At 37.3% G+C, this 72,089-nt stretch overlaps 1 protein-coding gene across 3 annotated transcripts; it reads left to right on the top strand.

Moving 5' to 3' along the window:
- Positions 1-21,226: 21,226 nt before the first annotated feature.
- Positions 21,227-61,889, top strand: LOC148945862 (uncharacterized). 3 transcript variants are annotated; one of them, XM_089097813.1, is made up of 2 exons: positions 21,227-21,361; positions 59,883-61,889. In XM_089097813.1, the coding sequence occupies exon 2, from the start codon at positions 59,892-59,894 to the stop codon at positions 61,755-61,757; it is 1,866 nt and encodes a 621-aa protein (XP_088953939.1). In that variant the 5' UTR covers positions 21,227-21,361; positions 59,883-59,891; the 3' UTR covers positions 61,758-61,889. The 3 variants fall into 3 exon arrangements, 2 of the variants coding, with proteins under 2 accessions (XP_088953939.1, XP_088953940.1); XR_016142513.1 differs by lacking the exon at positions 59,883-61,889 and adding an exon at positions 28,835-28,939 and having other exon boundaries at positions 21,317-21,361; XM_089097814.1 differs by lacking the exon at positions 21,227-21,361 and adding an exon at positions 30,305-30,443.
- The last annotated feature ends 10,200 nt before the right edge of the window (positions 61,890-72,089 follow it).

Raw genomic sequence — 72,089 nt, 5'->3', positions numbered from 1 at the left:
TTGTTAGTTGCGCACATTTCTAATGAATCGCTGGCTATTTGGGAATACGATATACGCTGCGCATTTGACTCGGGCATACATGTGTAGATAATGCTAGAATTGCGGAATAATGGTGTCAACCCAGCTATTGTTCGACCTCTTTATGATCTGTATCGCCAACTAAATATGTGTTTATGCATTCCTAATGCAGAACCCACTAGGAAAATCCCTGTAAAAAAAGGTATAAAACAGGGTGCGATTTCTTCACCAGATTTGTTTAATAATAGTATTTCCGAGGCCCAGTCCAAAGTCACTACAAGCTGTATTCTAAGAGGAATAGATGTGACCTTAGTTGGTTTTGCGGATGACATCTTGAATTTTTCTCGGCAAATAACTTCCCTAGAAAGTAATTTTAATATCCTGTCATCTCAGTATGGTGATATTGGCCTTAGTTTTAATGTATCAAAATCGGAAGTAATGCTGTTTAATTGGAATAAATCTGTTCTACCTTACATTCAACTAGGATCCCTGTCTATTGAGCCTGTAAAGTCACTAGTATACTTGGGACTGCCCATCGGAGACACACTGTCATCTACCCGTTCGCTAATCATCACACATATAGAGCGTAAAATTAGAACTGCGTATGGGGCCACAATTTTTCGAAGAGAAATCTTAATAGGTTTTCACTGGCTAGAATTTACAATGCTGTCGCGCAACCACATATATTATATATAAGACCATTTTGGAAACTTCCGCGTAAAGAAGATAAATTTAAAATCCGTAGAATTTTCTTCAGATATTTGAAGTTTTTCCTGCAAGTTCCATTGAGAACGAGTAATTAGTACCTGATCCGGCGATACGCAGTAACTGATCCATTTTCTGCAGTTAATCAGTTGCTTGACATGTATTGTGCTAAGTTGGAGGGTAGCAGCCATTCTTGGCTACCTCTACTCTCGTCCCTTTGATTGATGTGTATGTGTGTTTGTTTTGTTTGTACCATTAAGGGTATGTTTTTTTTCTCTCTCTTCTCTGTTGTTGTTTTTTTCCATCAATTTCTGTATTTATGATGGGTTTAAAAAATAAATTCAAATTCAAATATATTTATTTTTCCTACAAGTAGAGCTGTTTTTAATTTCTTTTTTATTCTGATATCTAAAGCATCTTTAGAATAGATACAGTTAAGTAATATTTAAGATAAATCTTCATATATATTTTAATGTATTTATTTTTGTAACAAGTAGTCATTTTTTTTAATTAACTTTATTAAGGTATCTAAAGCATCTTCAGAATAGATACATGTAAGTATTATTTAAGATAATTCTTCGCATTCATTATATTTATTTATTTTTTGTTGCAAATAGATTGTTTTTAATTTCCTTTTATTCTAGTATCTGAAGCATTATTAAAATATATACAGTTAAGTAATGACAAATAGATTCAGACATAGAAACAGAGAAGGACAGGCACTTTAGACATACAAAGCAACAAAGACAAACACTTGGACTTGCAACACCAACCCAGACATACAAACAAATAGATTCAGACATACAAACAGAGAAAGACATGCACTTTAGACATACAAACCAAAAAAGACAAAACCTTGGACTTGCAAACACCAACCCAAACATACAAACAAATAGATTCAGACATAAAAACAGAGAAAGACAGGCACTTTAGACATACAAAACAAGAAAGACAAAAACTTGGACTTTAAAACACCAACCCAGACATACAAACAAATAGATTCATACATAGAAACAGAGAAAGACAGTCACTTTAGACATAAAAACCAACAAATAAAAACACTTGGACTTGCAAACACCAACCCAGACATACAAACAAATAGATTCAGACATACAAACAGCAAAAGACAGGCACTTTAGACATACAAACCAACAATGACAAACACTTGAACTTGCAAACACCAATCCAGACATACAAACAAATAGTTTCAGACATACAAACAGAGAAAGACAGGCACTTTAGACATACAAACCAACAAAGACAAATTCTTGGACTTACAAACACAAACCCAGACATATAAACAAATAGATTCAAACATAAAAACAGAGAAAGACAGGAACTTTAGACATACAAACCAACAAAGACACAGACTTGGACTTGCAAACACCAACCCAGACTTACAGACAAGTAGATTCAGACATACAAATAGAGAAGGACAGGCACTTTAGACATACAAACCAACAAAGACAAACACTTGGACTTGCAAACACCAGCCCAGATATTTTTTAAATTTATTTTACTAAGGTATCTAAAGCATCTTTAGAATAGATACATGTAAGTAATATTTAAGATAATTCTTCACATATATTATATTTTATTATTTTTTTTGCATGTAGAAATGATTTTAATTTCCTTTTATTCTGGTATCTGAAGCATCTTTAGAATACAGTTAAGTAATATTTAAGATAAGTCTTCAAATTTATTTTAATCTATAATATTTAAGATAATGCTTCACATATATTTTAATCTATATATTTTTCCTACAAGTAGAGTTGTTTTTAATTTCCTTTTTATTCTGATATCTAAAGCATCTTTAGAATAGATAAGGTTAATTAATATTTAAGATAATTCTTCATATATATTTTAATGTATTTATTTTTGTAACAAGTAGTCGTTTTTTAAATTTATTTTATTAAGGTATCTAAAGCATCTTTAGATTAGACACACGTAAGTATTATTTAAGATAATTCTTTGCAAATATTTTATTTATTTATTTTTTGTTGCAAGTATAGTGGTTTTAATTTCCTTTTATTCTAGTATCTGAAGCATCATTAAAATATATACAGTTAAGTAATATTTGAAATAATTCTTCAAGTAGATTCATGAATAATTCTTCAAGTAGATATAATTCTTCGAGTCTTTCTCTGTTTGTATGTCTGAATCTATTTGTTTTGTAAGTCTGGGATTGGTGTTTGCAAGTCCAAGCGTTTGTCTTTGTTGGTTTGTATGTCTAAAGTGCCTGTCTTCCTCTGTTTGTATGTCTGAATCTATTTGTTTTATGTCTGGGTTGGTGTTTGCAAGTCCAAGTGTTTTTTTTGTTGGTTTGTATGTCTAAAGTGCCTGTCTTTCTCTGTTTGTATGTCTGAATCTATTTGTTTGTATGTAATGGTTGGAGTTTGCAAGTTCAAGTGTTTGTTTTTGTTGGTTTATATGTCTAAAGTGCCTGTCTTTCTCTGTTTGTATGTCTGAATCTATTTGTTTGTATGTCTGGGTTGGTGTTTGCAAGTCCAAGTGTTTGTCTTTGATGGTTTGTATGTCTAAAGTGCCTGTCTTTCTCTGTTTGTATGTCTGAATCTATTTGTTTGTATGTCTGGGTTGGGGTTTGCAAGTCCATTGTTGGTTTGTATGTCTAAAGTGTCTGTCTTTCTCTGTTTGTATGTGTGAATCTATTTGTTTGTATGTCTGGGTTGGTGTTTGCAAGTCCAAGCGTTTGTCTTTGTTGGTTTGAATGTCTAAAGTGCCTTTTATTCTCTGTTTGTATGTGTTTCACACAAAAAAGCTGAAAAAAATAACTTGTTAAATAAAGAATATAAAAAAAAGTTAAAAAAAAACTTCAAAAAACTAAAAAAAAAGTTCAAAAGTTCAAAAAAAGTTTGGGGGCTGGGGGGAGGGGGGGCCCTTCTGTATTTCAAGCTCGTAAAAAAGGTAAAAAAGATGGGGGGGGGCAAAAAGTTTTGTGGAAGGGGGGGCCTTGGGGGTTGGGGTAGGGGACCTTACAACACTGTTCAAATGGAACTTGTGTATTATAACGACCACAGAGTTTCATCCCAAATCATCCTCTAAAATGTCTCAAACTGTTTCACCCAAAAAATCCCTAAAATGTTGATTAATTTGTTTTCGCCCAAATAATCCCCTAAAAATAATTTCAGAATGTTCCTTTGGTTTCGGCATCCTTTTGAGAAGGCACATTTAAAATTCCCAGGAAAGCATTTCCCGCGTTAAATATATTCAATCTGTCTTGATCTCGTTTGAATTTCTGAAAAAAATCTAAGGTGTTCCTAGTTACACTACTAAGGTTTCGAAAGAATATTAATTTATCTCTGACACTAAAGTAGAGAAGCCATATTGTTTCTAATTCCCCTCATGTTAGAATTCTCCGTCGATTATGCAAATCAATTTCCCAGAAATTCAGTCCCCTTCGTGGATCAATACACTTAGAAACATCCCCTGATTGACCTTGAAAAAGACACGTGATCCTGTCCCCTTCATGGATCAATAACATTGTACCGTTAGTATTCAGTGCGCATGCGCAAACTTCGTCCCAGAGTCAATAGGCTTAGAAACATCCCCTGATTGACCTTGACAAAGGTGTCATTGGCCCTCTCCCGTTATACTCGATTATAGATGCCAGCAGTTCTGTTCGTACAGAAGTAATACCTAGATCCCTACTATTGCATATCCAAAGTGCTTTGCATTGAATTCACCACACATTTTATAACATATTTTGAATAAGTTTCCAAGCAATCTATAATAGACAGCTGATTATTCAAAGAAGTTTGAAAAGGGGGGAGGGCAATAAACTGAAGTTATTATTAGACGTCATTTTTTTAAATAAACTGAGACGAAAACACATTCATTCGTTGATTGTTCGTAATGCAATCTCTTCTGTGTGGCTTTCTTACGACACTGCTGCACTGTAGAATTCCTTTCTTCTTCAAAATTAGAGAGACCTTTAAACTGATCTTTTCACCCAAAATTTTCCCCAGCTTGCTGATATACCGCTCTTGAAATAAAACAGTGTCTGCATTTAACTCCACTAGAGATTTCCCAAACTGAGAAAATGCCGCAAAAGAACGTTGGAGGTTAATTTGCAGGAATTTTAAAAAAATAGAAATATATAACTCTGTTATTTCTAAAGCGTTAGGTATTAATAAACAGTTAGAAATACCGGGTTTAAGGCACTCGTTTGATGACAGTATATCAAAGAATACCACGCACGAGAATCATGACTCAATCCCGATTTCTAGGGCTATAATGAAAGAAAGAATAAGATGGCTAGGGATTGAAAATACATTAAAAATGCAAAGTATTGAAAATACTTTGTGTTTTCTTATGAGGCAATTACATATGTGACCTTTTTTACATTTCAAACTCAAAAAGCAAACATGACACCTGAATCTATATGAAAAGAGTAGAAGAAAAAAAAACTTAAAAATCACACAAAAACAGGGATAAACCACTAGGGTAGCCATCCTCACAACAATTGGGCTAGGATCGTCAAGAAACTTAAATTTGATAACGGTATATTAGAGGCGTTTTTGAGGCAAGTGCACCCGAACTTATTAGCTGGAGTTGCAAAGAAGTCATCATGCTAAAAATTGGAAAATTGGAGAAAAAATTTCCCAAGTATTTTGGCAAATTGGAAAATATAAAACAGATCTGGTAGATAACTGTTAAAACAAGGGATATTTGTTTCAACGTAATATTTGTTTCAATGGGATATTTGTCCCGTTGAAACTGCACACATATTCATGCCCCAGACCTCGCCTCGGTCGCGGTGCATATTAGCACACTACTGGTGTTCTAGTCCTCTTTTTTCAGTCCAAAGGGATTGGAGACCAACCAGCTGCACGGGGGTGACATCAGGAGCGGGGGTATTTCCTCTGCTTTTTTTCTGGGGGGCATTTTCCGCGGGGGTTATTTTCCTCGGATTGTATTTTCCAGGGGGGCCACCGAAAAAGGACAAGGAAAGATAAAAAAAAAAAGACCTCTAATGTCTTTATATGTGTCAAACTCAATACCGGTAAAAGACAGAAAAGAACAGAAACGTCTAACAATACGAAAAAGGAATTGCAACTAATCAATTGAAGAAGAGAAGGGGCAAATCAGAATTGCTCGTCATTAAAACTAAAAGTAATTAAAATCTAACTCGGTAGGCTGGACTCTTATTACCTGGACTCATAAAAACCAGACAGATGCAATATGCAATTCCAAATATTGCAATATACAGTTCTTCATATGTTGACGAAAAAAAGTATCGTCTTTATGAAATGAGTATTTCTTACATCATTCGTAGTCAGGAATTTTATTTTCAAGTTGAATAGAATTATAGAACGCATTCACTACTATACAGCTTCAGCCTTCAGTTGGATTTTGAAATTGATAGTCGACAGATTGTTTCTACAGCTGAATTGTAAGTTTGCAGAATTTTTTTTTTTGTTGTTTTTAGATAAGATTTTCTTTATGTTAAATAATCAATTGTTGAACGCCTGATAGATTAAAGAAAATATAATCTTCTGTCGGAAAAAAGTTTTAAATGATCATTTTTAAATGATAATACCTCATTTTTTTTATTAAAAGCAGGGATGCCAAAAAGATAAATATTTTTTTCATTTAAAGTGGAGACGGAAGAAAATGATATCAAATTCCCTGAGAAACCATTGAAATATTTTGATAGACCAGGGCCCCCCATTGGGACTTGTTCATTGTCTTGGGTATTTTGCGATTTCTCATAGGCTACTGGCTTAATTTGGCTTAGCTCCCTTTTAATTATATTCTTTGGATCTTATTGAATGCCACGGTGAATCTATGACTCAGTTTTTCAATAATTTGAGGTATATCTGAATAATTTTGACATTTTTGTTGTTGTCTTTGTACCCCTTTACTCATACCCTCAATTTTTTTTTTCAATGAACACTAAGCTGTTTAACGTTATTTTGCGTGTTTGTTTAAACCATATAGTGACCTAGTTAATTATTAAGTAAATTATTTTTTAATGTAAGGCTGAGATGATATCATATCAAGGTGATATCCAGAGGGGGGGAGGGAGGTATTACATTTAAATGATAATATCTTGAATTTTTTTATTGAAAGCAGGGATGCCAAAAAGTTAATTTTTATTTTTATTTAAAGCAGAGACGGTATCCTATCAAGGTTGTATCCAGAGAACTGGGGGGAGGGGAAGGGGTAGGGAGCTATCATATATAAATGATAATACCTCGAATTTTTTTTAAGCAGGAATGCCAATAAGTTAATTATTTTTTTTTATTTAAAGAAGAGACGGTATCCTATCAAAATGGTATCCAGAGGTGGGGGGCATAGGGAGCTATTATATTTAAGGGATAGTACCTTTATTTTTTTTTTTTTTATTGAAAGCAGGGATGCCAAAAAGTTGAAAAGTTGACAAACATTAACAAGATTTTCTTTGAGTTATACTTGATGCAGCACTTGTATAGTTTTATCGTCCAAAGGGAAAGGGACACGTGTGTCCAACCCGTTTTTTTCTTATTGATTAAATAAAAAAAAACATGTTTTTTTAACTGAAAGTAAGGAGCGACATTAAAACTTAAAACGAACAGAAATTATTCTGTATATGAAAGGGGCTGTCCCCTCCTCAACGCCTCGCTCTTTACGCTAAAGTTTATCATTGTTTAAAAAAAATAGAGTTTTGAGAAAGTCAAACTTTAACGTAAAGAGTGACGCGTTGAAGAGGGGACAGCCCCTTTCATATACAGAATAATTTCTGTTCGTTTTAAGTTTTAATGTCGCTCCTTAGTTTCAGTTAAAAAAACTTGTTTTTTTTGTTTAATTTTTGAACGTTTTTGAATAAATGCAGGTTTATCTTGGCTCACCGTACATGAATAATTAAAACAAAATTTTCTTATTAATTTACTTTTATTTAGTTAAATGGCTTTCTCGAAACTAGTTTAATTTTATTTACGAACGTTCTTATTAGTAATAAATATACGTAACTTACGAATTAACTTACGTAACGAACATCTATATTCATATATTTTTAATAAGTATATTAGGGGGTTCGCCCCCTAGTCAATACCTTTAAGCGAAATTTCGAATTTTGTTCCAATTCTTTAAAAATGACCGCTTAATCACAAAGGCCGTTAATTAGAATAAATAGCTCTTATGAAAGTACTAAAAAATCGTTGGCTTAAAGAGCGAGGTATTGACTAGAGGGTGAACCCAATCATATATGTAATATTTTATGTTCGTTTAAAGTTTTGATGTTGGTGCTGTTGCAGTTGAAAAACTGGTTTTTTGTATTTAATTTCTTATCTTTCTTTAAATAATGCTGGGAAGTCCGGTGTCCCCTTCATAACAATTTACCGTCCCCCAAGAACACTTCCTTCATGTAAAGATCCTGCCACATAACACCCAACCCCCCCCCCCCACTACCAGGAAAAATATCTCCTGAAAACGTCTGTATACTTCCCACTAACCAACACTATAATAATAATTTATTATAAGCCAAAAAACAGGCCATACAGAACAGTATTCTTAATTACACTCCACAATAAAAATAACATAAATATCAAGTTTCACTCATTGATGTCAACGCTTCATTTACATATTTACATAACTGCCTGATTGTCCTTTTTACTGTAGTTTTAAGGCTTCCACGGCACACTAAGTTGCCAACCACAACAAACATTTATCATAATAGATAAAGTTGCTGGCACTCGGTGAGAATATGGGCGACATCCTCAATACCTAGGTTACATCAGGGGCAAGAATAATCCACATCTCTATCTGGAGCCACCTTTTTTCTTTCAAATACTCTTTTTCAATTTTTTAGTGGCAGGCAATTCGCTCGGATCTGAAACCAAGTCCTTAATGTCTCCCCCGGTAATCCTAGTTTAAAATAATATTCAAATCCTAATATCTCTTTTACATGGGAATGAAACTTCAACGTTTCAGATGTTTTAACTGCCTGGGTCCAAATTTGGACTTTTATTCCTGGTCTTTTATTCTTTCTATAATCATAACCAAAAACGGCTCACCCTGATCTGAGGGTCCTAGACCCTCATTCCAAATATATGATAATCATCCGTCTAAAACACTTTTTATTTGATACGGCCACGATCTTTTACGTTTCGACCGTAGCATCTCCACATAAGCTGCTTTTGCTAACCTATCTTCTGGCAGACTTAGAACTTTTAGCCAGTACCGGATCATCTGTGCTAATCTACTCATTCTCAGCGAAAATATACCTAGGTCACCTTCTATTGCCTGATTGTGGGTCGTTAAGTGAAGACCAAATAATCTCTTAAAGTGTTGCAGCTGAATTGATTCCAATGGTGGTGCCGGGTCATGCCCCCAGAGTTCAGCTCCGTAATGGATAGTAGGCAAAACTTTAGAATTAAAAACATAATTATGCATTTTTATATCTTTTATACTTGAAAGCCTTGAATTACGTAAAATGGCAGCTGAAACTGCTTTCCCTCTCTTAATCATCTCTTTTACATGCTCTTTCCATCCTCCATTTGCTGAAAGTGTTACTCCCAAATATTTAAAATTTTCGGTCTCTTCTACATTTTCACCTTTATAATAAAATTCTACTTTTTGATCATCATTATTCATGCGAATCCCTCTAAAAACCATAATCTCAGTCTTTATTATATTCAACACTAGTTTTTTTCTATCTAAATATTCTTCTAATATACTCAATAAGATTTGGAGCTCTTCTGGGGACTTGCCTATTAACACCGCATCATCAGCAAAAAGCAACAGAGATAATGTCAGGTTCCCTAGTGACACCGTAGGGGCCCATACCTTTTTAAAATGGTCAACAATATCATTTAAATACAACATGAACAACCTAGGCGAAATAATACTACCCTCTTTTACTCCTTTTCTAATTTCAAACGGCGACGATAATCCCTTCCCTAAAACTTTAACTATTCAAAATGTTTTTCTATACATATCAGCTAATATCCTAACGAAAAGTCTTGATAATCCTACCTTTAACAGTTCTAAGCACCGGAAAATCCTATCAATACTGTCGAAGGCCTTTTCTAGATCTAAAAATGCAACGTACAACCTATTCTTCCCTTTTGCATTTTTCTCTACAAGCGCCTGTAGGACTAAGACCCTATCAATAGCATTATATCCATCTCGAAATCCTGCCTGCTCCTCCTTCAAAATCCTATATTTTTCTAACCAATGAGCTAATCTAGCATCTAGTATTCTTTCTAATATTTTGCAAAGACTTGGTACGAAGGATATCGGTCGATAATAACTCTGATCTGCTGGGTCTTACTTTTTTAATAACGGCAAAATAAAATATGTTTTCTACGGCGAGGGCCATTCTCCAGAAGCCAAAACTGAGTTAAAGATAGCCAAGAAGATGGGCATAAATAAAAGTTGGAATTGTTTCAAGATCTTTGTTGGGACTCCATCGCTACCAGGTGCTGATCCACCTTCCATGGCGCTTATGCATTCTTCAATTTCTTCTTCCGATGCGGGTTTTATCAGATTATAATCGTGTTCTTTCAGTGGGAGACTGGTCTCATTCTCTGTATTCGATAATTCGTCGCTGAACCAGCAGTCAAACGAATAGTCTTCCTGAACCGCATCGTTGTAGTATGTAGGCCATGTTTTCGGGTCAGGTACTTTTGGCTGAGCTACAGAGGCCCCTTTTTTTATCTTTCTCCAGAAAGACCGTATATCACTCTTTTCATAAAACTGGATCAGCTCCTCCTTACCTTTTCGAATAGCCAGTCTCTTTTTCTGTTTTAAAAGGCGTTTATACTCCCAGTGAACATTTTAAAACCTTGTTACTAGTCGAAGCCTATTTTCCTCTTTTTCCTCTTCCCTCAAAATATGCATTTCTTTAATCAATTCTAATTTTTTATTCTACATTCCTCATCAAAAAATTCTATATCCTTACGACCTCCTTTATTTCCTAGAACTGGGCCTGCTATTTCATGTAAAATCTCAGTGAACTCTTCTATCAATCTATCATGGTTATTTATCTTCTCTAAATCATTTAGCCCTATAGCTACATCATCCTCTGAAAACGCTTCACTTAATTTAACATTTTCCTCTGTAGACAATTCCCTAGGTATCTGACGTCTAACATTTTTATTATAAATACGACTTTCGCTTGAATTATCCCTCCTTTGGGGAGCATTCCTTGATCTAATTTCTAAAAATACCGGTAGATGGTCCGATCCTACTAACTTAAGCACATCCACATTAAGGTGATTCGGATCCCAGCGAATATCCACCAAAACATAATCAATTAAACTTGCTTTAGCCCCAAATACGCAGGTAAACTCATCTCAATTTTTATCCTTTCCAAATCTTCCATTTCCAATCATCAAACCCGATTCTGCGCATAGTGTCAGCAACCTTCTACCCCATTGATTTATTCTTCTTTTTTGATCCCTGCTAGCTCTGGGAATTCTGTAGACGGCTGGGACTGCTGACGGAATACCTGGAATTAACACGTCTTTTAATTCAACTTCATCACTAGTATAAGCATTAAAATCACCCATTAATATCAATCTGTCATTTTCAAAATTAGCTCTTTTTTCATCTAATTCTTTTAGCAACAAATTCCACGTATATTCATTTCGGTACGAGCTATTTTGAGGCGGAATATAAATCGATCCTATTACAATACAAAGTCAATCCAAACATTCTAATCTAATCCAAATAACATTTTCTGATTTACTTTTCAGCTTTGTATGACTTTTGAAAGACTCATCTTTTATCAACACTATAAGGCCTCCAAAATAACGATCGTTCAAAGCTAACTCTCGCAATACACTTTCCACATTGAAACCTCTTACTTTTGGAGTTTCACTAGGGCAATGCCAGGTTTCTATTAATGCTACAAAGTCAAAATTTGACAAATCACTTTCCACAGAACTTAACTTATTTTTTTATACCCTGTACATTACAAGATACAAACTTCAGGGTTTGTGTATGGCCTTGTCGATGCTATTGGGCTCCGTAATTACTCGGGGGGACAGCTAACCGGTAATAATCGTCGCCTCTAGGCCTATTAATACCCCTGTACTGCCAAGGCTGATTTTATTGTAGCTGCCTGACCGGGCGTGTGTTTTGTCTGTAAATTGGTGGCCAATTCCCTTCAGTAACCCGGCTTGTCAATGGCTCCTCATTTCTTTGCCGTACATTTCTAGCTGTGCGACTGTAAGTATTATCAACGGGGCTAATCTCGCTACTTTTACGACCTTTCCCTGTTTCTACTGTTTTCGGCAAGTTGCTGTTTCTTTCAACTATCGTGTTTGTGTCACTTTCATTACCAGAACAGTCCGACTGATCTGAAGAGCAATTCTGGACTGAGCTCTGTTTATTTTTATTCACATTAGTGGGATTTATACGTCCGATCTCTGAGTTACTCTGCGCTGGATTAGGGGCCCTAATTGGGTGGCTTACCGTCATTTCTTTTACTTTTTGACATTCACGGTCGTAAGTGTACGTTTTACCTTCAATGATAAGCCTATCGCCTTTGAGCTGCGCATTTTGACCTTTTACTAGGGCTTGGGACAGCACTGGCTTTAAATTTTTTCTAGCCTCGTGTTGATACGTAGTGTAGTCCGGAACAACCCCTACGCCGTTCTGTTTCAATACAAAATTTTTCCTGAGAACCTCATTTCGTAATTCCAAGTCGTGCCACTTAACTATTACAGGGCCTAATCTCAGGCGGAAAGCATCCTTTATGTCCCTCCGAGAAAGCTGTAGGTTCGGGAGGCACCAGCTAAGAAACTCGGAAAGCTCATCCTTCAAATTTGACAGGGACGAACCAGTCACAGGGAAATTGTAAAACACGAGGTTATAACGCTTTATTTCTGCCTTCAATGAGTCAATTTCCAGTGTAGATTCCCTGAGTTTATTCCTCATTTCCGCTAGGTCGTTTGAAATGTTTGATTTTGTTGTATCTAGCTGTTTACTAAAAATGTTCATTTTTGCCTCTATACCGGATTAGCTGTTTGAGAGCTGTGGGATCAAATCCAGTTTGAAATTTATTTCACGCATAAACTCAGAAATCGCGTCGGGATCTGACGCATCCGGAAGTTGAGGTGGCTGATTCTGATTCCCCTCCATTTCTGCTTGCTTATTCAAGATAATTAAGATTGCCTACCTTATTCTCTGCCAGCAATATTCTCCGGCAGTAGAGTTTATTCGTTGCATCCCGCTTTAGCCCGAGACACAGCTTTGTAGCGCTCTTTTCTTCAGTTGTCAAAGAAATGAATCTTTATCCGGAGACGCTGCTATGCTGGGGGGCGTGGCTAACTTCTCCCCGTCCTTGCGCACATAACTTTCAGCCCTCCCCCGGGAACTTTGGGGGATTAAGTCATCCTAAAAGACATAGTTATCATGTTTTCGACCGTGCTGAAAAAAATGGTCGCCCACAAACTCCTTTCAAATCGCCCTGGGAAAACAATGACTGTGGGAGGAGATCTAGTTAGTTTGCGTGTTTTTGGTCACTTAAAAATGGCACTGTGGCTTGAAATTTCCGATTCGTTGATTTGCCTTACAATATTCCAGGACCCCTGGGATGATGCGATCAACCCTGGGAAAAAAAACAAAAACAAAAAAAAAAACAAATGAACACGCATCCGTGATCTTTCTTCTGGCAAAAAATACAAAATTCCACATTTTTGCAGATAAGAGCTTGAAACCTCTACAGTAGGGTTCTCTGATACGCGCTATATGATGGTGTGATTTTCATTAAGGTTCTATAACCTTTAGGGGGTCTTTCCCCCTTTTTTCGAAAATCAGCCAAATTTTCTCAGGCGCTTAACTGTTGATAAGTAAGATTAAACTTGATGAAACTTATATATTTGAAATCAGCATTAAAATCTGATTCTTTTGATGTATCTATTTGTATCAAAATACCGTTTTCTAGAGTTTTGGTTACCATTGAGCCGGGTTACTCCTTACTTACAGTTCGTTACCACGAACTGTTTGATGAAACAAGTTTACTTTGAAAACATTCATTCATAAGTACCAGGCAGATTCACACTGAAACTAATTGGTGTGACAAAAGCGATATCGATATCCCCACCTAACGTTGCGGTCGAGTGACAATGGCGCCTTTGGTCCAGTGCCCAAGTTAAATTAAAAGGACAGGTAATAATAAAAGCTTTCAATTTGGGAGGTTCAAGGAGGAGTCTTTGACAGTCTTATGACATCAGGGTACTAGATGTTGCAACGTTCTTACGTATCTACAGTGGTTTAAAAAATTCGATCACCCCACAAATGACGACCAAAAATATGCACAAATATAACAAATGTAACATTTGGAATATTGTAACACTTTTTTCAAAGCTTTGAACAAAAGCAAAAAAAACTAAATACCCCTAACTACTAGACCCCGGCACCGCGCCGATGAGGGAAGACCGTTGGCGGCGGGGCCAAAAACAGCACACCGCCCCGCCGGTAAGATGTCGGCGGTGCGCCGCCGGCGCGATCAATGTTGGCCGCAAACATTAATGTTTTCATCAGTCTTTCTCAAATCACAGCTTAAACTTACAACAGATTCTAGCCTATTATGAGTTCAAAAATGCACAAGTCGCTGGCTGGAAACTGGTCTTCTCCTTTATTCATCATGAGAAGTAGAAATCTGGTAGAAACGAAATGGCTGTGGCGTTTCAGAACCCTTGCATAATACGAGTAGTTAAAGTATCTATTAGCTATGTATTCTTAACATAAATAATTATCAAAATTAGTAGTTTTTTCATCGAGCATTACTGCATACAAAATTTCAAATACCGTATTACAAAATTCGTCAGTTATCTGGGTAAAAACTTTGAATATAACTTTGAACTTAAAAGCTTAATTTTTTCCTAATGCCCTGTGCCTATCTGTTTTGTCACCTTTCAAACAGTTGAAATTAGCGACTTTGATATTAATTGTTTTTTTTTTTTTGCTCTTTTGAATTCCGAAAAGCCATTTTGCATTAAAAAATTGGTTTTTAATAACAATTCAAAAAAAATACATTTTAAAGTTTTTTTGCTTCTTTATAGAATATATGTCATGTAGGCTAAGGCTGAACAGCTGCTTTTTTATTGATTTTGGCTGCTCTTTTGGATATTATTCATTTTTTCTTTTGGGGATTCATTCCAAATTATAAATTCATAAGTACCTAATATCAGTCAAATTATGAACTGCATCTAAAAGGAGTAAATTTATCAAATTGAAAAATATATGATGAATACTTCACATGAGAACACTTCAATTACAATGAAACAGAAAACACCTAATGGTTTATTCGGTATGAAGAAAAATGAATTGCCAGCTATTTTCTTAGGTAAAAACTGAAAAGCTCATCCGTTTTAAATGTAATTAAATGAAATAATATTCAGACTGAAGTAGCTCCAGGAAGATGTTGAGATTTTCATCCTAGTTTGTCACTTTTAATCCAAGCAAAATGTTAGGACACTTAATATCACTTATTGAGTTTAAGCTTTCATTTCCAAATGCTCACAAAAATTACCAAATTTAAGAAAGTCGCAACAATAAGTCAGTTGTGGTCAAAATACTCAAAGACTTCTCTTTGATCCCCACCCAGGCTCAAAGCTTCTGCTATGGTCAACCGGCGTGCCTGCGGCGCGCCGGTGGCGTTCGACCGGGCCTCTCGTCGGCGGCGTTCGGTCGATTTGCCGGCGAGGCGCCGGGGTCTACTAACTACGCTTGTAAGCTATTTTAAAAAGAAACTCTTTGGAGATTTCCATTGATATGACTATAGCAGAAGCTTTGAGCCTGGATGGGGATCAAAGAGGAGTCTTTGTGTATTTTGACCACAGGTGACTTATTGTTGCGACTTATTTAAATTTGGTAATTTTTGTGAGCATTTGGAAATCAAAGCTTAAACTCAATAACTGATACTAAGTGTCCTAACATTTTGCTTGGATTAAAAGTAACGAACTAGGATGAAAATCTCAACATCTTCCTGGAGCTACTTCAGTCTGCATATTATTTCATTTAATTACCTTTAAAACGGATGAGCTTTTCATTTTTACCTAGGAAAATAGCTGGCAATTCATTTTTCTTCATACCGAATAAACCATTAAGTGTTTTTTGTTTCATTGTAATTGAAGTGTTCTCGTGTGAAGTGTTTATCATGTATATTTCAAGTTTATAAATATATTCATTTTCGATATATTTTATAATTTATTTAAAATGAGGCACTTTTTGGTTTACAACTCTGAATGAAACCCCTAAAGAAAAAATGAATTATATCCAAAAGAGCAGCCAAAAGCAATAAAAAAAGCAGCAGTTCAGCCTTAGCCTACATGACATATTCTAAAAAGAAGTTGAAATAGGTTTTTAGGAATCCAAAAGAGCAAAAAAAAACAATCAATATCAAAGTCGCCCATTTCAACTGTTTTAAAGGTGACAAAACAGATATAGGCAAAGAGCATTATAAAAAAATTAAGCTTCTGAGATCAAACTTATATTCAAAGTTTTTACTCAGATAACTGACGAATTTTGTGATGCGGTATTTGAAGTTTCGTATGCAGTAATGCTCAATGAAAAATCACTACTAATTTTGATAATTATTTATGTTAAGAATACATAGCTAATAGGTACTTCAACTATTATGCAAGGGTTCTGAAACGCCACACCCATTTCGTTTCTACCAGATTTCTACTTCTCTTGATGAATCAAACAGTTCATGGTAACGAACTGTAAGTAAGGAGCGACCCAGCTCAATAGTAACCGAAACTCTTAAAACGAAATTTTGATACCAATAGATACATCAGAAGAATCAGATTTTTATACTGATTTCAAATATATAAGTTTCATTAAGTTTAATCTAACCCATCAAAAATAATGCACCTGAGAAAATTTGCGTTTCGATCAAATAAAAAGGAAAAAACCTTCCAAAAGTAATAGCACTTAAAAGAAAATCAAATCACGGTGTTCAGTATAGCCTATTAGAGAGTGCCGTTACAGGAGTTTCAAGCTCCTTATTACAAAAATGAGGAATTTTGTATTTTTTTTGTCAGAAGAAAAATCACGGATGCCTGTTTATTTGTTTTTTTTCCCAGGGGTGATCGTATCGATACAGTAGTCCTAGAATATCGTGAGAGGGCTCATTCAAACGGAAATTGAAAGTTATAGTGCCCTTTTTAAGTGACCAAAAAAAATGGAGGGCAACTTGGCCCCCTCTCACGCTCATTTTTTTCCCGAAATCACCCCATCAAAATTTTGAGATAGCCATTTTGTTCAGCATAGTCAAAAATCTAATTAATAAGTCTTTGAGGGTGACTTAATCCCCCATAGTTCCCGGGGGAAGGGCTGCAAGTTATAAACTTTGCCCATTGTTTACATATAGTATTGGTTATGGGGAAGTATACAGTTGTTTTCAGGAGGAATTTTTTTCTAGGGGGGGGTCGGGGTCGGAGAAGGGGTTACGGGGGAGGATCTTTCCATGGAGAATATTTCCTTTGGGGAAGGAACATTTCCATAAAGGGGGCGCCAGATTTCCCAGCGTTATTTAAAAAACGATCAGAAATTAAATAAAAAAACAAGTTTTTTTCAACTGAAAATAAGGAGCAGCATTAAAACTTAAAACGAACAGAAATTATTACGTATATGAGAGGGTTCGCCCCCTAGTCAATACCTTGCTCTTTACGCTAAAGCTTATTTAGTACTTTCAAAAGAGCTATCTATTCTAATTAACCGGCCTTTGTGATTCAAGGGTTTATGATTCGAACACAATCCGAACCTTAGCGTAAAGAACGTGGTATTGACTAGGGAGCGAACTCCCTAATATACGTAATAAAAACATACGAATGTAGAAATTCGTTACGTAAGTTAATTCGTAAGTTACGTCAGAACAAAATTTCAAGAAAGCCAATTAGCCAAAAAAAGCAAAATTAATATGCGAATTTCGTTTTAATTATTCATGTACGGTGAGCAAAAATCAAGGCTGCATTAATTCAAAACGTTCAGAAATTCACTAAAAAAAACAATTTTTTTAACTGAAAGTAAGGAGCGACATTAAAACGAAAAGAAATTATTCCGTATATGAAAGGGGCTTTCCCTTCCTCAACCCCTCGCTCTTTACGCTAAAGTTTAACTCTGTCTCACAACTTTATTCTTTAAAACAATAAAAAACCTTAGCGTAAAGAAAGAGGCATTGAGGAGGGGACAGCCCCTTTCATATACGGAATAATTTCTGTTCGTTTTAAGTTTTAATGTCGCTCCTTACTTTCAGTTAAAAAAAAAAACTTGTTTTTTTTAGTTAATAACGAAGAAGACCAGTTTCCAGCCAGCAACTTGTGAAGTTTTGAACTTATGAATAGGTTCGAATCTGTTGTAAATTTAAGCTGTGATTTGAGCAAAGTATAAACACATACAGCAAGTACTGACAAAACCTATCCTCTCCACACAAAAAATTGACCCTTTGTCCCCGTCTCCGGAGACGATTCCATACCTATGCGAACCTGGCGAGTAAATCACAATTTCCGTAGGTGATTATACTTGTTCCGTAAAAGTTGTATTAAGTTTAATTTATTGGCTCGGAGCGATTAAGTAGTACAACATTTACCCTCTAGAGGCGCTGAGGTACGCGGGGTCACTTTTGGAGAGTTTTGTCAGTACTTGGTCAGTATGTGCTTATACTTTGGATTTGAGAAAGACTGATGAAAACATTAATGTTTGTGGTGAACATTGATCGCGCCGGCGGCGCGCCGACGACATCTTAAGATGTCAGCGGCGCGTTGCGCTGTTTTTGGCCCCGCCGCCACCGGTCTTCCCTCATCGGCGTGGCGCCGGGGTCTAGTCTATAATGTAACTGAATTTAATTTCTCATCGTTTTTAAGTAATACAGGGAAATCCGGCTCTCTCTCCATGAAAAATTCTGGTAATTGTGTGTTATACGCCATTCACTTAAGTTTACGATGTGCAAAACTCGAGAACAAACCGGAGTGCTCGTTAGTTTCTTCGTTACTTTAGAAACAAATTTGGGCCATATATTTGCACATTAGGGGGGAGGGGTAGAGTATAGCGGGTCTGCATGCAAAATTTGTTAGGTACTAGTGCATATTATGAAGTAAGAATTGTTTCCTGACTTCAAACTGTCCAAATAGTTTACCCCCCCCCCTTATGTATAAATATATAGCCCAAATTATATATTTTCCATCTATTCTTCACTTTTCTTCGTCTAGCCTCGCTTTAAGGTGAAAGAAACTAACGAAGAAACCAGTTTGTTCTTAAGTTTTACACAGCGTTAACTTGAGTGAGTGGCGTATAATACACGACTACCGAAATTCCTTCCCCCTACAGAAAAAAAAAATCAAAACTCAAATAAAATTCCCCAATTTGGAAAGCCTTATTTTACACAGGGTGGGGGGTATATTCCGGGGGGGGGGTATTTTCCGCGGTGAGGTATTTTCCAGGGAAGGGGGTATTTTCTACAGGGGTTATTTTCCACGGGTGGTTATTTTCCAGGAGAGGGGTATTTTCTGGGGTAAACACCGGGGGGAGGCGTAACGCTGGCCACCGTCGACTCCAGAGGCATACCCATTAGGCCTTTCAACGTATATACCAAAATATGGGCCAAATATCATTGGGATTATGGGGAGAGTTCAGCAAAAAGGGAGTGGGAGGGATTTTGGTTGCCCTCCAACCACATTTAGTCCTTAAAAGACCACTAGTATTTTCAATTTGCAAGGCAATCGAGCCCCCTCCCATGTTTCTACGTCCACTCTCTCCATATGAAGTGGCTGAAGAATAAAAGTCATTTGTCATTTTTTTGGCCCTCAATCAGCTCCACTTTTGGGGGAACAAATCATAGTTTTTCTATTGTTAATGCTGCATGGGCATTCCTTTAACTCATAGAATGATTCCTAAAGGTTTCAAGGCACAGAAAATCTGGTTTGATATTTATATAATCTATGAAACTTTGGTCTAAATGTTTGGCAATTTATATAACCCGGGGATGTGTCCTCTTTGAAGGATTATTTATTGGAGCTTTCGACTATCCTGAACAATTTGGCTATCTCAGAATTTTGATTAGATGTCTTGGGAGGCTACAGGGGTTCCAGTCCCAAAAAATGTCGATAGGGTGACCTTCAATCGCTTTTAGCTCTTAAAAATGACGCTTCTATCCATCGTCTATTCTATAAATTTTAATTTCAAAGCAAATGAGCCCTCTCCCAAGTATTCATAGCCACCCCTTACTTATAAAGGGGCCGGGAAATAAAAATGAATAATACGCGGAAGGAACACGGCTTTTAGGTAGCGCTACAACAATGCCTCTGGGAATCTATCTAATTGATGTTTATATTGCCCTTTTGCTTAATTGCACCCCAGCCCCCCCTGCTATTGGCTGGGCCATAGCCCTAAGCTACTCAAAAGCTTTTTTTTTCATTTAAATTTGCCACTGCGAACCAGTTGATGGGAAATATGTATGCACAAGAATACAAACCAACAAAAATCAGTAAACTTTGAATGCAGTTCAGAGTTTAAAGTAAATATGAATATCCAAGTACTTGTGCTGTGCATTATAACTAAACCAGCGCTATAGAATGTATAAGGAAACCAGACACGAAAGCAGACAAACGGGTATTTGGTAGATAAATTGATGGCGAAGCGTGGTTTCTCATTGAGTTTACAATATTTAAACGATTGTTTTTGGGAATTTAGGGGGGAGGAAGGTACCTAGGTTAGGTTACGTATTAATATATGCTCTGCTTACCCCCACCCCCTTCTGTGCAAATATATAGCCCAAATTTGTTTCTAAACTATTATGTATTCATCCTATTTTATTTTATTTCGTTAGCATTAACCAAACTTGACTTCTTTCGTGTATAGCGGTGGGTTAGATATAATGCATTAGTACCAAAATCCATCATACAGAGTTCCTCTAATAAGAATGAAGCAAGGATATTGCTGTTATAGCTGGCTTAGAAGCAGTGGTGTCTTTTGTGGGGGGGGGGGGTGTTGCCCCCTCAATAACCTGGAGGAAAAATATTAAATAACCCGTGCCCCTTGACTCTTCACATGTACACCCCTTTTGCCCCCCCCCCCATAAAAACGACCCCTCCCCCTTACCAATTTATGCCTCCTTAGAAGAGAAACCTTGCACCAATGATAGTAGTGATGCCAATTGGGAGGTCATGGGGCATTTACCCCATCTGTTTTTTTGCCCCCCCCCCCTCTATTTCGAAAATTACCCTTTTTGATAGTTTCATTAGAAAATAAATTTATTTGATATTTTCAATTTAAAAGTACCTCCCTAGATTTCAGAAAATACATCCTCCCAACATTTTCCCTAATGAGTACCATTGACAGCTGTCTTTTTTTAACTCGTTTTTATTTTCTTAGAGTTCCTCAAATTGTTGGCCATCTTGCGGAAACTAATTTATCAGATGGTATTGCACTCATAAAATTTAAAGAACCAATTTGAAAACTGCCTGGGGCACCCTCATCTAGTTGGTAGCTAGCCTAGATGCTTCATTGCTGCAGGTTGTGAGACAGGCACTTATTATGCGCGCCGATAGCAATATTTTGTTGTTTGCTGGGCATTAAGTTTGTCTTTCCCAGAGTGATAAGATATATTCGATTGAACTCTGTACTTTTCTCAGTTTATATTTTTTATCTTCTTGGTAACCTCGATTGCAGCCTACCGTAAAAGGTAATTTCGAAAGTTAATTTGTTTCTTTGTTAATTAAATTAGGCTAAATGAGGAAAACAAGTTTAATCCCGCCCTCCACGATATTGAGGATACTAAAATAGGATCTCAACTTTCGGTAAATTTTTACCAAATCATATTAGCCTATTGACTTACGAATAAAGTCAATATACCACTCAGTGCCTTTTTTAATGCTCTTTCTAAATATAATAATCATTGTTGTCGGAAATGAATTATACCCCCGCCCCTATATATACCAATTCCGGGTATTTATTTGCACATTAGGGGGGGGGGCAAATTTTATTTCTGATGTAAATGGGAGGTAAGTTTAAAAAATTTACCGAAAGTTGAGATCCTATTTCCTTGTTTCGGGGGAGTTCATAAATTGAATAAGAAGTGGCCAATAGGCCACGCCTATTTTGAGAAATTTTGTATATTTTAGAGGGGAGGGTCCGTGGCTCCTCCCCCTGCTTATGCCTATATATAGGTAGTCTGTAGCCTAGGAGACACGTTTGAAAAAATTTGCCGATTGTTTCCATGACTTGTGTAATTAGGCTATTTGGCTACGGTTGATAATGACAATTAAAAAACTAATAATAAAATTTGTGAGGTATACGGTACATCTGGGACGTGCTCAAGTGAGGGGGGCTGGGGTCACAGCCTCTCCCCCGCTCGGATATCCTTTTTTCGAATTTATTGGTGCCTCTTACTTGAATTATCAAATGAAGGTTTCTATTTTATTATTCAGCCACTCGAGATTTTTTTGTTTGTTATTTATCCCTCCAAAAAATATCATTGGTACGTCCCTGGGCTACATCCAGTGGTGTCAATTTGGTGTAGGGGCTGGGGGCTTGCGTCCCTTAAATGGGCTTACTGTTTATACCCCTTCCCCCGCCTCTTGGATTTCGGAAAATACTTTTTTGAGTATTGTCATTGAAAAACAACTCTTTTTTTTATATTTTCATGGGAAAAAATGATAAATTTGCCCCTGAGTATTGACACATACATTTTGCTCCCAAGTTTAAATTGATGTGCGTGGAACTGAACCCCCGTGTAACTAAACCCCAAGCAACTGAACCCCCGTATAACCGAACCGCCGTGCAACTGAACACCCGTATAACCGAAACGCCGTGCAACTGAACCCCCGTGCAACTGAACCCTCGTGCTACTGAACCCTCATGCAACTAAACCCCATTTAACTGAACCCCCCTGTAACCGAACCCCCGTGCAACTGAACCCCCGTATAACCAAACCCCCGTGCAACTGAACCCTCGTGCTACTGAACCCTCATGCAACTCAACCACCGTACTTACATTGTGTAAAACACAATAGGGTTATGAACTATAGTTATTTAACTTTGATATAGTTATTTGACCTTTAAACTGTTGTAAATAAAATGGCCGTCCCAAAATTTAGATCGGAAGTATTTGGGGGAAAAATGGGTGGGGTGGAAGCCCTCCGATCACTTTTAACTCTGAAAAAGTGCACTAGAAATTTTGATTTCCAATCGGATGAGCCCCCCCCCTCCAAATTTCATACAATTTTTTTCTACAAAAACCGTATGTGTTAGCAATGAGCAACTAGCTTAACTTACAGCCCTTGCCCCAGATGCTGCTGGTGGGGTTGTTAACCCCAAAGGCATGGTTATTTGATCTTTAGACTATTTTGAACAAAATGTTTATTTTTATTTTGATCGGATGTGTTTGGTGGGGGGGGGGCGTGTCGGTTAAGAGGGAAAGGCTCATTATCCTGTGATTACCTTTGATTCTTCGAAATTGAACTTGAACTTTCAATTTCCAATTGAATGTGCCTCCTTCAAAGTTTTTACGATCATCCCTTCTATAAAAACCATAAATTTTAACAATTGGTAACCTGCAAAAACAAACAGATTGCTGATACAGGTGTATCAGCAATTTTTTTCGGTACAGCTTAGCGTATCAAGATGAAACTTCTGGGGCATCTACCTGCTACTACTGCTATTAATACTACTACTACTACTAATTCAACACTATTATTACTTCTACTGTTCCGACTACGACCTCTGCTACTATTAAACTAGCACTATTAAGGCTACGCATATCAAGTTGAAAATTTGACAGAATGAGGTATTTGAGGTGGAACTTGAACTAAATAAAAAGACACTATGTGCATGTAGATTTTCAAAATGGCGTATCTCAAAAAGGGATTTGTGTATTAAGTTGGAACTTTCAGAGAGTGCTTAAAGGGAAAGTCAATTTACCAAAAGGAAATATGTGCACGCTCAGGCCTGGATTTACCACTAGGTCCCCTAGGCCCGGACCTAGGAGCGCATAATGCTAGAGGGATCAATGAATTATCACTGAGTAATTTTTTCCTGACAAAAATTGGACTGATATTATTTATCGTCGCCAGGTGCACTCTGCCGCCACGCTGCCTATTCATAGAAAAGTGATTTTAAAACAACACAGGAATTCCATGGTCACTTATAAACTGTCAGATGTCTCCCAAGAATGGTAGCTGAGAGTTCGGTATTACCCCTCTCTTTCATCACTTTTTGCTAATCATTTGTGTTCTGTTAACACAAAGTTACATGGTTACATGATTGCACAAAGTTACAGTTACGCAGGGTTTAGTTAAGTGGGGTTGAGTTGCACGAGGGTTCAGTTAAAGGGGGTTCAGATGCATGAGAGTTCAGTAGCACGAGGGTTCGGTTATACGGGGGTTCAGTTACAATGGAACAAATTACGCCATTGGCTATGTTCAGGGAGTAGAGTGGTGGCATAACTCTAGTGAATGATATACTTGGAAAAGGTGTTGAATGGGAATGGAATGGTATTACTCGTTTGGTATTATTGGAACCAGTTCGGAAAATATATCTATTATTCACCGATTCCCCCCCCCTCCCGAACTCGGACCCTCTTACAAATCAATTCCTGCGTCCATGCGTGGGTTGCAGTGTAGTTGGCCGAGAAGGTGAGTTTAGAGCGTTTTTTTTTTTTTACAAATTATGTAGAAATTGAAAACATTTTTTGTTTGCTTATTTGTAACCTGTGATCGCTAAGAATATCACAGTGATACCTGCATATAGTGTCATCCTGATAATTTGAAGAGCTGCGTTATGGAAGTTTTTTCTTGTGTTCAGTGGCATCTCCAGGTGTGAGGGGTTACCGGGTTTGAACCCCTCCCTAAATTATTTTTCTGACTCGTAAAATTGGGTTGGCTTTAAAGGGCAGGTAAACAAACCCAGTCAACTTCCCCACCCAAAAAATCGGTAAATATATTGACTTACGAATAAAGTGAACATACTATTCGATGCCTTTTTAATGTTCTTTCCAAATATAATACTCACTTTTGCCGTGAATGAATTTTACACCCACCCCATATATACACCAATTCATAGTATATATTTGCACATTAGGGGGGTTGGGGTAAAGTTTATTTCTGATACAAATGATAGCAGAATAAACTTACCATCACATACCGTTATATCACAAACGAATAAACTTACCTCTCATTAGTATCAGAAATAAACTTTATCCCCATCCTCCCTAATGTGCAAATATATACCCTGAATTAGTATATATAAGGGTAGAGGTAAAATTCATTTGCGGCAAAAGTGATTACTATATTTGGAAAGAGCATAAAAAAGACATCGAGTTGTATGTTCAATTTATTCGTAAGTCAATAATATGAACAGCGAAATATTTACCAAAACATAATCTTTTGATAGACCCCTACCCAAAAATAATTCTTCTGTTACCCCCACCCCTTCCCCCCAAAAATTATGGATTTTGCCATGCTTGTGTTCCATTTCGCGGTCTTACTTAAAAGTAGCTTGTTGACCTGAACGACATGTTTATGAATATTTAGCAATTCTTGTAATAGTTGTAATAGTTGAATGCTATATAAATAAGATAATACTTTACTAATGCGTGGTTGGTTTTACAATTTTTATCTCGTTATTTTTCAGTGTTAATTTGTTTAACATTAGTATTATATGATAGCCTACCAACTCTTTTTGTGCGTAGCTTAATAGCTTATCAGTGCAATTACTATCATTATAGGTTGACTGAGTGGGAGCAAAAATGTATTTGTGCAGAAGGCAGAAGAGAAGCGGCGTAATTTTCTACGGGGCAGGGGGGCAACTGCCCCTCCTAGACCTCGGTTTGCCCCCAGACCCCAGTTTGCCCCCCCCTCCAGCTGAAATTTAGTTTCTTCAAAAATCTTGTCTAAACTAATATAAATCTGCATACATATTTACCTTTATTGTAATATAAAGTACCTTTGTAGTACTTTTATAGTACTAAATAGTACCTTTAAACTCTTATAAATAACTCTTATACTCTTATAAACTCTTATACACCACACTAGAAATATAGGTACTTTTGTAGGTACTTATCGGTTTTGTAATAAACACTCGAAAAGTGAAGTCTGGTTAATCGTAATGAATTAAAACAAAATATGATGAAAATATAGTACTTTAGTAACAAAACTATGAAAACTACCATAAAGAATTATGAAAGGGGGGCAGGCCAGAGCGTAGTATAGTAAATACGTAACCTAACCTAGGTACCTTTTTTGCCACTCAACCCCAAAAAACCTATTCAGAAATATTGTTCACCGAGTGAGAAACCCCTGTTTGCTTAGCGAGCCAAAGGAATTGTCTTGTTAAAGAAGTTTCTTGACTAGTTTTTGTCTTGTGAGCGCGTCACAAATTCTCGAGTGTTTATTATATAACCGATGAGTACCCTTGTGTATTATACCGACCACACTCAGGAAGTAAAGTTAGGTTAATCCTAATGAAATATAGTAAAGCCTGGGGAAAATATAACACTCTAGCAACAAAATAATGGAAACTACAGCAGAGAATTATGGAAAGCAGGCCACCAAGAACGCATTATATTAAATACCTAGCCTAACCAACTCTATATACTGAATATTTAATTAAAATATACCTGCATAGTAGTTTATCTCACTCAGGCTAAGTTGATTATCTCCGAGTGCACACAGAGAAACCGGCTTTAAACAGATCTAGAAAAATAGTGTGGTCGGTATAATACAAAAGTACCAAAATATAGGGTAAACCTGAAACCTGTTTCACCTTTGGCACTATGGAAGAAATGAACGTTTCGATCATGGGAGGGGGAAAAGAGTAGAACTTTGTGTACAATGAGTCCTTAAACAGCTCTCTACGTTGCTCCAGTGCCCCGCTAGCTACGGAGAAGGAAGAAAATGCCTCCCTTGCAAAATAGTCATTTTTCTTGTTGCTCAAGCCAAGGGACTGTAAGTTTTCTGTAAAGCGTTTTGGCCAATGCGATATATGTTTCAATCTGACGCCATTTTTAGGGGTTTCCGGCTATTTTTCGGTTCCTCCCGGCCGTGGTTCGTCCTTTACTGGGTTGCAGCAACCGCTACAACCATGATGAAGCGGAGGAGCAGTGTGCGTGGCTGTGTTGGTCTCTGGGTGCTTGGTGCTGCGCCGAGTGGTTATTTGCAGTAGTATATATCCCTGAAGTATAATTTTTATAAAACCATGGATATAGCTTGATATTTTCCATCACAAAAGGAGGAGGCAACTGGACAGCTGTTAAGGGTAAATCACCCTTTCAAACTTGATTTAAGGGTTTTTAGGGCAAACTGGTTGCTCTGAGGGGGGCAGCACCCCATGTGTTGTATAGAGAAAGCAACCACAAATAAAAACGTACAAATTATGTTAAATCATGTGCAGTATATTAAGCCCTGGCATCATTATTAATCTTTGGCAGATGGAGGGAAGGAATCCCCTCCCAATTGTATCAATTGTAAATAGTTATAAATAGTTGATACATTATTGTAAATAATGTATCAATTGTAATAGCTCATCTGTAAATAGTTTCGCAAGAAAAGGATAATTTTTTGGGGGGAGGGGGGGCTATTTACATATAAGTCTTTTGTCATTGCTGCACAGGTTTTCTGAGAAAGCCTTTTCTGGAACACGGTTTTCTGATTATTTGTATTTCTGAAAATGCTGTGAATCATTGACTCTTAGAAGGGGTAGTATTCACAAAATGAGTGGTTACAAAGAAAAATCCCTACAGAAGCTATATTTTACTTGGGAGTGAATGAAAAAGCTCCGAAGTCAATTCCACTGACTTCACTGGCTTTAAATCCCCGATCTGGATGCTGTATTTTATTCACATTGGGGTGGTTTCAATTTTTGGCAATTTAAACCCTAGCCAAAAATGACCAGAAACACTTTTCTTGAATAATCAAAAATCGAAACTTAAAGAAAGATCTCCTAGCTTAGGTTCATCTGGATGCTGTATTTTATTCACATTGGGGTAGTTTCAATTTTTGGCAATTTAAACCCTAGCCAAAAATGACCAGAAACACTTTTCTTGAATTATCAAAAATCGAAACATAAAGAAAGATCTCCTAGCTTAGGTTCATCTGGATGCTGTATTTTATTCACATTTGGGTGGTTTCAATTTTTGACAATTTAAACCCTAGCCAAAAATGACCAGAAACACTTCTTGAATTATCAAAAATCGAAACTTAAAGATCTCCTAGCTTAGGTTCATGTGGTTGGTGTTTCCTCCGAACAATATTTTGTTTGGGGTTAACTTTATGCTGTGCAACCAAGAGACATCACATTTCAGACTTATCCAAGAGGTTTTTTTTTAAATAATTCAAGAAAGCAGTGCCGAGAAATTCAGAAAATGTAAGATTTCAGGGAGGGGGGTAGGTGTAGCATGGCTCCTGAGGCCTCTCCCCCTGTGTACGTCCGGGCTGGTATGCATGGTAGTGCAGATAGCATGTAGTTTGGATTTCATTTTTGTGTTTTCTTGCCAAATGGGGGATGGGTCAACCATTTCTCGCCATCTGGTGTACATCTCACAACCCCACGTGTACCGCACGGTTCCACCACACTTGACACAGCTTCCGCCACGCTTGGTACGGGCTACCTGGTGTACGGGATTTGTGAAAGCGGGTGCCACCTCGTATATGGGGCACATTGGCGTTATTTGAGTTTTTTCGAAGGGGTTGCACTATAGCCTAAATTATTCAAATCAGTGCAATTTTCAGCACTCAATTTTCAGTGCAATTCCTTTGAAAACATTGTATCTTAGACATATTTTTCCTTGAAGAATGATGTACTTTTCCGCGCATTTACGCTATCATGACTTCGTTATCTTTACCAGGCATCTAGTAAGACTGATTCGTATTCAAAATCACTAGTCAGTACACAATCCTTGGAATTAAGACAAAGAATACATGCCCAATTAAGTAAAATTTCAAGGTCCGATTTGCCCTTAGCCTGGAGTCGCGTTAAATTCATAGAATGGAATAAATAACGAAAACCTGGTCATTATTCTTTTTCTTTTCAATGGAATTATCTTATTTCTAGATTTCAGAAACCTACTTTCTAGAATTCAAAAATTTACTCTCTAAACTGCAGAAATCTACTTTCTAGATTTTAGAAATCTACTTTCTAGATTTCAGAAATCAACTTTCCAGATATTTGGAAGAGCCATGAAAAGGCAATATAGCCAATGACGTAATTATCGCTTATCACAGGCACCTGCACAGAAATTCTTGGCTGGAGACATATCTGATGCAGCAAAACCTGGAATGTATGAAGGGGGCCTCGGGTTCCAAACGCCCCCCCCCCCTTATATCCTGAATTTATCTAAAATTCTGGGCACTTTTTGCTTAAATTAGCATATATATTTAGTTTTATTTTGCCCCCCCCCTTCATTAAATCCCGTGCACGAGACAAAGTAAAATATATTTACTTTTTCCAAGAAAATATTATAAATTGTGGAATATAGATGAGGAGCATAGACAGCTTATATATTTCCCTGACTTGATTCGTAAATTCTAAGTGCTTTTAATACTATCAAAAGATTTCTAACGGGAGCTTCCATTCTTGGAAAAGGGGCTTTCGAAAAAACGGGATGAAGAGATTTTCAGGCAGTTTAATGTATTTTTCTGTTAAAAAAGATGGTACTTACGTGTTCTAGTGACCACACCAAATAAGTGACATTAGGTTAATCCTAATGATATATACCAAAATATGATGAAGATATGATACTTCAGTGACGGGTCCAAGGGAGGGACGAGGGGGTCGCCCCCCCCCCTAACATAGTCTAAAGTAGTGTAATTTACTTGATTAACACAATATTGCGTTAATTAAACTTGCTCCTAACACAAGTTTATCGGATCAACCTGTTTTCCGTGCCCCCCCCCTAAAAAAATGCTGGATCCGCCCCTGTGATACTTTAGTAACAAAATTAAGGAATATACAAAAGAGAATTATGGAAAGCAGGGCGCCCAGAAACCATTATATTAACTACCTAACGTAACCACCTCATATATTAAATATTTAAATAAAATATACCCGCAAAGTAGTTTATTTCACTCAGGCTAAGCTGATTATCTCCGAGTGGACACAGGAAACCGGTTTCATTACAGACCAATAACAAAGTGTGGTCGCTATAACACGTAAGTACCAAAATAAAGTTGTTGAGGATCGTTGCAAAGTTCTCGAGGGCCTCCACCTACCCTTCTCGCTCTGTGTAGGGATGATTTCACCCAATGCTCTAACATTATGAAAACTATTCGAATTTCCAAAATGTTTGATTCTTGCTAAAAATCGTCTAATTTTAGGTCGTTTGCTGTTTAATTGTAAATTCAGGATATAAATTCTACACCCTTGGGAACACGACAATATAGACTTATCCAACCGTAGTACCTTTAGGCAAATTTTTCAGCTTATCTGATATGCCAGATGAGTACCAAATATGCCCTGGGCAGTTGGCAAGTTTTTATGCAAAAGCTCACTTTGTTCGCCTGAAATTCCACTTGCATTGGCCTTAGGCCTTCCGTTAGTGAAACTATTCGCATCAAAGGCTAAGATATACAATAGCCAGTCAGCAAACAACTTTCAAAACAACTTGAAATTCCAGATTTATATTTCAGAAAAAACAAAACTGTTGCAATGTGTCGAATGCGGGGGATCGATTTCCTTAACTTGAATGTCTAATTATCTTCAATAAAAATACCTATTGAATTGTTGTCAAGGTTGGACTAAGGAGTAAATGTGAGGTTTTAAGCCCCCTTTCAGGTAAGTAGGGGTTTAACTTAAGAAAGTCGCAAAATATTCTAATCATCCTCATGAAAAATGACCGTAATTTTGTTTCTTATGGGGGGTTGAACGCTAGCCTAATAAGGTGGGGGGGGGGTGAAGACGCTCAGGAGCACCTTTCCGTATGGTAATTCTGATCAAATCGCACATTTTAAGTCTAAATAATTATTTTCGTCTGGCGTGGATATAGTCTCCTCTCAGAGGCGTAAGCTAGATTAATTTGTAATTCAATTTTATATTTTCAATGTGAATCCTGGATATTTTAAGTTTTTTCTGAACTATGCCTTTTCGCCTCGAAATAAAATCTCACGGTTTCCCTAATCTTTAGATCACAACAGTGTATAATTAAAGTTAAGGAATGATAAACATCTACATAATAAGATAAAAAAAACACTCAAGAATCCAAGGTTCTATATTACCATTCATACCTACTCATAGAGGACAGCCCCCTCTTGACATTTTTTGCAGCATAAATTTGCCTTGAAATTGATAAATTTTGTCTAAAATGTGGTTTTTCAAATTTTCGGGCACCCCTCTTCCCTAAAAACACCCCAGGGTCCAACCCTTAGGTTGGACCCAATTTCCCTGGATAGGGCATAGGTAATTGTATCTGCAGGCGGTGAATATTTTCCTGGTTGTTTCTAAGGATTAACAGATTTTTCTTTAGAAAAACACGCGAAAATTCATAGAAAGTTTGACATTTGGACCTTAAAACCCACCCGTTTTTACAAAACCACACCCATTAGTTAGGCACGTAAGCACTTTTTTCGGGAGGGGGTAACAAAAAAAAATATTTTAATGAATTCGGGTACTTGTGTATTATACGCCACTCAAGTTTACGTTGTGTAAAACTCAAGAACAAACCGGCTTCTTCGTTAGTTTCTTTCAGCTTAGCGTGAGACAAGACAAGTGATAGAATAGATGGGAAATATATAATTTGGGCTATATATTAGCACATTAGGGGAGTGGGATAAAGTATTTGGACAGTTTGAAAACAATTCTTACTTCATAATATACAGAATAATTGTACCAAACACATTTTACGTGCAGAACCGCTATACTTTACCCCCCCCCCCCCACCTAATGTGCAAATATATAGCACAAATTTGTTTCTAAAGTGTTATATTTTCACGATATTTTGTGACATTTCATTAGGATTGAGCGTCAAAGCAACAGGTCCTAATTAAATGAAGCACTTTAGTGGTGTATAATACACAAGCTCCTGAATTCGATTAAGAAGTGTCCACAAACTGGAGATATGTAAGGATTTTCTGATGCCCTGAGCCCCCCCCCCCCCCTGCATGCAGACTTGCCTCTGGCACGAATTATTCGCTAGACAATTGGGTAAATTTTTGGCAGTTCATATTATTTACTTACAAATAAAGTTAACATACCACTTGATGCCTTTTTATGCCCTTTACGAATAGAATAATCGCTTATATTGGAAGTTCAAATTTACCCCCCTCCCCCAATGCGCAAATATATAGGCCTACCCTGAATTGGGATATAGCAAGAATTGTCGATGGCAAAGTTTCGAATTGCAAAATTCACCGCTATTTTTGTCGACGGCATTTGAAAAACTTGAAACGGTAGGAAAACGTTTTATATTAGGGTTGCTTAATAAATGAGGTTTAAATTATTATAAATGAGTATTTTTAGAATATGTTATTCTTGAACAACTTATTTATAAACTAGTTATGTTTTTAACAACTTTTCAATAACTTAACTAGTGTTGATAACTTCTTTGTGTGGTCACAATTCAGGGTATATATTTGCACATTAGGGGGATGGGGGTGGGTAAATTTGAATTTCCGATAGAAGCGATTACTATATTTGTAAATAGCATAAAAAAAAAGAATCGAGTGGTATGTTCACTTTATTCCCAAGTCAATAATATGAACTGCCAAGAATTTACTGAAAATTGCATCTGTTTAGTATTTTTTCATCATTTTGTATGTTTTTGACACCCTTTAGGACATAGAGCCTTGTTGACTTGCTCGCGTTCCTTCCTATTTATATTTAATCGCTTGATTTCGCAAGTACCCGTTCCACACATTTTTTTATTAGTTTGGTCAGTTTGATATATTCAGCCTATTCTTTTAAAGTAGGGGTTAGTAGTCTCTAAACCCATAAGAATACCTTTTAATTTCTTCGTTTTTTAAAGGGTCTACTTAGATATAATAAATTACTTAAAAATAGTTAAATATTGGCGGTGTTTTAATACCAATCTCTGCATTGGTTTTATCACGGACTTCCGAAGAAAGGAGCGTCTCGTTGCTTTCATTATTCACCATTAATTCCTTACTTTCCCCCTATTTTTGTTTAATTTACTAACTTCCCCAATTTCGTTTGTGGGGGGTAAAAGGATATATTTTCATGGACTTTATATTATTATTTTCTAGTTCCCAGATTTTCAGAGATTTTTTGGATTTTTCTGTCATAGTATGATCGAAAATTCTGGAAACCCTATAAGTTCAAAAATCCTTTTTTGGATTATTTGGATCACAGTAGACAGAATATACCAGTAAGCTTATCGAATGTAATTTCTGCTCTTCGTGAACAAAAAGCTCCTCACTCAAGTGTCTTGATGATCTTTGGGTAATAGCATGCAACTGCAATTTGATTGACACAGTTGTAAATATACTATAATTAAGTACAGCGCCTCAGACATATGCTTTTTGTATATATGAACATTTGTTATCAGTATATCTCGAACCCCTTTCTGGGTGATTATCCTGTGTAAGAGAGAGAATGATCATACTGGATAATATATGAACTGTGATTTGGATGTACTACTAGACAGGCTTTATATCCCAGATGCAGTGTATGGAAGACATCAAATAAAAGTCTGGAAGCCAGGATTCTGGAAATTTTGGTGGTGAAGCCTGGCTTTAAATTCATCAATAGTCTTCGGGTCATAAAGTTCATATATATTGAAAAAGAAAAAAAAACAATCAACGAAGAAAAATAGTTACAAATCATATTCACAAAGCAATTCAGGTGAGGGAGTGCTCAGAATCCGAGGTGTGTTTGAAGGTGACAGTTTTTTTAATTTGTGCCCCAGTTTCCGTTTTTAGATTTGATATCTAAACCCTTTAATTTTACGCATTTAGGTGGAAATTCGATGCCACTTTTTAAACACTAATCGGACTGGTCTTTGAATTCGGGATAAACTGCTAATAATGATTTCTGGCTAATTTCATGGCAATTCTTTTGGGATTTTTTTTTATGAAAAGAGGAAAGTTTTTTTTTTTTCTCAGATTCTCACTCATTCCGTTTTCAAGGGAACCAAAAACCGATAGAATATACGTCACTTAAAAACTGAAATGACGTAATCGGCTACCGGTTTAGTTGTAAAAATCTGTCAATTGAAAAAATTTAAATGATTATAGGCTACATATAATAATTACTCTAAAAAAAATACCTTTGTGCAAATAGTGTTTCAGGTCAGGTAAATCATATAAATTGAAAAGTAAGAAGAAAAATATTGAAACTTGAGAAAATCGAACTTAAAAGGCTTTAGCCGTCATCGGACTCCTCCGAATTTAAAGTATCCCCTAGTGTCGAATCCTGACTGAAGGGATATACTTGTTTTCAGTTCTTGGTAGCCCGAGTCAAATCGCTAGGGATCACCCAGACATGTACTTCACTTAACGAACTAAGAAGGAGTTGCTCCGTTTTCATCAGGGACGAAACACCCGGGACATTAAGCTTGTTCCGTGTCTTGGTTTTGATAACCGACAAAATCGAAAATTGTCTCTCTGCTCCAGCAGGTTCTAGGCGAATACCCCCCCCCCCCCGGAAAATACCCCCCCCCACCAAAAAAAAACTTGGAAAATAAGGCTTTCCAAATTTGAGAATTTATTTGAGTTTTATTTTTTTAATTTCCGTAGGGGGATGGAATTTTGGTACTTATGTATTATACGCCACTCACTTAAGTTTACGCTGTGTGAACTTCGAGAGCTCTCCGTTTTTTTCGTTAGTTTTTTCGTTACTTTAGAAATAAATTTGCGCTATAGATTTCTACATTAGGGGGGGGGGGTAAGCATAGCGGGTCTACATGCAACATGTGTTTGGTACAATTATTCTGCATATTAGATAAATCGACAAATAAGTGTATTTTACAGCCAAATATACGGCCATGAACACAGTAAAATAACACAAGAGGAGGTGTGGGGGTTGTCAGCCCTACTCATGCTAATCCTTGCTATTTTGAGTTTGAATAGCTTATATATTGTTGTTTCTGTTCGTTTTGGTTTCAATTCATTTATTTATGGTGATTTATGGTAGTTTTATGCTTGTAAAATTATTTGAATTTATTTCTACTCTATTTTTGGCTTAACAAGACCATGGACTCTGGCAAGGGGAGCAGGGGGGTTCATGGCGCTCACATGAAAATTGGGAACTTTATGGTAATTATAAGGAAACCAAAGGAAAAAAACGAAGAACGGGGGAAAACCATGGAAAAATGTCTGTTGCCGCATTGTTAGCACCCTGCCAATAGATTTTGACCCATAATAAGGAAACACTTTTCAACAAAATTATAAAAAAAACTCAAATAAAAGTTTCAAATTTAGAAACCTTATTTTCCACAGGGGGGAGGGTATTTTCCACGAGGGCATTTTCCAAGGAGGGGGTATTTTCCGCGGGGGTTACTTTCTGAAGGAGGGGGGTATTTTTCGGGGGGTTAAACACCCCCCCCCCCGTTCACTATATTGATTTATGTTATTTTACTGTGTTCATGGCCGTATATTTGGCTTTAAAATAAACTTATTTGTCCATCTATCTAATATGCAGAATAATTGTACCAAGCACATTTTGCGTGCAGACCTGTTAGGCTTACCCCCCCCCCCTAATGCGCAAATTTATTTCTAAAGTAACGAAGAAACTAACAAAAACGACGGTATGTTCTCGAATTTTACACAGCGTAAACTTGAGTGAGTGGCGCATAATACACAAGTACAAAATACCATCCCCCTACGGAAATTAAAAAATAAAACTCAAATAAAAGTCTCAGATTTGGAAAGCCTTATTTTCCACGGGGGGTATTTTCCGCAGGGGGGGTAAATGCCGGCCACGGCTCCAGCAGCAAGACAATTTTTCCAAAATTTGCATGGATTTTCGAGGTCCAACTTGAGCTCTTCCGATTCAGAGTAATGCCTCTCTCATTTTCATTGTCTCTTTCCCCTCCCCCATCTTGCAGGCTCTCAAAGCTACCTTTACAAATTGTACCACCAGAGGCACAACCGATAGTATTTGTCTCTCGGGAGAGATGGCTTCTTGAGGATCAAGAGCTCTCAAATTAAACATAGTTTAAATCGCGATATTTAATTCGCTTACCCTGGTCAGCAGCTAGTTCTGTGAGAGAACGCAGTGAAATGTACTTCTACATTTGCACCAAAGACAAGCATATGATCAGTTAAGTAGTTCTCAGGACTAGGACGGTTGCCTTTCAAAGCGAGTATAAAGAAGAAGTCGAGGGAGAACTTAGAGCGCTAGAGTTCACGCAAAATCGCAAAAATGAGTACAACAGTAGCCATAATATCTAACGTCATCGAAATCAGATTTTGGTATGAACGGACTCTAACTGCCTCCCTCCCAACCGATGCCCCAGAGGGGCACTAATTCACGACAACGTATGGAAGATCAAGTATTTTTAAAAATGAAGATAAAAATTTGAGGAAAGGAAGTTCTTCTTTCAATGAAAATACCGTAAAAGGGTTTTTCAAAAAATAGGGAGATAATGCCTCCCCCTCCTACTTTGGACACCCGTTCAACTACTATCTTTTAAAATTTTATGAAAATTCATACTTGCTAAAGAGTTGCTATTCCTATTAGTGTGGCAGAATTAATGCAAAATATCTGAAGAAAAATTCTTAGCGTTGCCAATAGTCTTAAGGAGAAGATTACAGACATTTTACGGAGTGAGGTTAATATATTGACTGTACTGTTCAGCGTGTAGTTACACGTTTCTTTCATTATGTATAATTATTTTTTGTTAATGCAGTCAATAATTTAATTTCATATCAACTCATACATGAAGTTTTTCTTAATTTTGATGTGACTGTAAGCATGGCTGTACCTAGCGGGGGGGGCTAGGGGGGTTTGAACCCCTCCCGAAATATTTTTTTGACTCGAAAAAACGTAACAAAAATTGATATAAACAAACTTTGTATGCATGTTTTGAAGTTTTTTGTGTGTAAACCCCCCCCCCCCCAAAAAAAAAATCTTTGAGTAACCCCCCCCCCCGAAAAAAAATCCTGGGTACGGCCTTGACTGTAAGGAATAAATTTAGCGATTTTTCACTTCTGTAACTCAAATTTTCATTTGGTTTGCCTCTATAACTTGTTATCTTTATAAGTCAAATTTTACTTAGAATGACGTCTATATCTTGAACTATTCCTAAATCGAATTATATGTAACACGAAGAAAAATCGTTGTATATGTATATAATTTATAGCTGGGCTAAGTGTGGGAGAAACTGTGCAAAGCCTGGGGAAAACTGTGCCAAGTGTGGTTGAAACTGTGCCAGATGTGTTGGAACTGTATGGCGCTCGTTGTGTCCTGAGATGTGTACCAGGTGGAGGGAAGTGTGTGTACCCTCTACTCGAGGACTGCGTCGGCCACCCTGAGAGCCTTGATGTATTATAAAAAATGTTTTAAAGCTTATGAAAAACTTAAAACACCAACAATTTAATTGTTTAGACGAGGTAAACATACGGTGCGTACTATTAAAATATTTTCACCAGAAATAGAGCAGAAAAGCTATCAAGTCTTTTTGACGATGCACTAAAGATGAAGAGAGCAAAGTCACATAATAAAGCAAACCCAAACTAAATAGAAATATGATGAAGTCCAACATAGTCCTCCAAATGAAGGGCCATTAGGTGGTACCCCCCCCCCCCTTGATTTTGATTTGCAGCACCTCTTGTGCTCAAAATGTACTTTTCTAGGTTTAAAGCATTCCCTCTCACCCCTGAAAATATCCACTAGGCAACGCAAGTTATTAGTTGCGTTGCAATGCAAAGCTGCTATTACATGTATATGCCTAATTTTCAGTTGCTAATTGGGAAAACACTTAAGCCAACTTACATGTGTTTAGACAAAATTATCCGGTTTTGAAATCACAAATCTTCTGCCTAAAGGTAGTCAACAGTAAGCTACACCCTGATCTAATTGTCACAGATAACCCCCGAGACGTTTGACGCCCAATAGGGGGTCCCCTGCATGGTAATGTACTTAGAGTTGGGCATTGAGTAAAAAGAACTCGTTTTTAATGATAAACTAATATCAGGGAAATAAAACAGAAAGTTGTTTAGATTTGTTAAATATAATTCTGTTTCTATTTATTTATTTTTATATTCTTTTATAAGTAAAAGTTTGTTTACAAAAAAATTGGTATTAACCTAACACACGGGTAACCCTGATGCACGTATGTCCAACCTAAGGAGGGAGGGATAAAGCTCCTAAGATCTGATTTTAAATAGAATTAAGATTTATGAGTTCAGTATTTAACCTCATATATTCGTTCAGTGTCAGCCCATTTGTTTTGCAATTTTACTCTTTTTTTTTCAATTGAGATAAGAGGCTTTTACTCCGATGAAAGACGTCGAACTCTGTGCTATCCTAATAAAGGTTCTGAATAGAATATGATCTGATAATAATAAGAATTCGTTTCTGTCTCACTAAGGGTGCAGAACCACCGTATAAACACATGAAAGGAAAAAAAATACAAACACACTGATTAAATACAGAACACAAACAATTGTGCCACAAGTTGTCTTTTGATCTCGAAGGGTTGACAGCCTTTGAAAAACAAGGCTGTCTTACCTCATCACCAAAATTTTACTTCATAAACATAAAAAAGGGAAAAAATGTTGTTCATATAAAATGATGTTTTGTCTTGGCTTTCGGGCTTGTATTCTTGACCAAGGAGTGGAGGGGATGCGTAGAGGTATACGGATTTGTGAAGCCCCTTATCTGACTGTTTGTAAATATACAAACTGTGTAATTTTATAATCGGCACAGCTTCAATACTTTCTTTCTTCAGCCTATTCCACTTTTGTGTCTTGACATCACACATCACTCATCCAAGAAAAAATTCTTTCTTAGTCTGCGTTCGAAATTCGAATGCGATTAGGAGAACACCCTCTCGGTTAGTTCTGCTCTGCCAAATCTGGATGATGGTGGACCTGTTGTTGTAGTGAGCTAGACGAGGTCCTTGAGCTTTCTGGTAATGCTGCACGTGAACATTCTTTCGTCAGTAAAGTCTCTCTTTTCGAGTATTTTTCTCCTCATAAAATCTGTAGTCATTTCGGTCCAATCTTCCCTTTTTAAGTCACTAAAAGCTTATTGCAGCTTGCGCCACTAGGAGTCAATATCTGTGAATTTTGGCATGAGATCCAAAAATTGGTGCACTGCATACCTAGTGACGGAATACTCGTTCTTTCAGTTCCTAGGACCATCTTGGCATTTACTAACTAAATCGACTTAAAAGAAGGGTCATAGCGCAGGAATCCTTTCAGTGTCTGTGTCGTTGTGCAATATAAAACCTAAACACCCTTTTTTGGAAAGTAATCGTGTCTTCGGGGATTATTTTACGTCAAGAGTTATTTCACGTCTCTGTATTGATTTTACAAAACATTGCGGAGGCAGCGCAGCGCTGCCTAAGTAGAGAACGACGTTGGCATTTGTATTATTTATTTTATTTTTTAGACCTGGGCACTTCGTGTAGGAGTTGTCGTAGAAACTTCGAAATGGTTTCGTTCGATTGCAAATTAAAAGTTCTAGTGCCCTTTTTAATAGTCGAAAGCGATTGTAGGGTAACCCTCCCCCCCAGCCTCAAAATTTTGAGACAGCCATTTTGTTCAGTATATTTGAAAGGTCCAGTAATTATGTATTTGCGGATCAATAACCCCCCCCCCCATGACCCTCAGGGCAAGGGCTATAATTTATACTAGTTGCCCATTATTAACATATAATTGTTCATATTTTCCCCTATAAACAAAAACTGTTAACAACGGACAAATTGCAAAACTTACAGCTCTTTTCCTAGGGGCTGTGGGGGGGGGGTCAAGTCATCCCGAGAGACTTATTTATTGGACTTTACAATTATGATGAACCAAATGTCTATCTAAAAATTTTATTTGGATGTCTTTTGGTAAAAAGGGAGGGGTTAGAAGGGGGCTAGTCCCCCCCCTCCATTCTGTTTGTTCACTTAAAAGGGCACTTAAACTTTTAATTTTTTCTCGAATGAGCCCTCTTCCCATCTTCTAGGACCCTTGGTTTTGTATGATCATTACTGGAAAAAAAATAAAACAAACAACCCACATCCAGGATCTTTCTTTAGTCAAAAATACACAATTCCAAATATTTATAGATGAAAGCTTGAAACCTCTACAATAGGGTTCTCTGATTGTTTTGTAGTTAGGGGTGGGTAGAAACCTTAAACGGTGCATTTTAGTACCAAAACATCCTAAGTCATTGAGGCTGCAGATAAACACAGAATTAGTTCTAAGGAAGGGGGATAGAGGTAGAAATTCATATATAATCCCTCTTGTTTTCTTGGAAAATTTCTGGTATATGCTGTTATTATGAAAGTAAAGAGTAACATTCAAGCCAAAATGAGCAAGATTTATTTTGTATGAAAGGGCTGCCCATTCTCATCCCCAACAGCCCACTCGTGGTCGTAGAAACTTCGGAGGATTCTAATTTGATCAGAAATTGAGAGTTCTAGTCCAATCACCAAAAGTGATTGGAGACCCAACAGCCCCTGTCCTAGAATTTTTTTTTGATGTCCGATCCTTTTTGCTACCCCATTGAACCATCTTATCGATGTTTTGAGGGGTGCTAGGCGTACCCCGGAAAATTTTCCGTCGGATAATTCCCTCCACATTCCCCTTGGACAATTTTGGATGGTTTATTTTTCCCAGAGACACTTCGCATGGAAGAGATGGTCGTATAAACTTCGGAGTGGGTTCATTCGATTGCAAATTAAAAGTTCTAGTGGCCTTTTTAAGAGTCAAAAGTAATTGGAGGACAACCCCCCCCCCCAAGCCTCTTCCCCGAATGTATCTGATCAACTATGCCTCTGAGTTTGACAACCTCCCCCCCCTCCGGCAGCCCCCGGTACAAGGGCTGTAAGTTATGCAAGTTGCTCATTGTTAACCTATAAAGTTTTTTTTTTCTATTAAGAAAAGAAGGTGTTTTTGATCATGGATCTCCAAAAAAGCTTAGAGTATTAAGGTGAAATTTTAAGGGTATGTTAAGACCGTTGCCCGACGCAATCAAACCACACTTTGTCCTTGCTGGTTGTTAAAAGAGAATATCAGAAATATCTAAGCAACGGTTAATGGTATTAGTTTGAAAGTTTCACTGTATGTTGAGGGGGAGTTGAAGAGAGATTGGAGGATAACTAGCCACCCTTCTCTCCTTTTTCGTGTCCCCTCTCCTTAACAATGGTCAAACTTTTGTAATCATCATTTTGTTCAAAGTATTTAAAAGCTCCCCGTAGTAGCATAATATTTGTAGGCATGAATATATAATAAGTCGGAGGTAATAGGCTTCAGATTGTCTGTGCAGGATTTCGACTCTTGTTGATAGAAGAGCATCGCCAAGTGCTGAAAACCATGTTGTGACCAATATGGGCCAAGGATTGCATAAAGTCCCCATTCATGGAGGTCCCAGTGACTTCTTGCTGTCCAGTTCTAAGCCGGCTTAAGCACTTCGGTGTAGACTTCAGAAGATATGTGATCCCCGTCCTGCACTGGTATCCGGGATCATTGCTTTCCTGAGGCGAAAATAATTTCAATGATTTAAAGAAAATGAAAATTAGAACTTGGAATGTTACGACGTTAAAAAATGACTATCGTATCGATATTTTGGCTGACGAATTCAGACGATTTGAACTGGATTTAATAGGAGTTTCAGAAACTTATATCCCAGGGGTAGGAAGCATGAATTTCGGTGATATAGAATTTGTTTATTCAGGCAGGACGGATGGGATACACAGACAGGGAGAAGGGCCCATGATAAATAAGAAAAATGCTAAGTCTTGTTTAGGCTGGGAAGGTATAAATAATGGAATACTGATCGCTCATTTTACGAATAAAAAGCTCAGGGTATCAGTTATTGTAGTATATGCCCCTGTAGAACTGACTGACGGAGATACTAGTGACTCAGATGAATTTTAATTACAGTTACAAGAGCAAATAGACAGGGTCCCAGGTAGAAATATGGTGTTTTATTTGGAAATTTTAACGCCCAGGTCGGTAGAAATAGGGATAGATGGTATCCTAGCATAGGTCAATTTGGTGTAGGAAAAGAAAACAGTAATGGATACAGACTTTTGCAATTTTGTAGGTATAACAATCTAGTTATAACCAATACGGCGTTTCGTCATAAAATGGCTCATAAGTTAACATGGTATTCACCTGATGGTAATACAGCAAACCTTATTGTTTATGGTATAGTAAACCGAAGACTGGCAGGATCAATACAAGACACTAGGGTATATAGGAGTGTTGTTATTGATGCTAAAAGTAAAGATCACCATCTAGTAGTATCAAGGGTTAATTTAAAGCTGAAATATCGGAAGGGTAACTACCTCCCGGGAAGTTATGATGTTGGTAGACTCCAGGATGAGAATTGAAGAAAACCTTTCCAGGAACATTTGAATACTAAACTTGAGAGTTTAAAATTTGATAATGTGGAAGATGGTTGGAATAATTTTAGAAAAATAATTTGTCAAGCTACTGAAGGTGTCTTCGGGAAGAAAGCTAGAACTGCAGCTAAGAATATTAGTGAAAAAGCTTTATGTTTAATAGAAAGGAGGATGGACTTGTACAAGAATTATCTGAGTGATAGATCATATGAATACAAAAGGAATGTAAAGAAAGGGGAGAAAGTATTAAAATGAATCTCGGAGAGGAAAGAAATTAACAAAATGAAAAATAAAATCAAAAAAGGTGAAAAAAACAAGGATTGTGTCTGCCAGTGGCGAACCATGAAGAAGAAGAAAGAAGCAAATATTTTAAAAAGAACTTCCGCCGAGTTGTCCTTAGGGCTAAACAAAAAAAAAAGAGAATAAAAAAAAACCAACAAAAATCGAACTTTTTGAAGTTTACTTATTAATGACAGAACAGAAACGAAATAAGAACCGGATTAGAATCAATGAAAAAGAAAACTAACAAGATAATTGGGCAATAATCCTTTGTTTTGCTATTGCTTTGGCTAGCCTACAAATTCGTTCATCATTTGATGTGCAAATAGGTTCTTTCAAGTTATACCGGATGAAAATATTGATTGAGTCCTTCAAAATTAAACTGTCGTAAATTGGGCTTAATGAAATATCTCCAGCATCTCTATTTATTGCTAAATTTTGGTTCATGTTTTTTTTTTAGCTCAATTACCTCTTTAAAAGTTTGTTGTAGGCCGTTTACAGTTGATATTAATGTTGCCTCGTCAAAAAGAACCAGATGGGTCGGATTTACGAAAATATGCGAAACCAATGCCGAATCAAAGTTGTCATTGTTATTTTTTAATCTCAGGGACTTATCTATTGAAATTTTGTGTTCATGCAAACGTTCACCTAGTTGTTGATGGGTCCTACCAATGTAAAATTTCCCACATGAACACGGGATTCTGTAGACACCACTAACCAGTAGAGGGTTAGTTTTATCCTTTCCTGAGTTGACGAGGCAACCTTAATATCCACAGTAAATGGCCTACCACAAACTTTTAAAGAGGTAATTGAGATAAAAAAAAATACATGAACCAAAATTTAGTAATAAATAGAGATACTGGATATTTCATTAGAGATAAATAGAGATATTTCATTAAGCCCAATTTACGACAGTTTAATATTGAAGGACTCAATCAATATTTTCACCCGGTAAGTTATGTCCTGTGGGCATATAAGGTTTGTATAGAAAGTTGTTGTAGAAATTTCAAAAAGGGCTCATTTGATTGGAAATTGAAATTGCTCTTTTTAATAGTCGAAAGTGATTGAGGGGGTAATTAACCACCCTCTCACACCCACCATTTCCCCAAAAACATTCAATCAAAGTTTAGAGATAACCATTTTGTTCAACGTAGTTGAAAGTTCTGGAAATTGTGTATTTAAGGTTGACAAACCCCCAAGGGCAAAGGTTGTAAGTTATGCCCTGGGGGCGTATCAGGTTTTTATAGATAAAATTGTCGTAAAAACTTCAAAAGGGGCTCACTCAATTGGAAATTGAGAGGGCTAGCGCCCTTTTTAATAGTCGAAAGTTGTTAGAGGGTAAATAACCCTCCTCTCATGCCCACCGTTCCCCCAAACACATCCAATCAAAATCTTCAGATAGCCATTTTGTTCAACATAGTTTAAAGTTCCTGAAATTTTGGTGTTTGTGGGTGACACCCCCCCCCCCCACAGCCCTCAAGGCAAGGGTTGTAAGATATGCCCTGGGGGCATATAAGGTTTTTATTGAAAGCGTTGTCGTAGAAACTTCAAAAAGGGCTCATTTGATTGGAAATTGAAAGATCTAGTGCCTTTTTTATAGTTGAAAGTGATTGGAGAGCGACTAACGCCCCTCTCACGCCCACCATTTCCCCAAACACATCCAATCAAAATTTTGAGATAGCCATTTTGTTTAACATAGTTGAAAGTTCTGGAAATCAGTTCTTTGAGTATGACAACCACTCTCACAGCCCTCAGGGTAAGGGTTGTAATTTATACCCTGAGGGCATATAAGGTGTTTATAGAAAGCGTTGTCGTAGAAACTCAAAAAGGCAGCATTCGATTGAAAATCGAAAGACCTAATGCCCTTTTTAATAGTCAAAAGTGATTGGGAGGCTTGTGGATCGATGTGGGTATAATGTATTATTTTTTGTTGTTGTTGTTTAGACCAGGGCACTTCGTATCGTAAGATTTGTCGTGGGAACTTCGAAAAGGGCTGATTCGATTGAAAATAGAAAGGGCTGATGCCCTTTACAACAATCGAAAGTGATTGAAGGGCAACTAATCCCCCTCCCACGCCCACCATCCCATTTGCCCATTATCTTTAAAAACTAAATGTTGCCTTAAGATTAAATCAAAATGCACTGTGTTAATGCTAATTCCCAATAAGCCATCTCAGTAGTATCCCAAGAACGACTGAGGGTATTATGTTCAAACTTTCGGGGCTACTTCTGCTCATAAAATTTAACCAAATCAAAAAAGCGTAAGTGTATCCAAGCTATCAAAATAAGTAAACAGATTTTTTTGCGAATGGTATCAAGTTTTACATTCCAGGTCAACTAAAGGAGGTATGAAACTAAATTAAACACTACTATTTGTGTCCAGATTTTTAAAAGGTTGTATATTGTTAAAAATTGCTGAAAATTTTTCTCCAGCATCAAATAGCAGGCCAAACTATAAAGTCTTAAAAAAAACTAAAAGATTTAAAGTATAATTTACTTTTTCCCTGAAAAGACTATGTTAATATAAAACGAACAGAAATTAATTAAAAAAACGTTTCCACAAAATAAGTTTTTCAAAAAAAAAACTAAAGAACTACATTATAGAAAAAATGACCAAAAATAAAATCAAATAATCTACCAAGCGTGAACCTACCACAAATAAGCATCGATAAATAAATGAAACTCAAAACGAACAGAAATTACAATAAATAACCGAACCAAACTCAAAACGAGCAGAAATTAACATAAGTTGGGCTCAAAACCCCTATGCCTTCGGATGGCCAGAACATAATTTGCACTTTACTGAAAAAAAATACAAATGAATGTGCATTGTCAGTTTAATATACATATACTGATATTTAGTAATCAAAATGTTAATATTATTTGATTTATTAAAGTTATAAAAGTAAAAACATTTATATTTTTTTCAGATTTAGCTCTAAGGGAGAAAAGCTCTAAGTAGATTTAGAAATTGGTATATAATCCTTCTTGATTTCCAGTAATATTTCTGGTCTACGCTGTTATTATTAAAGTAAAGAGTAGCATTAAAATCCAAAACAAGCAGAATTTATTCTATAAAGAACGGGGATACCCTTTCCTCGTCCCTTATCTCCCCCTCATGGTCGTAGAAACTCCAGAGTATGCTCGTTTGATCGGAAATTGAGAGTTCTAGTCCTTTTTTTATAAGTCAATAGTGTCTGGACACCAACCAGCTCCTGTCCTAAAACTGTTTTTGATATTGGGTCCTTGTGGGGGAGCTTTCCAACGCCGGCTCCCAGTTTGAGGCACCTATTATCTCTGCGGCTGCTCAATTTTGCGCGTTGGGGAATTTTGCGTGACGCCAGCCCCACGTTAGTTTATCCCCTCTTCTGAATTAATATATATGACAACGCCCTATCTAGGGGGCTTAGTGTTTTTAACCCTCCCCCTGAAATCTCTGTCAAACTCGCAAAACCGTAAAAAAATGCATATGAAGAAATTTTTGATGCGTTTTTAAAGTTGTTTTTAAAAACTACTTTAACAATTTTTTCCACTGAATGTTGAGGGTAAAATTAAAAGGAAGAAAATTATTCCGTATATGAGGGGAGCTCCCCTCCTTGACTTCTCGCTCTTTATGCTAAAGTTTTTTTTAGTGCTTTTAAAAAGCTGTTTCAAGCGTTTCAAAGTAGAATGGCCATAATATCTCCCACGAGTACAATACCCATTCGAATCCCGATCCGGACACATTTTTTTAAAACTCCCACGAGTACACCAAATAAGGGCATAGAGTCATTAGGGAGAACACGTGGTTAATGGGGTCAATGACCTCTTTCTCCATGGTCTCTTTCTCCAGGTGTGTTTTTGGCACGCTCTCAGCGAATGTTATGATCCAGAAATAGTATTTGTTGTTGTTTCCGAGGCAAATGTCAAGGTCAATGTTGATGTTATTGTTGTAAGTGCACGCTCTCAGCGAATGTTATGATCCAGAAATAGTATTTGTTGTTGTTGTAAGTGCACGCTCTCAGCGAATGTTATGAGTTTCCAGAAATAGATCCAAGTCATTAATGTCTTTGCCTCGGAAACAACTCTTTTGGTCGAACTCCAAAGGTATTAATAACCAAACGCCATGGAAACAGTTCTCCAAGAAACATCTTAGCGATGAATTGTTTTAGCGCGGGAATCAGGTTTCTTATTAATTTGAAATGCGTTAGCGCAGAGATGTCAAAAACACAAGGAACACGCTGAAATTACGTTTAGGGATTATTTGGGTTAAACTGTTTTAGACAGGTTACGGAATTATTTCGGCGAAATAGTTAGAGACATTCTAAAAGAAGATTATAGAAGAGAATTTGAGGGTGAAACTCTGTGGTCGTTATAATACACAAGTTTCATTTGAACAGTGTCGTGAGGTCCTCTACCCCAACCCCAAAGGGTTCTGATCCCCACCACCCCAACCCCGAAGGAAGCGCTCGGTCCTCAAAGGTCCCCCAAGCTCCCAAAGAGCCCCCAAGCTCCCAAAGAGCCCCAGCCCCCCAAACCCCCTCCGCAGACCCCAAAGGCCCTCCCCTGGTCCTCAAGGGCCCCCCCGCCCCCCCAAGGTCCCCCGGCCCCCCAACACACTCCGCCGACCCCCAAGGCCCTCACCCATTCCTCCCTGGTACCCCGGGCCTGAACAGCACCGCGGGCCAGGAAAGCGCCGCATGGGGATGCGCCGCAGGGGGATGCGCCGCGGGTCGGGGGAAGCGCCGCAGGGGATGCGCCGCAGCGCCGCAGGGAATCGGCTGCAGGAATGCGCCGCAGGGATGCGCCGCAGGGATGCGCCGCAAAAAGTAAACTAAAAAGTAAAAGTTTCGAACTGTTATCCCCCAAACGCCCTCCTCAGACCCCCAAAGGCCCTCCCTGGTCCTCAAAGGTCCCCCGGGGCTCCCACCGGGCCACCAGGCCCCGCCGGGCCCCCCGGGCCCCCAAAGGCCCTCCACTGGTCCCCAAAGGTCCCCTGAGCCCCCAAACAACCCCCCCCTCCGCAAGGGCCCCGGCTCCCAAAACGCCAACCCAGGGCCCCCCAGGCCCTCCCCCGGGACCCATACATGCACACATAAACTTACACACATACAAAAACTTACACACACACACAAAAACTTACACACACACACGAAAACTTACACACACACGACAAAACTTACACACACACACACACAAACTTACACACACACACACACACAAAAACTTACACATGCACACCAAAACTTACATGCACACAAAAACTTACATTCGCAAAAAAAATTACACACACACAAAAATTAAACACACACACACACACTAAAACACACACACACACGCCAAAACTTACACACACAAAAACTTACACACACACACACACAAAAAATAACAAATGAACACAAAAAAAACAAACAAAAACACGCGAAAAAAATTAAACACACACACACACACACACAAAAATTACACACACACACACGAAAACTAACACACAAAACCAAAAAAATGCACACACACAAGCTAAGACACACACACAGACACACACACACACTTATACACACACAAACACAAAAAACTTACACGCACAAAAACTTACACACACACACACAGACAAAAACATACACACACACACAAAAAAAAAAAAACAAAAAAAACAAGAAAAGAAACACACAAAAATACACAACCACACACAAAAAAAAAGAAACACTCTCACAAACTAAAAAGCACACAAAAACTTACATGCACACAAAAAATTAAACACACAAACAAACTGAAAGACGAGCACAAAAACTTACACACACACACAAAAACTTACACTTACACACCCGCATGAAAAATTTAAAACACACGCCAAAAATTAAACACACTCGCACCATCTTACACACACACACAAAAACATACACACACACACACACACAAACACATACACATGCAAAGGAAAACAAAAATGCACAAACAAACTAATACACACACACACAAACAAAACACACCCACACAAACACACGAAAACACACACACACACGCCCAAACTGACACACACACAAAAACTTACACACACACACACACAATGTTTTGGCGTGTGTGTGTAAGTTTTCGTGTGTGTGTGTGTAAGTTTTTGTGTGTGCGTGTAAGTTTTCGTGCGTGTGTGTATGTTTTTGCGTGCATGTAAGTTTTTGTGTGCATGTAAGTTTTTATGTGAATGTAAGTTTTCGCGTGATTTTGTAAGTTTTTGTGTGTGTGTGTAAGTGTTTTTGTGTGCGTTTGTTTTTGCGTGTGTGTGTGTAAGTTTTCGTTTGTGTGCGTAAGTTTTCGTGTGTGTGTGTAAGTTTTTGTGTGTGTGTGTAAGTTTTTGTGCGTGTGTGTAAGTTTTCGTGTGTGTGTGTAAGTTTTTGTGTGTGTGTGTGTGTGTAAGTTTTTGCGTGTGTGTGTGTGTAAGTTTTTGAGTGTGTAAGTTTTTGTGTGTGTGTGTAAGTTTTTGAGTGTGTGTGTAAGTTTTTGTGTGTGTGTGTGTAAGTTTGTGTGTGTCTAAGAAATTGTCTGTGTTAGTTTTGACGTGTGTGTGTCAGTTTTCGTGTGTGTGTGTGTATAAGTTTTTGTGTGCATGTAAGTTTTAGTGTGCATTTGTAAGTTTTTGTGTGTGTGTGTGTGTGTGTGATTTTTTGTGTGTGTGTGTATAAGTTTTTGAGTGCATGTAAGTTTTTGCGTTTGGGTGTTAGTTTTTGTGTGTGTGTGTATTAATGTGTGCGTGTTTGTAAGTTTGTGTGTGTTTGTTTGTTTGTATTTTCTTGTATGTTATTGTGTGAATTCATGTTTTTGCAATTGGGTGTAAGTTTTTGTGTGTGTGTAATTTGTTATTGGTGTAATATTTTTCGTGTGGATATATGTTTTTTGTGTGTGTGTGTAAGTTTGTGTGTTTGTGTGTGTAAGTTTGTGTGTGTGAGTTTTTTGTGTGTGTGTGTAAGTTTGTGTGTGTGTGTGTTTGTAAGTTTTTGTGTGTGTGTAAGTTTTTTTTGTGTGTGTGTGTAAGTTTGTGTGTGTGTGTGTGTGTGTAAGTTTGTTTTTTTTTTAGTTTTTGCGTGTGTGTGTAATTTTTCGTGTGTGTGTGTGTATGTTTTTTGTTTGTGTGTGTTTTTAAGTTTTTGTGCGTGTGTGTGTGTGAGTTTTTGTGTTCTTTTGTTAGTTTTTGTTTGTTTGTTTTTGTGTGTGTGTTAGTTTTTGTGTGTGTTTTTGTTTTTGTGTGTGTGTGTGTGTTTTTTTTGTGTGTGTGTGTGTGTAAGTTTTGTGTGTGTGTGTGTGTGTGTAAGTTTTTGTGTGCATGTAAGTTTTTGTGTGCCTGTAAGTTTTTGTGTGAATGTTAGTTTTAGTGTGCTTGTGTATGTTTTTTTGTGTGTTTGTGTGTGTCAGTTTTTTTGTGTGTGTGTGTTAGTTTTTGAGTGTGTGTGTTAGTTTTCGTGTGTGTGTGTGTAAGTTTTTGTGTGCTGTTGTTTGTTTTTGTGTGTTTAAGTTTCTGCTTTTGTTTGTTAGTGTTCTTTTTTTTTTTGTTAAGTTTTGTGATTTTGTGTGGGATGTTTTTCTGTTTATTGAGCTTTTGAGTTTTTTTTTGTTGTCTTTTGTTAGTTTTTGTGTGTGTGTGTATTTTTGTTTTTGTTTTTTATATTTTGCGTGTTTGTGTGAGTTTTCGCTATTGTTTTTGATTTATTTTTTTTTGTTTGTTAGTTTGTGTAAGTTTTTGTGGGCATGTATGTTTTTTTGTGCAGGTTTGTTTTAGTGTGCATTTGTAAGTTTGTTTGTGTGTGTGTGTGTGTGTGTGTGTAATTTGTGGCGTGTTTGTTTTATTTTTCGTTTGTGTGTGTGTTAGTTTTGTGAGTGTGTTTGTGTGTGTGTGTGTGTTAGTTTTTATGAGTGTGTGTGAGAGTTTTTGTTGTTTTCATGTGTAAGTTTTTGTGTGTGTGTGTGTGTGTGTAAGTTTGTTTGTGTGTTTATGTTTTGGAGTGTGTGTGAGAGTTTTCGTGTGTGTGTGTGTGTAAGTTTTGTGTGTGTGTGTGTGTGTAAGTTTTTCTGTGCATGTAAGTTTTTGTGTGCATGTAAGTTTTCGTGTGCATGTGTAAGTTTTTTTGTGTGTGTGTGTTTTTCTGTTTTTGTGTGTGTTTGTGTAATTTTTTTGGTGTGTGTTTAATTTTTGGCGTGTGTGTGTAAGTTTTAATTTGTGTGTGTGTGTAAGTGTTTGTGTGTGTGTGTTTTAGTTTTTGTGAGTGTGTCTTATTTTTTTTGTGTGTTTAAGTTTTGGCGTGAATGTCAGTTTTTGTGTGAATGTTATTTTTTGCGTGTGTGTCTATGTTTTTGTGTGTGTGTGTGTGTGTATGTTTGTTTGTGTATTTGCTTTTTGTTGTTTTTTTTTTTTTTTTGTGTTTTTGTTTTATTTTGTGTGTGTGTGTGTGTGTGTAAGTTTTTGTGTGTTTAAGTTTTTTTTGTTTGTTTGTTTTTATGTTTTTGTGTGTGTGTGTGTGTGTGTTTTAGTTTGTGTGTGCATGTAATTTTTGGTGTGTGTTTGTATTTTTTCGTTTGTGTGTTTGTGTTTTCTTTTTTTGTGGTTTTGTGTGTGTGGGTAATTTTGTTTGAGTGTGTGTGTGAGTTTTTTTTGTTTTCATTTGTTAGTTTTTGTGTGTGTGTGTGTGTGTAAGTGTTTGTTAGTGTGTAAGTGTTTGCTTGTGTGGTTTTTTTTTCATGTGTGTGTGTGTGTGCGAGTTTTGTGTGTGTGTTTGTGTTTTTTTTTGTGTGCATGTAAGTTTTTGTGTGCTTGTAATTTTTCTTGTGCATTTGTATGTTTTTGTGTGTGTGTGTGTGTGTAAGTTTGTGTGTGTGTGTGTGTGTAAGTTTTGGCATGTGTGTGTAAGTTTTCGTGTGTGTGTGTAAGTTTTCGTGTGTGTGTGTAAGTTTTTGTGTGTGTGTGTAAGTTTTTGTGTGTGTGTAAGTTTTTGTGTGCATATATGGGGACCGGGGGAGGGCCTTTGGGGCCCAGGGAGGGCGTTTGGGGATCCGGGGCCCCTGAGGATTGGGTGGTCTTTTGGGAGCCCAGTGGACCTTTGGGGACCGGGGGAGGACCTTTGGGGGCCCGGGGGACCCTTGGGGGCCGGTTGGCCCTTTGGGAGCCGGGGGACCTTTGAGGACCAGGGGAGGGCCTTTGGGGGTCTGAGGAGGGCGGTTGGCGGATAACCTTTCGAAATTTTTACTTTTTAGTTTACTTTTTGCGGCGCATCCCTGCGGCGCCTTCCTGTGGCGCATCCCTGCGGCGCTTCCCCCGACCCGCGGCGCATCCCCCTGCGGCGCATCCCCATGCGGCGCTTTCCTGGCCCGCGGCGCTTCTCGGGCCCGGGGTACCTTTGCGGACTGGGGGTGGGCATTTGGGGTCTGAGGAGTGCGTTGGGGGGCGGGGGGACCTTTGGGGGTCCGGGGGGCCCTTGAGGACCAGGGGAGGGCATTTGGGGTCTGAGGAGAGCGTTTGGGGGGCGGGGGCTCTTTGGGCGGTTGGGGGACCTTTGAGGACCGAGCGCTGCGTTCGGGGTTGGGGGGGGGGGTATCGGAACCCTTTGGGGTTGGGGTAGAGGACCTCACGACACTGTTCAAATGAAACTTGTGTATTATAACGACCACAGAGTTTCACCCTCAAATTCTCTTGTATAATCTTCTTTTAGAATGTCTCTAACTGCTTCGCCGAAATAATTCCATAACCTGTCTAAAACAGTGTAGCCCAAATAATCCCTAAACGTAATTTCAGCGTGTTCCTTTTGTTTTTGACATCTCTGCGCTAACGCATTTCAAATTAATAAGAAACCTGATTCCCGCGCTAAAACAATTCATCGCTAAGATGTTTCTTGGAGAACTGTTTCCATGGCGTTTGGTTATTAATATCTTTGGAGTTCGACCAAAAGAGTTGTTTCCGAGGCAAAGACATTAATGACTTGGATCTATTTCTGGAAACTCATAACATTCGCTGAGAGCGTGCACTTACAACAACAACAAATACTATTTCTGGATCATAACATTCGCTGAGAGCGTGCACTTACAACAATAACATCAACATTGACCTTGACATTTGCCTCGGAAACAACAACAAATACTATTTCTGGATCATAACATTCGCTGAGAGCGTGCCAAAAACACACCTGGAGAAAGAGACCATGGAGAAAGAGGTCATTGACCCCATTAACCACGTGTTCTCCCTAATGACTCTATGCCCTTATTTGGTGTACTCGTGGGAGTTTTAAAAAAATGTGTCCGGATCGGGATTCGAATGGGTATTGTACTCGTGGGAGATATTATGGCCATTCTACTTTTCAATTCAATAGCACTTGTGTTTCAGACATTGTTCTTAAGGAATTGGGACGAAGAGTCAACATTTAGTGTAAAGAGCGATGAGTTAAGGAAAGAGCAGTCCCCCTCATATACGGAATGAGTTCTTTCCTTTATCAGTTTTAATGTTGCTCCTTACTTTTAGTTGAAAAAACTTGTTTTAAAAATTTTAATTTTTGATGGGTTTTTAAATCATGCCCAAGTCTAAACCAGATATTACGTGGGGTACCGGCTCCAAAAAACCCCAATGTCTTTTTATTAAATAGTATATATCAATAATTGTAAATTAAATGCTAGTGTCCCACCTTTTCATTTTTGTTGTTTAAGAATTAAAATGTAGGATTATAATCACAGAAATTCAGGTCGACGGAGAGGAGTACTATTGTTAATATACTACTACTACTACTTACAACTCACCGCAGCACCAAGCCGCTACGCTCGCTCCTCCTCCATACCAATCTAGTCAAAGCCTCCCTTTTTACATCCTCCAAGGAAGTTCCCATTTCCTTTACATCTTTCTTTATGACATTCCCCTCCCCCTGTCTTTTCCATCTCTGTGCCGGTAGGCTTCTGAATGTTATATTTGATGCTACATAGAAAGATTTTCGCAATAGGAGAAGCAGTTTAACCCCCCTCCCCTCTTCTAGTACCAATATTAAAAGCGCACACCAAACTATTCCCTGGAATTAAGAGGAATTATATATCTGTTTCCATCTCCCCCTACCTCCTTCCCCAAAACTCACACTATATTTATCTGGATGCTCTATGAGAGTTAGGATATTAGAACATTAAAATGCACTCTTTGAGGCACCCCCACCTCTCTTTCCCGCAAACGAAATGACCCACCACCCTTCCTTCATAATAGCTGATGTGCATTTAGCCATCCTTAACGGTATACAATTTTGTGAAGTCTGAAGCAAATAAGTTAAATGAATCTTTAAATTAAATGTCAAAAATATGTTCCTGTAACAAGATGGGGGGTATAACCCCTTGGCGCTATTATAGAAGCATTTTCTAAATGAAGGAATTTGAGAAATTAATCTCCAGCCCCCCCCCCCACACACACACACACATACTCCTCTATATTTGTCTGAAAGCGTATAGAGTTGGACACATAGACCTTGAAATACGCCCTGTTAAGCCCCCCTTCCATCAACCCAAAGACCCACCACCCCTCCTTCATAATAGCTGATTCGCATTATGCATCACTAAGTATAATATCATGAAAAATCAAGTCAATCGACTCAATTAAATCAAACATTAAGATAAATATCCATGTTAACCATCCATCTTGTTTGGACAGAATGCATTTTCAGGTAGGAGTAACTTCTCTGCCATTGGAAAGCTCAATTTAAAGGTTTTTTTTTACTTTTAGATGGAAAGGCTTTCGTCAAAGACAATCACAACTTGGTCCTCTTTGGCAACACTTCTACGAGAAAATAAACATCAAATCGTTTTTGAATCCCCCTTCTCCTGTGTGGATAATTCCACCCGGAAAATGTTCCCTGTGGGATATCCACCAACACACAATTCCCCCTCCCTCCAAAAAATTGCCATATATTTCCCAATTAAAAATTCTATATATAAATAATGGGCAAATTGCATAACTTTCAGCCCTTTTTTCTGGGGCTTTGAGGGATTGTCACATCCCCAGAGGCATAGTTATGGGACCTTTCAACTAGTCTAAACCAAATTCCCACCTCCAAATTCTGATTGGACGTCTTTGAAAAAAAGGGGCATTAGAGGGGGGCTAGATACCCTTCAATCTTTTTGGTCTTTCAAATAGGATACTTGTTCGATGGAATCCTCTTTCAATTTTCTAGGATCATTGGTTCGATACGATTGCCCCAGAAAAAAAAACACATATACAAAAAATAACACGCATCCGTGATCTTTCTTCTGGTAAAAATAAAAAATTCCACAATTTTATGGATACGAGCTTGAAACCCTTCGCTATTGTTCTCTGATATGCTGAATCAAATTGCGAGATATTCATTTAGATTGCTTGACTTTTTGGGAGTGTCTCCCCCCTTTTTCGAAAATAAGGCAAATTTTTCCAGGCTCGTTGCCTTAGGTGGATAACATTAAACTTAATGAATTTAATATATTTGGAATCATCATAAAAAACCAATTCTTTCGGTGTATTAATTGTTATCACATTTATTTACGTTTTTTAGAGTTTCGGTTACTATTGAGCCGAGTTTTCCCCACCGTGTTTCGAATAGACGGACAGAAATGATGTCGGTTTTGAAGCATATGGAGGAAGCCCAATGTTTTATCAGAGAGGGGAAAATATTATATAAGAATCCTAAAAATAGACAAATTGCATGGCAAGTATGAGTAATTATTGGGAAGAACAAAAACATCAAAAGATTCTGGAGGATGCACGGGGTTGAAGATCAAGCACATCGTAAGGACCTTTGGGCATGTGACCTACCTGAAATCTGGAGATTTGAAAGATTTCCATACATAATTCCTTAACTTTCATTTATAATAAGCCTGTTTGTTGCCCTTCATTAAGTGCTTCCCCTGAAATATTGCGCCCCCTCTAAAGAACATTCCTGCACATGTGCCTCAATTGTTCTCATCTTGCTTGATTTTTAGGGTATCTATTCAGTTCCTCTACCCTTATAAATTTATTTCTTTCTCAGCATATGACTGGGCCCTTACCTGAGAGCACCAAAAGTGCTTTTAGGTGAGGGCAGCCACCTTTACCGAAAAGACCGTTTTATATACAAAAATACACAATTTAGTTGCATTCGAAAACTGATCTGCTGGTTTTTCGATAGAAAATACCTCTTCAACATCAGTCCTTCCCCCTCGTGCAAAATTGAACAGACTCTTTAATCTTGGCGAATGTATGTGGGTTCACTTGGTTCCTTTTCCACTATACTGCTTGGTTCCTTCTCCCCTATAGGATTTGATTGTGCCTCTTCTCATATATAATTTTTTAATCTGCTTTCAGTCGCCTTTGTTGGTGGCGGGGGGCCATTTCAAACCCTTAAATTCTAAAATAGATTGTTTTTGGTGTTTTCATTGAAAAAAAAATTGCCTCCGTCCCCTCTTAGATGTAGAAGAATGCTCAGTATTGTTGTAATCAGAAACAAACCTGGTGTTGTTTTTTTTTTTTTTCATTAAAAAAACATATCTTTACAACCATAGTGCCCCTCCGCGGGAAAGAATTTAGCAAATCCTTCCCCCTTGGTGTGTGGGTCCCTCTTCCCCCATGCTATTAATGGGATTTGATTTGCATCTTCTTGTATATATATTTTTTTTTCGTGCGCTTCCATGTAGCAAATTGGTAATCGCATGCCCAATCTAGTTTCCTAATTAAAACAATCGGAAAACACTTTCACTGGTGTTTTGACATTCACTTTCGGTTTTTAGCTTTTAAACTATATTCATGCTGATTTAAGCGTCATCTACATTTTAAACATTACCGATATATAGATGGCAACAGCTGACAAAACGGTTCACCTAAGTCAACCATGGCGGTCCTGAGCAGGGAGAGGGGCAGCTGCTCCCCAGTTTTATGAAATCTGAAATTGAATTCATTTTATGTTATATTTTTACATCCTTTGGTATACCTCCCGACCCGATTTTGACGCCTAAAACCGTTACCAGTCAACACGGTACTTGCTGTATACTAGAAATCTCAAAACAAAAATATAAAATATAAGGCAGCATCATTCAGCCGGGGGGGGGCTGGAACCCCCCTATGCCCCCCCCCCATATGGGTGCCCTTGGCCTAGATAGAAACATTAAAACACACTGAGAATTAGTATAGCGGTAATTTCTGAATAGGGACTCGAACTGATAGAACTCAAGATCACCTGTACTGATAAAAGCGTCAGAAAAGACGTCGGCTTTTATCTTTACTGAAGAAATTTGGGGTTTTATCACTATAAGAGAATATTCCATGCTATATTATGCATTCCAAGAAAGAATTTGAAAAATTTGCGATTGTGGTATTAGTCTTCTTTTGTATCTGCTCGGTCAAATTATCAGCTCCGTAGTTCTCTAAATGTCCACATTCTGCATACACCAACAATAAGATCCGATTTTAATCATTTAGTTGCGTGTTCCAAGTTCGGCTCGAGATTGCCACTCGTTTGGCACCTTCAAAAGACTAGTAAAAAAAAATTGTTTTCATGTAGTTAATTTTTCCTTGACGTATATAGTGCTATCCATTTTTTTATTATTATTATATTTATAGATGCTGTGATTCATTCCAGTTTGATAAAGTTTATTTAATGAACATTCCTTTTTTTTCTGTATATATATATATATATATATATATAGGCTATATTATTATTATTTTTTTTTTTTTCCTCTCCATTTTATGAAGCAAATGCTTTAAATGTTAAGAGTTAAAATGTTTAATGTTATGTGATCTTTTTCATAATCCCCTCCTACAGGCCATGGAGCCTTTGTGGGTATTTGTAGATTTTTGTGTAAATATTTTACTGTTATATAGAAAATAAATCTCTATCTATCTATCTAGTAGTTGGGTCTCTGAGCTTGAAAACCTCTACCAACTCCTTATTTTTTTTTTTCGATGGGTGTTGGATTGTAATGACTGTAAGAAGCTATTCAATGCCAAACTTCTCTCTCCCAAGTAAGGCCTCGAATAATTCATAACAGTGATTTTCGTAAGAGGGGCACTGGGTTAAAAAAAGAAGAAGAAAAAAAACATCTGCCAACTCCTTAAATCGTTACTGAGGCCGTTTGGGTTCTAATCACGTTAAGATGGCAATTCCATGCCGTTTTCTATGTAAATTCCACTTAAAATAAAAATATGAAGCCGTTAAGATTTTGGGCAAAAATGTTTACTGCATAAGCAGTCCCAATTTATAATAGTGGACAGTATAATTGGATAATATCAAAGAATTTCGTATGATAACAAACTAAAAATATTTTCAGCTTTTTAAATATTCAATAAACATGTTGATGTTATAATCCTAAGTTTCTACTATGCTTTTACTTCCCATTGATAAATATCAATAAATACAATACACGTAAATATGTACATACACCATGTGGCACAAAAGACTAAGTGCACATTAACGAGCTGCTGGTGGTCTGACAGAAAATTATTTGAAAAAAACTACGTTTTCTAAAGAGTTAAAGAGGCTGAGTTACAATGTCGAACCTTAAAACGTACAGGGATTAGGAGGCACAGTTTGGGGCTACTACCCACCAAAACACCCGCTTTTGCTGCATTTAAATAAAAAAAATGTTTTTTAAACTGAAAGTAAGGAGCGACATTAAAATTTAAAACGATACGAAATTATTATATATATGAAAAGGGCTGTGGCATCCTCAGTGCCTCACTCTTTACGCTAAAGTTTTTATTGTTTAAAAAAAGAGTTGTGAGAAAGTCAAACTTTAGCGTAAAGAGAGAGGCGTTGAGGAGGGCACAGCCCCTTTCATATACGGAATAATTTCTGTTCGTTTTAAAATTTAATGTCGCTCCTTACTTTCATTTGAAAAACTTTTTTTTTATGTAAAGGCTGCGAAAGCGGGGTTTGGGGGCGGCAGCCCCCCAACTGTGCCTCCTAATCCCTGTACGTTTTAAGGTTCGACATTGTAACTCAGCCTCTTTAACTCTTTAGAAAACGCAGTTTTTTTCAAATAATTTCTGCACGTTTTTGTACAGTTTATTACTTATTATTGCTTGACTAACTGTTAGCTGATCGTGTCAGGAGTTAAAGTTGGGGGGCTGCCACCCCCCAAACCCCCCGCTCTTGAACATTCTTGTGTTAAGGCTTTTAATTACTGAATACTCAAATCACGTCGTACAGGGTGCCTCCTAATCCCTGTAAGTTTTAAGGTACGAACTTGTGACTCAGCCTCTTTAACAGCCCCCCAACTGTGCCTCCTATTACGTTTTAAGGGTCGACCTTGTAACTCAGCCTCTTTAACTCTTTAGAAAACGTATTTTTTTCAAATAATTTAAAAAAGAAACTGAGTTTCTTTTTTAAAGTTTAAATTCAGTATTCAAAAAATTTGCTCTGACAGTGAATCCAACCTGGGTTGTCCGCCTGAAAATCTGAAGTATAAATCGCTGGGCTAATTAGACACCATTGTAATTGTTTTTTAGTAAATAAAATTTATTTTCGACGCAAGCAAATTCACACAAAACTTGATATTTGGTTTTTGGAAAACAGGGAAGGATCGGATTGAGCTGAAATTTCGAGGATAAGCTCCCGGGCCCTAGGAACCTCTTAACCTCTAAATTTCAGCCCAATCGGACAACGTTAAAGGGGGGCTGTGGTGGGAGGGTCGAAACTTCCGGCCCAGTTTACCCCATGAAGATAAAGTCGGAGGAGGATGAAATTTTGCAAGTTTCTTAGTTTGAGCTTGAGCTACAAAATGCGATTGCCGCCGTCTCTCTGCGACCTCTAAGACCTGAAATCGCTTAACATTGTGGTGGGTCGCCTCTTTATAGAGGCACAAGTGTGCCTCCTTGATATTCTACTTAGATTATCCAAGGAATAATTTTGCAAAAACCTTCAACTGTACTCTTTCGGGAAAAATTTTCACTGCTTATATATGGTTATTCGTCACTGCTGACGAATAATCGTTCACTGCTTATATACTGCTTATTCGCTTTTCACTATATGGAGGCCAGAAATCTCTGAAATGCGCCAATGATCCATAAGAAATCTTTTCCTGTCATTACGAAGTCCTGCGCAAACCTATAGACCTGAGAGTGCAATCATATTATTTGTTAAAAAAAAAACAATTTAAGATCTGCCATTCATTGTAATTTTCCGGTCTTTCTAATGGCTTATTTATGGAAAATGTACGACCCTCGGTTGCTTGGAAATTTTATTATAAGATTAATTGACATTTCGGCCACTTTTTTTAGAGGCCCCTTTTCTAAAAAAAGACAGTTTCTTTTCGAAAAAAAAATAATTAGATAAATACATCAACACATAATTATTGCTCGCTTAAAGAATATATATATATATATATATATATATATATATATATATATATATATATATATATATATATATATATATATATATATATATATATATATATATATATATATATATATATATATATATATATATATATATATATATATATACATATAATTTTAAATACATTCATAATTTTATTAGTATTTAATTCTTACAGGGATCTAGGATGGACTCATTCCCGTGCATGTTTTGTGATAGTGCGTTTGATGGAGATGATACACTTCGACGCCACCTAGATGAATGCCATCCAGTCGAAATGGCGAGTGAATCCTTCCATGATGGCTCTACAGATATACGCCATGATGAGTGTGACGACGAAATGATGAACAATCTTCTTTGTGGCAATTTTGTGCAAGTTAATATGGTGAAAGATGATGAAATGGAAACTTCAGGAAAATCAGCTAATTTTACCTCTGTTCCTACCCCAGAACAGGGGCTAGAAGTCTTACGTAATATTCCCTCTTTGTCTATCAGTTTAGTTTCAAAAAAAGATAAGAAAAGTGAAGCCAGGAAAGTACACAAGTCCGTACCTTTGTCAATTACGGTCAAACCGTCCCGAAAAGAAAAAGCGAGAATAGCTCCAAAATCATTGCCTGAGTATCTCCTTGAAGTATGCCCTCCGCCGGGTAAACGCTTATACTGTGGTAAACCTTTAAAGGCCACACAATCTGAAAAGGATAACGCCACCGAACCTAGTGCTGAGTTTGTGAAATCTATGATGAGTGTAATTGCTCCAAGGGTGCAACACGCACCACGAACCACTTTCGTGTGTGCGCTCTGTAGCAAAAGCTTTAACGACACAAGATCGCTGCACGGCCATCATATTAAACACCTTAGTGACAATCTTTTATGCTTTGCTTGTCATCGCACTTTTGTTACAAATCAAGACTTTATAGAGCATACACAAAGTCATGAAGAAGAAGAAACAGCAGGTGTTTACTTTCCTCGTCCCTGTTTCATATGTAGTCAAGATTTTAGAAAACATGAAGAATTAGTTGCCCATGTAAAAAATCATAGACCTATGTTTATATGTCCCCACTGTGATCAAAAGTACGCACGCAAACGTGACCTGAATATTCACGTTTTCGATAAACCCTTGAAGTGCCATGTCTGTGAAGCGTTGCTACCATGTCAAGGGCTATATAAGCCTCACTGGAAAACCCATACTTTGAAATTTGATTGTAATATATGCAGAAAAGGCTTTGTTTCAAAAGCCGAATTCGATTTGCATAATCACGAGTTTCATGGGGAGATTAACACCGAGTCTTATATTTCATGCCCAATGTGCCATAAGAATTTTAAAGAAATTTTAATGTTACAAGCACACTTAGACACCTGTGAAAAATCTGACACTTGTCCAATGTGCCACATGAAATTTACTCAAACTGCAATGTTACAAGTACATTTAGCAAACTGTGAAAAATTAAATCAAGAGGGAAACCCTGCCAAAAATTGGGTATGCGGCGTTTGTAATAAACGTTTTTCAACAGATAGATACTTGAAGATCCATTTAAAAGCTCATGGAATATCTGAAAGAGTTACATGTGAAAAATGTAGCAGTATGTTTCATTCTCAAGAAGCATTGAATGAGCACTGGACCAAAATGCACGGTGATTCACCCTTTCTCAGGTGTCCTATATGCAACACCGTTGTTGAAAATAGAAAAAAGTTGCAAGAGCATATGCAACAGCACACAGGTGAAAACATGTTTAAATGTACATCCTGTGACAAAGCTTTCGGTCAAAAACGGCTATTAGTCAGCCATAGAAAATTACACACAGAAAGTATGTCATTTGAGTGTGATGAGTGCGGTATGGTATTTAAAGGCAAAGGAACAAAGAACAGGCATATGAAGGTGTTTCATCCAGACTGTCCATCTACTAGCTATGCTTCTGAGGATACTGATGAAACTGATGATGATTGTATGAAGGTCGATATGGAGATTATGGATGGGATTAGTACAAGTCCCGATTTACAGCCAGATACTCTGCTTATTTTCAAATCGAATAATAATGAGGCAGAAGTATCTTGATTTCAGTGGAAAGTTTGCTTTTCTCGACGAACAAATAGTTTCTACCTGCTTTGTGTTGAGTTAGTTGAGTTTTGTGTCTTGGAAAAATTTGTCAGTTATGTATATTAAGAATCAATATAATGTCCAGCCATTTATTGTCTAAGTTTAGACCTGTGTAGGCAATTTTTACTAAATTCAGAATTTCGGGAGTTAATTTTCTTTTTCAAAAATAGTACCATACAAGATAGCCTTTACAAATTTGGAGCAATTTCGACTTAAAGTTAAGAGTGGCAAGAGGAATGTTAAGTTTTCGACTAGTTAAGTGTGCCAACACTTGGAAAGGATATGAGGGGATCTCTTCTAGAGGTAGTGGCCGAACTTGAAAAATAATATTTTTATTCACCGCCTTTTTATATTTTTTTTCCAGGGGGTATTTAGACCAGTCTTATCCCCGAACCTGGAGGTCAGTTGTTTTTTCCTATAGAGGGGCGGAAGGTCAAATGTGAAAAAGTACATTTTAAGTTTTTTTTCTCCTGGGGGAGGGCTTCTTTAAACTTTTACCCCTCCCTGCATATTATGTAGTAAGAATTGTTTTCTAACTTCACACTTTCCAATACCTTACCCCCACCCCTAATGTGTAATTAGGGCTATATATTTGCTCTATATATGTGCAATTAGGGCTATATATTTGCACTGCAAATATATAGCCCAAATTATATGTTTTCCATCTATTCTGTCAATTCTCTTTGTGGGGGATTTACCAAAGGATTTTTTTGAGGGGAAGGGTTGCAAAAAACTCATAAAAAATCTATTTATATTCATTTTTGTTTCGTTTTTACGAGTCGGACAAACTTTCCCGGGGGGGGGGGGGCGGTCTAACGCCCCCCCATGGACACTGCCTTGCGTGCATGCCACTGCTGCTGCTGCTACTGTTAGCACTACTATTAATCTTACTACTACTACTAATACTCCTGTTGTTACTACTTTTACTGCTCCTGCTGGTACTAAGGCTAAGGTATAAAGATGAAAATTTCAGGGAATATTGAGGGGGGAAGTTGAACTAAACAAAAACATACTCTGAGCATGCAATTTGTCAAAAGGGCACAGCTCAGGAATAGCTAAAGGCATTATTTTGGAACTTTCAGGGAATGATGAGTGGAGTGATTAATTATGTTTTAATTATATTTAAATATGTATTATAAAAGTATCTGGAGTAAGCTACTCTGGTATCTGGAGTATCAAAATTACCTATGGATATCTTAAGTTAAATGTGAAGTATTTGCTAAGCAAATACTTTTAATGAATACTGTGGTATCTGGAGTATCAAAAGTTACCTATGGATATCTAACTATTCACAGTTCTTAATTGAAGTAATATGCGAAGCATTTGCTTCACATATTACTCAAATAAAGAACTTGAATAGTTAGATATCCATAGGTAGCTGCTTAACTGCTAAAACATTTTTTTTTTGCAAAACGTGGTTTTTTGTAATGCTTCGCATTTTAGTTAAATATAGAACTATGAATAGACGATTGATCCAAAAGTTCAGAAATTCATAAGAATTTCGGCGATGCCGCATTTTTATCATCCAGTGGTCGATAGTTTTGTCTACGTTCCATTTCTCGTAAAGCATCTAGATTGCATAGCTTCTTTCCAGTAAGCTTACTACAATTTAACTCGTCTATTCGAAGTCCTTCCAGCGATCTAACTCCACTTAGGGCAACGTAAGCTTGGCCAGGCACAAAAAGTGAACTTCCAAGATTCACAACTTCTTCATCTACAGTCTACTTTTGCATCTTGTGTGATGTACATGCCGAGCAGAATATTATTGGCAGCATTCTCCTCCCAATTGTACCATAGCTGAATTTTGCAAGAAATTGCACTGCCCGTGGTTCAATTACATGTAGGGCTATTCCAGCCCGACCAAAATCAACTTTTACAGAATGGGATTTGATATTGTTGAAAATGAGGCCAATTTATTTTACTTACAAAGGCTTTTGGTCATTCGCTAGACCTTTTTCCACATCTATATTTGATCGAATCATAATTTTTGCTCCTTCGGCAATCCGCAATTCTGTTAACATTCCATCTGTTTTGTTGACATCCGTTGGCACAATAATCTTCATGTCAACGTAACCAGCATTGCGTACTGCGTCAACTAGTACACCTTGGGCACCAGTTGAAAATACTCGAACTTTTTCTTGTTGAATGTGCTCAAAAACAGCCTGATTGCGAGCATCCACCTTAGCTTTTAATGGAAAAATTCGCAGTGCCATGTCAATCGTAAATGCACCTGTTGGATTATCTAGCATTTTGGACATAGAAGTTTCAAAATGTTGAAGTTTCATGAGGTTGCAAATCAATAAAGGTTCTGTCTCCTTGTTGCCGCATATTCTCTGTCAGCTCAACTAATGAGAAGAGTTTCCACAAATGTGTTTTAAGAAGAAATTTTAAAGGCTCTTGAAATACCTGCGATCCTCTTATCGGAGGAAGTTGCTTTAGGTCTCCAAAAGCCATTATATTGAGTCCACCAAACAATTTGTATTCTTCCTTTTTCAGCTGTCACAATCTCCAATCAATCATACACAGTATTTCGTATGAAACCGTACTTATTTCATCAATGAAGATGAATTCAATGTTCTTCCATTATTGACTCATGATTTTAAACGGTTTCCCGTTCAAATCGGCATGTTATGAGTAATAAGCCATCCTTTTGAACAGGCAATTTTAGAAGACTGTGTAATGCAGATCCACCAACTAGTCTTGCAGATACACCAGTTAAAACTCCAACCTTCACTGCTTTTTTACCAAAGCAACGGTCGACCTGATTTTTCAAGGTAATGAATGTATCAAGGAATCAGTCTGAATGCTTGAACATAATCAGTCAAAAATATTTGAACATACTCCCGTAGCCTGAATACCTTCAAATCTAAGGACACGATATCGTTGTTCCGGTTTTCTTGTATAAAAAAACACATTTTTGTGAACTATCACGAAATGGTAAATGGCATTATCTGTAAGCACATCCATACGCAGACACTTGACACTTCTGTAATATTTGCATGCATGCCTTGAAAAGTTTTTGGGAAATCTTTGTTTCCTCTCGACGAATCTGTCGAATGGCTTGTACTACACTTTCGTTTACATTTGTTGCCTCCGATCTCAAAATGTATTTGGCATTGGTGCAAATGTAGTGGCATTGAATATCTGTATTGTCATTCCATAATTTCAATATTGAAGGATTGTAATTGTAGACCATTTTTTCGGAAACTTTTCTTTTAAGTATCCAAATTCGTTCACAATTTGCAATAAACTCACCGGACGTTAAGGATATCATTTGAGTCTGTGAACTAAATTTTCGTGGAAAGCCAAATCTGCACATTGTCGGATTGTTTTTGTCACACGCTATCAAGCTGGTTTTGCTTCACTAGGGCGTGGATCTCCTTAGCTCCAATGTACATAGGAAAATAATATGAAATTACTTTATCAATCAATTTTTTGTCTTCTTCTGTATCAAACAAAGGGATATTTTCAATCCATATCACCATATGTAAGGTGAGGACTGCCACGGTTCTGAAACTCAATTCGCCACCAATAGTCTTTAATTTCACCTCCTAGTAAATTGTCATCACATTTTAGATATTTCATGAGAGCCTTTACTCTTCTCATAAAGTGGCGACTAACAACTACAGGTTAAACTTCAATAAGCCGCTGAGCTTTATCAATAGTAATACTAGCTGGATCTATATCTGGCCGATTATCAGCTATAAGTAAAGACTTCCGCATATCAATCCTGATTAAATAATTACAGCACAAGGTTATCAACCAAGTCGGAGCATCTAGGGAACGAAGTATGGCTATTATCTCGATTATAAGCAGTTCACCAATATGCTGCTGACCCACTCAGGTTTTCATATAAAGATGAAGATCCTCAACAAAACCGTCTTGTCCTCTAGCTGTTTTACCACTAGCTGATATTGTTGAATGCACTTTATAATATTCAAACATAGAGAGTGCATAAAATAAATGATCGTTTGCTTGAAATCTGTTTTTTTTTTTTTTCCCAGAATTCTCAATTAACGATCCTCATTTAATACACATGAAAATAGGTAGTACCATAAAATTCCTCAACTTTCTTTTCGTGTTTTACATTAACGAGAAAACAACTAAGAAAAAAAAAGTTACTGTGCCCAAGAGGACTTTGATTACTTGCAACTATGACTACTTGCGAATTTGACTATTTGTGACAACGACAAATTGCGACCATAGCAATTTTTAACTATGACTACTTGTGACTCCAGTTTCTTAAGACTGCGAATACATGTGACTGGGATTATTTTCGACTGCGACAACTTGTGACTGTGACTGCAACTTGTTTTTAACTGTGACTAAGAATGCGACTGGTACGCTGTCTACTTGTGAATGTGACTACATACAACAGCGATTGTGAATGCAACAACTGCTGACTGCAACTGCTACTACTTGTGACTGTAACTGCCACTACTAAAGAAATATTATCACTAGTGCGATCGCGACTGTGACAGCAAACACTACTGCACAAACAATACTTCTGCACATTCTACAATTACAACTAGAAATATAAAATTAAATTAAAAGATTTTAGATGCATCCTGCTTGTCAAAATTGCATAGTACATTCAGGTTGGCAAAAGGGTTTATCTGCAATATCTCAGGAATGGCTAAGGTTATTAAGTTGAAAATTTCAGGGAATGTCGATGCGGAGGTTGAGCCAAATCAAAAGACACTATGTGAATGTAATTTATCAAAATGTGTGTCGTGGCGTATCGTTATTGATCTTAGGATCAGCTATGTGTATTCAGTTGAAACTTTTATGAAATGTCAAGTTCAATGTTAAACACAGTCAAAAGGTGCTCTAGGCATCCTTCTTGTCCTAACCGTACATCTTCAGTGGTTCAAGATTAGTTAGGAAAGAGTATCAAATTAAAACATTCAGACAATGCTGAGGGGGATGTTGAAATTAAAGACACTAAGTGCATCACCGCTGCCAATGGGCGTAACTGCAATATCTCAGTAATATATAAAATTATCAAGTTGAAACTTTTGGAAAATGTTGATTAGGGTGCTGAACTAAGTCAAAAGATACCATATGTATGATAGTCATCAAAATGGGATATCTGCAATATCTCAAGAATAGTTAAGGGTATCAAATTAAAAGTTTTAGAGAATGCTGAGAGGTTCTTGGACTTTATCAAAGTAAGGGCATCTTGCTGTCAAAAGGGCGTATCTTAATGTCTCAGGAAGGGCTATTAGCATTTAGTTTAAACTTACAGGGGATAATAAGCTAATTAAAAAACTACTATGTGCATCCAGTTTGTTTCAATGGCGTGAACAATATTGTAGGACCAGTTAAGGAAATTATAGTCACTTTTGTCCTTGACCAAAGGAATTCCCCAGTTCATAAAAAAAAAAAGTTCACCTGACAATTTGGCTTGAAGAAGGTAAAAAAGAATTTTATCCAAACGGCTGGAAACTTCCATCCGGAAGTTCTTGGTACAAGGTAACAGTTTTCCTTAGTAGCATTTTCGCCTAAATCAGGCTCAAAATGTTGTTTGTGGCGCAAATGTGTAGAAAATGAGGCAAAATCTCTTTTGTTACTTAAATAAAGCTCAGGGTTACTTTTCTTCCGTTTTTCTGCTACTGTTAAGTGCTTGCGTTTTTTTCTCATCTTTTTGTTTATTTTCTAGAATGTGATAACTGCTCATTCTATCTATTTTTTAAATTCCCATTGATAAAGGCTCATGAGGGGAAGACAAAATATTCGGATTTTTACTAGTTTTTTCTACTTTTCACTATCTTGGAATATAGTTGTATTAGGAGAATGAAACTTTCAGGTTTACTCAGATCTTAAACAACCAAATTGCACATACATAAACATAACATCCTGTTACCCCACAAGGCTCTATAGCGAGGATTGCACACTAAAGAGGAAAATGAAAATGACAGGCAGCCGCCCTTCACTGACTACCCGCTGAAAAACCAAGCCGGAGCAAATTGTATTGTACAATTCACAGTAAAACACATTCCAACGCAGTCAAGAGACATCAATTGCACCAGCGTTAGCTGAAGGCTATAGAATATATAATATCGGGTTCTAGGTGAATACCCCCCCCCCCGCGCTAACCATCCGCAACAGACATAGCAACAATATATTCATTTTCACATGGGGTTCCAATCTAGCCCATGTCCGCCGCTTCCACCATAGAAGCCCAATTTTTTGGGTTCTATAATTGTACCCTTATACTGTGCTTCTCTCCACCTCGTCTCTCTCCAATCATCTTCCAAATAGTACCTATTCATTGGCACAGCTCATCCCCGCAATCTGAGCGAATTTCAATTTTTCAAGTTTTAGGTCATCTGCCTGGGACTCTGGGCAGGTAGATTCCCCCAAAAAATGTCCCAAATTTCTCTCTCGCTGTAGCAGTTGTTCACGGATGTCTAATGCCGTGAATGGTTAGACCGTTGCTCAGGCTGTAATCATGCGGTAAACACACACCAAGAATATTTTTTCATTTTCACTTGGAATCCCAATCTAGCCCATGTCCATCGCTTAGCATTCAAGCTTCTCTCTTCAGGATAGGCGGGGAGGGGGTGCCCGTCGTCTCCAGTTACTATTCAAGTAGTATCTATTCATTGCCTCAGCTCATTCTAGCATTGAGCAAATTTAATATTTCACTATTTTCAATTCATAGTGACCCCCTCATATAAGGTCTGTGGATTATCATCAGGGGCTCAGGATACAAATTTCAATCAATTAGGCTATTAGACAAAATTTGGACATTTTTCTGACTATCTGGTCTTTATATTTTAAGGCCTGAATGCTAAGCGATGGACATGGGCTAGATTGGGACCCCGTGTGAAAATGAAAAAATATTGTTGGTATGTGGGCATGGTTATCGCTAGGGAAACAGTCTAACCGTTCACGACTTTAGGCATCCGTGAATAAGCTCTAAGGCGAGAGAGGAATTTAGGACAATTTTTGGAGGCACCCACCTGACCAGAGTCTCAGGCAAGTGACCCAAAACTTGAAAAAGTTGAAATTTGCTCAAATTGCTGAACTGAGCTGAGGCAATGTATAGATACTGTTGGGACAGTAATTGGAGACGGTGGGCATCCGTGAACAAGTGCTAAATTGAGAGGAATTTTGGATAATATTTGGGGGCGCCCACCGCCCAGAGTCTCGGGCAAGTGACCCAAAAATTTGAAAAACTGAAATTTTCTCAGAATGTGGGGCTGAGCTTAGGCAACAAATAGGTACTATTTGAAAGACAAAGATGGCTTTAAACGATTGTTTGCCTGCTATTTGAAGCAAATTAATGGTCCTGTGTCAATTCTAAATTCTTGGTCAACCTTCGTAAGACCATAGGCGGTCGTACCTTGTTTGCCTCTCATTACAGGCAATCTAACGGTCTTATGTCAATTTTAAATTCTTGGTCAACATGCCTGAGACTCTAGGCAGGCACACCTTTCAAAAACTAACAAACAAGTATATGTCCAATAAGAGAGTCATGCTTACTCCCGCCATTTACCCGTGCCCCAGCCATTTAAACATTTGCCTCTCAATTACTTAGACTATCCGTCTTGGCTTTTCTCTTTCTACAATTACCAATGTCTCCACGAGGGGGGGGGGGGGGGGGTAAACGCCGGCCACCATAATATCGTTAGGGGTGTGGGGTTAGGGTTTATTTGAGAGGGTAATGATTAGGATATTTGAAATTAGCTCTAAAAGACCCATCAGGCAGTATGTTTTTCTTTTAGCTAGTAAAGTAACTGAAAAAATTGAAATCTCACCCCATTGTTTTCAATAAAATTCATTAGGCCGCTCTTGTCCTTCTAATAAAAATTTTCAAATAATAAAAGCACATCATGTGTAAATGATAGAGAAATTGCCCTCATCCATTACTGCATAAAATAATGAAAGTTTGGATATATTTTAAATAACTAAGATATTTTTTGATTGTTTGCTGATATTTACCGATTATTTAAAGATAACTCATTATCAACTTTATTACTCTCACTTACTCTAGAAATTTACTCAGATGATGTCCAGGTCTCCAGAATCAACTGTATTTAAAAATCTCACTTTCTACTATACATTCTGGATGTATTAAGCATCTTCGTGCCTATGCTGAAAATAAAAAATGAATGAAACAGTTGTATTGTCTACATGTCAGAAATACACTTTTATATCCAGACCCGAAAAGCACAGCCTTTCCTACGGGGGGGGGGGGGGGGCAACCAGGGCAGCTGTCCCGGGTGTCTTGGCTGGGGAATAGCCCATTTTGATCCAATTTTTCATTTTGATAGGGCCTTTTTTGCTTATATTTGAGTCAGGATGGGGGAGGGAGGTATTGTAATTAATTTCGCCCACAGCACCACCAACCCTAGGAACGGCTCTGCCAAAGAGGCATCAAAATCTTTACACAAGGGTTTCATGAAGTACATATAAAAACAGTCATAAAATAGACTAAGATAAGTTAATTGCTGGATATCCTTCATAGCCTTTATTGAAATCTTTGTTTAAAAAATCTTTGTCTACAAAAATCATGCTGTGCAGACGACATATAATGTATATTACTGCCGATTTTCTCCACCATGGCTGCCGATTATTAGTGCCAACAGAGATTTTCTTAAGACAATCCATGTGTGTTAGATCTTACAGATTTGCAATATTAAATCTTGCAGATTTAGATTTTAATGATAATCTTTGGACTATGATTTTACTTTTTAGGCTGTTTTTTTTCAAGTGTTTTTATTCCATCTACTCTGCTTAAGGGTCTAAAGACTTTGATCAAAATTATCTCTTCAATGTTCTATTTGGCAGTGAGCTGTAAGATCTTAGCACATTGATGTGTCAAAAAACTGGCTAATTGTTCCTGTCAAAGGGGTTTTAGATTCTTGCTTCAAGTGACCTCTCAGCTACTACACAAAATATTAGTACAATGGAAGTTGGGGAATAACTATTTAAGTTAGACTGGATTACCACTAATGATAATTGAATTGCGGAACACAGCCTATGTCTCTGAAAAGAAAAACAAAAAAACGATACCATCCACCCATTTCCAAAAAAGTTCTAAAGCTATGCTACCAGTTTTACACTGCACTATTGAGCTATCAGTGGCGCTAATACAGTGGGTAATTCTGCCTTTTTCATTTTCTACAAGAGATATTAAACCACTAGAGATTAGCTTATTGTCACCTTTCTGATTTCCTTTATTAAGAAAAAAAAACAGACCAAAACTAACTAACAAATTAATAGAAAAGATAGTCATTCAACTTTTTATTAATCATGGAATGAAACACATCAAAATCACCAATTTCAGGACTCGAAAATGAATAAAAATAAATGCACAGCAAGACTAGACCAAACAGAACAGCTAACCTACGCAATAAGAAAAATCGAATATAAATCCGAAATTGATTTTTTTTTTTTTATTATTTAGTAAAAACCAAAAATGGAAAACTATTTACAAATGATAGGGGGCGATGAAAATCGACTGTAGTAAATCATAAGACAGCATGCTACACGCAAAGATTTCTCAGGGGAGCGGAAAACTGAAAAACAATTTAATTTTTTTTATATCTACTCTTATTAAAGGCTTATTCATAATAAGATTTAACTAATACCGAAAATCTGGGCTAAACTAATCAGAATTTTACAGTCAATCAGAAAATTCAACAAAAATTTGACGGCCTCAAATTAGCGGTGGATAAACTCTAGTATTAGCAAGGTCTCATTGTGAAAGGGCCTTAAGACATAATTGGTTGTAAAAATAAGATTTTCTTAGATGACCAAATCTTGACAGTAATTAGATATCAGAAGTTTTATTTATTACCGATTATTTCTGAAGGAAAAGCTGGATATTACGGAGAAAAACCGGATTTTTTGGGGAAAAATGAGGCTTATAAATATTCACGAGAAGCAAAGAAGATAGGAAATAATATATTCAACCAAGACCGTATCCAGGGGAAGGGGGGTTAGAACCCCCCGCCCCCCCCAAAAAAAAAATTCTTTGTTCGACTCAAAAAAACATAATTAAAATATATTTCAACAAGTTATTAGTGCATTTTTCAAAATTTATTTCTAGCCCCCCGAAAATATCCTAGATAAGGATTTGGACTCAACTATTCGACATATCTTGCTGAAGTGCACTATCTGTCTTGGGTTTTGCATGGAAATGTTGCATAACGCCTTATGAATTACCTCAGCCGAAGTGTTATTACATGTTCCTTTCACCTTAAATCGCGAAGAACTTCAAGCGTGAAGTAGCTATGATTTTTACTGAAGTTAGATCCAGGAAGAACAGAAAAAATA

The sequence above is a fragment of the Artemia sp. Qi Xiang Cuo genome, chromosome 12 (assembly GCF_049724085.1).
Source record: "Artemia sp. Qi Xiang Cuo chromosome 12, ASM4972408v1, whole genome shotgun sequence".
Classification (NCBI taxonomy): Eukaryota; Metazoa; Arthropoda; class Branchiopoda; order Anostraca; family Artemiidae; genus Artemia; species Artemia sp. Qi Xiang Cuo.
Note: the sequence above shows the minus strand (reverse complement) of the source record. Positions and strands in the feature narration are given on the sequence as shown.

Excerpts from the sequence above, each read along its gene's own strand:
- LOC148945862 (XM_089097813.1), top strand. The coding sequence starts at position 59,892 with ATGGACTCATTCCCGTGCATGTTTTGTGATAGTGCGTTTGATGGAGAT.